Source organism: Carcharodon carcharias, chromosome 22 (assembly GCF_017639515.1).
Source record: "Carcharodon carcharias isolate sCarCar2 chromosome 22, sCarCar2.pri, whole genome shotgun sequence".
NCBI classification, from domain to species: domain Eukaryota; kingdom Metazoa; phylum Chordata; class Chondrichthyes; order Lamniformes; family Lamnidae; genus Carcharodon; species Carcharodon carcharias.
Window position 1 is genome coordinate 76,575 of NC_054488.1, and position 72,089 is coordinate 148,663.

Sequence of the window (72,089 nt, forward strand, 5' to 3'; positions counted from 1 at the left end):
ACGTTAAACCTAACTCTAACCCTAACCCAAACCCTAACCCAAACCATTAACATAACCCTACCCGCTGAACCTAACACTAACCCTACACCCTAGCCCTAAAAGTAACTCTAACATCTAACTCTAACCTTAACTCTAAACCTAACCCTAACCCTAACCCTAAACCAAACGACCCTAACCCTAACACAAACCTTAACCCCTACCCTTAATCCTATCCTAACCCTAACCCATTATCCTAACCCTAAACCTAAACCTAACCACTAAACCCGATAGCTAACGCTAACTTCTAAAGCCTAACACGACCCATAACCCTAACACTAACCCTTAAACCCCAACACTAACCTAAGCCTAACCCTAAACCTAACCCTAACCCAAACCCTAATCCTAACCCTAATAGCAATCCCTAACACTAACCCTAAACCCGAGCCTAAAACAAACCCTAACACCTAACCCTAACCCTAACCCCTAACCCTAACCCTAACACTAACCGTAAACCTAATTAACTTAACTTTAACCCTAACCCTTATCCTAGCCTTTACCCTAAACCCTAACTCTGACACTAACTGTAACACTAACCCTAACCCTAAACCTAATGCAGTACCCTAACCCGAAACCTAAACCTAACCCTAACACCTAACACTAAACCTAACACTAACCCTAACCCTCAACCAAACTCTAAAGCTAATGAAGTATCCTAAACCTAACCCTAAACCTAAACCTAATCCTAACCTTAACCCTAACCCCTAAAAAAAACACTAAACCTAACCCTAGTGCACCATGTCAAAACCTAACCCTAAATTGACTCTAACACTAACCCTCTGCCTAACCACTAACTCTAAACCTAAACCTAATCAAAACTATAAAACTAACCAAAACCCTAACCCTAACCCTAACCCTAAACATAATGCAGTACCGTAATCGTATCACTAAACAAAACCCTAACACCTAACACTAAACCTAACACTAACCCTAACCCTAATCTTAACCCTAAACTTAATGTAGTACCCTAACCCTAACCCTAAATCTAAACCTAACCCTGACCCTAACCCTAACACTAACCATAGCCATAACCCTAATACTAAAGCTAACCCTAACCCTAATATCCCTACCCTTAACACCTAACCCTAACACAAGCCCTAACCCTAATCCTAACACTAACCCAAATGCAGTACCCTAACCCTAAACCTAAACCTAACCCTATCCCTAACCCTAAACCCAACTCTAACCCTAACCCTAAAACTAACCCTAAATCTAGGCCTAACCGTAATGCTAAACCTAACACTAACCCAAACTCTCACCCTCACCCTAACCCTAACCCTAACCCTAACCCTGACCCTAACCATAGCCCAAACCCCAGATCTAACAGCCAACCTTAGCCCTAAGCTCTAAATTCATCCCTAATTCTATACCTAAACCTAACCCTAACACTGAACCCTAACCCTAATCCTAAGCACTAAACACTAACGCTAACCAGTACACTGACACCGAAACCCTAACCATAAATCTAACCCTAACCCAAACCTTAAACAACCTAACCTTAACCCTAACAACCTAAAGATTGCTATAACACTAACACTAATCCCTAAAACCTATCCCATAACCCCTAACCCTAACCCTAAACCTAAACCCTAAGCCTAAGCCTAACCGTAACCCTGAACCTAAACCTAATGACACTAAACTTAATCGAAACAGCAGCCCTAACCCTAACCCTTATGCCCTACACAAACCCTAAACCTAACCCTAACCTTAAAACTAACCAAAACACGAGCCATAAACATAACCATAACCCTAACCCTAATGCACCCTCACCCTCACACTCACCCTAACATGAACCCTAACCCTAACCCCTAAAACCTAATGATAACCCTAACCCCTAAACCCTAATGATAACCCTAACGCAAACGCAAACCGGAAACATAACCCTAACCGCTAATCCCAACACTAACCCTAAACCCTAGCCCTAAATCTAACACTAACATCTAACTCCAGCCCTAACCACTAGCCCTAACCCTAACGCTAACCCTAACCCTAACCCTAACACTATACTAATCCTAACCCCTAACCCTAACCCTAACCCTAACGCTAAACCTAACTCTAACCCTAACACATACTCTAACCCAAACCATAAACATAACCCTAACCGCTGACCCTAACACTAACCCTAAACCCAAGCCCGAAAAGTAACACTAACATCTAACTCTAACCTTAAATCTAAACCTATCCCTAACCCTAACCCTAAACCTAACGACCCTAAGCCTAACACAAACCGTAACCCCTACCCTTAATCCTATCCTAACCCTAACTCATAATCCTAACCCTAACCGTAAACCTAACCACTAAACCCGATAACTAACGCTAACTTCTAAAGCCTAACACGATCCATAACCCTAACCCTAACCCTTAAACCCCAACCGTAACCTAAGCCTAACCCTAAACCTAACCCTAACCCAAACCCTAATCCTAACCCTAACAGCAAACCCTAACACTAACCCTAAACCCTAGCCTAAAAAAAACCCTAACACCTAACCCTAACACTGGCCCCTAGCCCTAACCCTAACTCAAACACTAACACTAAGCCTAAACCTACCCAAAACCTAATGTCCATAGCCCTAACCCTAACCTCAAACTCTAATCCTAACCTAACCCTAAACCTAACAGCTAACACTAACCCTAACACTAACCGTAAGCCGAATTGACCTAACTTTAACCTTAACCCTAAACCTAGACTTTACCCTAACCCCTAACCCTTACACTAACCGTGACACTAACACTAACCCTAAACCTAATGCAGTACCCTAACCCGAAACCTAAACCTAACCCTAGCACCTAACACTAAACCTAACAATAACCCTAACCCTCAACCAAACTCTAACGCTAATGAAGTATCCTAAACCTAACCCTAAACCTAAACCTAATCCTAACCTTAACCCTAACCCCTAAAAAAAACACTAAACCTAACCCTAGTGCACCATGTCAAAACCTAACCCTAACTTGACTCTAACACTAACGCTCTGCCTAACCACTAACGCTAAACCTAAACCTAATCAAAACTATAAAACTAACCCAAACCCTAACCCTAAACCTAACCCTAAACATAATGCAGTACCGTAATCGTAACACTAAACATAACCCTAACACCTAACACTAAACCTAACACTAACCCTAACCCTAATCTTAACCCTAAACTTAATGTAGTACCCTAACCCTAACCCTAAATCTAAACCTAACCCTAACCCTAACCCTAACACTAACCATAGCCATAACCCTTACATTAAAGCAACCCTAACCCTAATATCCTCACCCTTAACACCTAACCCTAACACAAACCCTAACCCTAATCCTAACACTAACCCTAATGCAGTACCCTAACCCTAAACCTAAACCTAACCCTATCCCTAACCCTAAACCCAATCCTAACCCTAACCCTAAAACTAACCGTAAATCTAGGCCTAACCGTAACGCTAAACCTAGCACTAACCCAAACTAGCAGCCTCACGCTAACCCTAAGCCTAACACTCACCCTGACCCTAACCATAGCCCAAACCCCAGAACTAACCCCCAACCTTAGCTCTAAGCTCTAAATTCATCCCTAATTCTATACCTAAACCTAACCCTAACACTGAACCCTAACCCTAAGCCTAAGCCCTAAACTCTAACGCTAACCAGTACACTGAAACCTAAACCTGAACCATAAACCTAACCCTAACCCAAACCATAAACAACATAACCTTAACCCTAACAACCTAAAGCTTACTATAACACTAACACTAATCCCTAAAACCTATCCCATAAGCAACCTAACCCTAATCCTTTACCTAAACCCTAAGCCTAAGCCTAAGCCTAACCGTAACCCTCAACCTAAACCTAATGACACTAAACTTAATCGAAACACCAGCCCTAACCCTAACCCTTATGCCCTACCCAAACCCTAACAATAACCCTAACCCTAAAACTAACCAAAACACGAGCCATAAAGCTAACCCTAACTCTAACCCTAATACACCCTCAACCTCACTCTCACCCAAACACGAACCCTAACTCTAACCCCTAATACCTAATCATAACCCTAGCCCCTAAACCCTAATGATAACCCTAACGCTAACGCAAACCCTAAACATAACCCTAACCGCTAATCCCAACACTATCCCTAAACCCTAGCCCTAAAACTAACACTAACATCTAACTCGTGCCCTTACCCCTAGCCCTAACCCTAACGCTAACCCTAACCCTAACCCTAACACTATACTAATCCTAACCACTAAACCTAACCCTAACCCTAACCCTAACGTTAAACCTAACTCTAACCCTAACCCAAACCCTAACCCAAACCATTAACATAACCCTAACCGCTGAACCTAACACTAACCCTACACCCTAGCCCTAAAAGTAACTCTAACATCTAACTCTAACCTTAACTCTAAACCTAACCCTAACCCTAACCCTAAACCAAACGACCCTAACCCTAACACAAACCTTAACCCCTACCCTTAATCCTATCCTAACCCTAACCCATTATCCTAACCCTAAACCTAAACCTAACCACTAAACCCGATAACTAACGCTAACTTCTAAAGCCTAACACGATCCATAACCCTAACCCTAACCCTTAAACCCCAACCCTAACCTAAGCCTAACCCTGAACCTAACCCTAACCCAAACCCTAATCCTAACCCTAATAGCAATCCCTAACACTAACCCTAACCCCGAGCCTAAAACAAACCCTAACACCTAACCCTAACCCCTAACCCTAACCCTAAAACTAACCGTAAACCTAATTAACTTAACTTTAACCCTAACCCTTATCCTAGCCTTTACCCTAAACCCTAACTCTGACACTAACCGTAACACTAACCCTAACCCTAAACCTAATGCAGTACCCTAACCCGAAACCTAAACCTAACCCTAACACCTAACACTAAACCTAACACTAACCCTAAACCTCAACCAAACTCTAACGCTAATGAAGTATCCTAAACCTAACCCTAAACCTAAACCTAATCCTAACCTTAACCCTAACCCCTAAAAAAAACACTAAACCTAACCCTAGTGCACCATGTCAAAACCTAACCCTAAATTGACTCTAACACTAACCCTCTGCCTAACCACTAACTCTAAACCTAAACCTAATCAAAACTATAAAACTAACCAAAACCCTAACCCTAACCCTAACCCTAAACATAATGCAGTACCGTAATCGTAACACTAAACATAACCCTAACACCTAACACTAAACCTAACACTAACCCTAACCCTAATCTTAACCCTAAACTTAATGTAGTACCCTAACCCTAAGCCTAAATCTAAACCTAACCCTGACCCTAACCCTAACACTAACCATAGCCATAACCCTAATACTAAAGCTAACCCTAACCCTAATATCCCTACCCTTAACACCTAACGCTAACACAAGCCCTAACCCTAATCCTAACACTAACCCAAATGCAGTACCCTAACCCTAAACCTAAACCTAACCCTATCCCTAACCCTAAACCCAACTCTAACCCTAACCCTAAAACTAACCCTAAATCTAGGCCTAACCGTAATGCTAAACCTAACACTAACCCAAACTCTCACCCTCACCCTAACCCTAACCCTAACCCTCACCCTGACCCTAACCATAGCTCAAACCCCAGATCTAACCCCCAACCTTAGCCCTAAGCTCTAAATTCATCCCTAATTCTATACCTAAACCTAACCCTAACACTGAACCCTAACCCTAATCCTAAGCACTAAACACTAACGCTAACCAGTACACTGACACCGAAACCCTAACCATAAATCTAACCCTAACCCAAACCTTAAACAACCTAACCTTAACCCTAACAACCTAAAGATTGCTATAACACTAACACTAATCCCTAAAACCTATCCCATAACCCCTAACCCTAACCCTAAACCTAAACCCTAAGCCTAAGCCTAACCATAACCCTGAACCTAAACCTAATGACACTAAACTTAATCGAATCAGCAGCCCTAACCCTAACCCTTATGCCCTACACAAACCCTAAACCTAACCCTAACCTTAAAACTAACCAAAATACGAGCCATAAACATAACCATAACCCTAACCCTAATGCACCCTCACCCTCACACTCACCCTAACATGAACCCTAACCCTAACCCCTAAAACCTAATCATAACCCTAACCCATAAACCCTAATGATAACCCTAACGCAAACGCAAACCCGAAATATAACCCTAACCGCTAATCCCAACACTAACCCTAAACCCTAGCCCTAAATCTAACACTAACATCTAACTCCAGCCCTAACCACTAGCCCTAACCCTAACGCTAACCCTAACCCTAACCCTAACACTATACTAATCCTAACCCCTAACCCTAACCCTAACCCTAACGCTAAACCTAACTCTAACCCTAACACATACTCTAACCCAAACCATAAACATAACCCTAACCGCTGACCCTAACACTAACCCTAAACCCAAGCCCGAAAAGTAACACTAACATCTAACTCTAACCTTAAATCTAAACCTATCCCTAACCCTAACCCTAAACCTAACGACCCTAACCCTAACACAAACCTTAACCCCTACCCTTAATCCTATCCTAACCCTAACTCATAATCCTAACCCTAACCGTAAACCTAACTACTAAACCCGATAACTAACGCTAACTTCTAAAGCCTAACACGATCCATAACCCTAACCCTAACCCTTAAACCCCAACCATAACCTAAACCTAACCCTAAACCTAACCCTAACCCAAACCCTAATCCTAACCCTAACAGCAAACCCTAACACTAACCCTAAACCCTAGCCTAAAAAAAAGCCTAACACCTAACCCTAACACTGGCCCCTAGCCCTAACCCTAACTCAAACACTAACACTAAGCCTAACCCTACCCAAAACCTAATGTCCATAGCCCTAACCCTAACCTCAAACTCTAATCCTAACCTAACCCTAAACCTAACAGCCAACACTAACCCTAACACTAACCGTAAACCGAATTGACCTAACTTTAACCTTAACCCTAAACCTAGACTTTACCCTAACCCCTAACCCTAACACTAACCGTGACACTAACACTAACCCTAAACCTAATGCAGTACCCTAACCCGAAACCTAAACCTAACCCTAACACCTAACACTAAACCTAACACTAACCCTAACCCTCAACCAAACTCTAACGCTAATGATGTATCCTAAACCTAACCCTAAACCTAAACCTAATCCTAACCTTAACCCTAACCCCTAAAAAAAACACTAAACCTAACCCTAGTGCACCATGTCAAAACCTAACCCTAACTTGACTCTAACACTAACGCTCTGCCTAACCACTAACGCTAAACCTAAACCTAATCAAAACTATACAACTAACCCAAACCCTAACCCTAAACCTAACCCTAAACATAATGCAGTACCGTAATCGTAACACTAAACATAACCCTAACACCTAACACTAAACCTAACACTAACCCTAACCCTAATCTTAACCCTAAACTTAATGTAGTACCCTAACCCTAACCCTAAATCTAAACCTAACCCTAACCCTAACCCTAACACTAACCATAGCCATAACCCTTACACTAAAGCAACCCTAACCCTAATATCCTCACCCTTAACACCTAACCCTAACACAAACCCTAACCCTAATCCTAACACTAACCCTAATGCAGTACCCTAACCCTAAACCTAAACCTAACCCTATCCCTAACCCTAAACCCAACCCTAACCCTAACCCTAAAACTAACCATAAATCTAGGCCTAACCGTAACGCTAAACCTAGCACTAACCCAAACTCTCAGCCTCACGCTAACCCTAAGCCTAACACTCACCCTGACCCTAACCATAGCCCAAACCCCAGAACTAACCCCCAACCTTAGCTCTAAGCTCTAAATTCATCCCTAATTCTATACCTAAACCTAACCCTAACACTGAACCCTAACCCTAAGCCTAAGCCCTAAACTCTAACGCTAACCAGTACACTGAAACCTAAACCTGAACCATAAATCTAACCCTAACCCAAACCATAAACAACATAACCTTAACCCTAACAACCTAAAGCTTACTATAACACTAACACTAATCCCTAAAACCTATCCCATAAGCAACCTAACCCTAATCCTATACCTAAACCCTAAGCCTAAGCCTAAGCCTAACCGTAACCCTGAACCTAAACCTAATGACACTAAACTTAATCGAAACACCAGCCCTAACCCTAACCCTTATGCCCTACCCAAACCCTAACAATAACCCTAACCCTAAAACTAACCAAAACACGAGCCATAAAGCTAACCCTAACCCTAACCCTAATACACCCTCAACCTCACTCTCACCCAAACACGAACCCTAACTCTAACCCCTAAAACCTAATCATAACCCTAGCCCCTAAACCCTAATGATAACCCTAACGCTAATGCAAACCCTAAACATAACCCTAACCGCTAATCCCAACACTAACCCTAAACCCTAGCCCTAAAACTAACACTAACATCTAACTCGTGCCCTAACCCCTAGCCCTAACCCTAACGCTAGCCCTAACCCTAACCCTAACACTATACTAATCCTAACCACTAAACCTAACCCTAACCCTAACCCTAACCCAAACCATTAACATAACCCTAACCGCTGAACCTAACACTAACCCTACACCCTAGCCCTAAAAGTAACTCTAACATCTAACTCTAACCTTAACTCTAAACCTAACCCTAACCCTAACCCTAAACCAAACGACCCTAACCCTAACACAAACCTTAACCCCTACCCTTAATCCTATCCTAACCCTAACCCATTATCCTAACCCTAAACCTAAACCTAACCACTAAACCCGATAGCTAACGCTAACTTCTAAAGCCTAACAGGATCCATAACCCTAACCCTAACCCTTAAACCCCAACCCTAACCTAAGCCTAACCCTAAACCTAACTCTAACCCAAACCCTAATCCTAACCCTAATAGCAATCCCTAACACTAACCCTAAACCCGAGCCTAAAACAAACCCTAACACCTAACCCTAACCCTAACCCCTAACCCTAACCCTAACACTAACCGTAAACCTAATTAACTTAACTTTAACCCTAACCCTTATCCTAGCCTTTACCCTAAACCCTAACTCTGACACTAACCGTAACACTAACCCTAACCCTAAACCTAATGCAGTACCCTAACCCGAAACCTAAACCTAACCCTAACACCTAACACTAAACCTAACACTAACCCTAACCCTCAACCAAACTCTAAAGCTAATGAAGTATCCTAAACCTAACCCTAAACCTAAACCTAATCTTAACCTTAACCCTAACCCCTAAAAAAAACACTAAACCTAACCCTAGTGCACCATGTCAAAACCTAACCCTAAATTGATTCTAACACTAACCCTCTGCCTAACCACTAACTCTAAACCTAAACCTAATCAAAACTATAAAACTAACCAAAACCCTAACCCTAACCCTAACCCTAAACATAATGCAGTACCGTAATCGTAACACTAAACAAAACCCTAACACCTAACACTAAACCTAACACTAACCCTAACCCTAATCTTAACCCTAAACTTAATGTAGTACCCTAACCCTAACCCTAAATCTAAACCTAACCCTGACCCTAACCCTAACACTAACCATAGCCATAACCCTAATACTAAAGCTAACCCTAACCCTAATATCCCTACCCTTAACACCTAACCCTAACACAAGCCCTAACCCTAATCCTAACACTAACCCAAATGCAGTACCCTAACCCTAAACCTAAACCTAACCCTATCCCTAACCCTAAACCCAACTCTAACCCTAACCCTAAAACTAACCCTAAATTTAGGCCTAACCGTAATGCTAAACCTAACACTAACCCAAACTCTCACCCTCACCCTAACCCTAACCCTAACCCTCACCCTGACCCTAACCATAGCCCAAACCCCAGATCTAACCCCCAACCTTAGCCCTAAGCTCTAAATTCATCCCTAATTCTATACCTAAACCTAACCCTAACACTGAACCCTAACCATAATCCTAAGCACTAAACACTAACGCTAACCAGTACACTGACACCGAAACCCTAACCATAAATCTAACCCTAACCCAAACCTTAAACAACCTAACCTTAACCCTAACAACCTAAAGATTGCTATAACACTAACACTAATCCCTAAAACCTATCCCATAACCCCTAACCCTAACCCTAAACCTAAACCCTAAGCCTAAGCCTAACCGTAACCCTGAACCTAAACCTAATGACACTAAACTTAATCGAAACAGCAGCCCTAACCCTAACCCTTATGCCCTACACAAACCCTAAACCTAACCCTATCCTTAAAACTAACCAAAACACGAGCCATAAACATAACCATAACCCTAACCCTAATGCACCCTCACCCTCACACTCACCCTAACATGAACCCTAACCCTAACCCCTAAAACCTAATCATAACCCTAACCCCTAAACCCTAATGATAACCCTAACACAAACGCAAACCGGAAACATAACCCTAACCGCTAATCCCAACACTAACCCTAAACCCTAGCCCTAAATCTAACACTAACATCTAACTCCAGCCCTAACCACTAGCCCTAACCCTAACGCTAACCCTAACCCTAACCCTAACACTATACTAATCCTAACCCCTAACCCTAACCCTAACCCTAACGCTAAACCTAACTCTAACCCTAACACATACTCTGACCCAAACCATAAACATAACCCTAACCGCTGACCCTAACACTAACCCTAAACCCAAGCCCGAAAAGTAACACTAACATCTAACTCTAACCTTAAATCTAAACCTATCCCTAACCCTAACCCTAAGCCTAACGACCCTAACCCTAACACAAACCGTAACCCCTACCCTTAATCCTATCCTAACCCTAACTCATAATCCTAACCCTAACCGTAAACCTAACCACTAAACCCGATAACTAACGCTAACTTCTAAAGCCTAACACGATCCATAACCCTAACCCTAACCCTTAAACCCCAACCGTAACCTAAGCCTAACCCTAAACCTAACCCTAACCCAAACCCTAATCCTAACCCTAACAGCAAACCCTAACACTAACCCTAAACCCTAGCCTAAAAAAAACCCTAACACCTAACCCTAACACTGGCCCCTAGCCCTAACCCTAACTCAAACACTAACACTAAGCCTAACCCTACCCAAAACCTAATGTCCATAGCCCTAACCCTAACCTCAAACTCTAATCCTAACCTAAACCTAAACCTAACAGCTAACACTAACCCTAACACTAACCGTAAACCGAATTGACCTAACTTTAACCTTAATCCTAAACCTAGACTTTACCCTAACCCCTAACCCAACACTAACCGTGACACTAACACTAACCCTAAACCTAATGCAGTACCCTAACCCGAAACCTAAACCTAACCCTAGCACCTAACACTAAACCTAACACTAACCCTAACCCTCAACCAAACTCTAACGCTAATGAAGTATCCTAAACCTAACCCTAAACCTAAACCTAATCCTAACCTTAACCCTAACCCCTAAAAAAAACACTAAACCTAACCCTAGTGCACCATGTCAAAACCTAACCCTAACTTGACTCTAACACTAACGCTCTGCCTAACCACTAACGCTAAACCTAAACCTAATCAAAACTATAAAACTAACCCAAACCCTAACCCTAAACCTAACCCTAAACATAATGCAGTACCGTAATCGTAACACTAAACATAACCCTAACACCTAACACTAAACCTAACACTAACCCTAACCCTAATCTTAACCCTAAACTTAATGTAGTACCCTAACCCTAACCCTAAATCTAAGCCTAACCCTAACCCTAAACCTAACACTAACCATAGCCATAACCCTTACATTAAAGCAACCCTAACCCTAATATCCTCACCCTTAACACCTAATCCTAACACAAACCCTAACCCTAATCCTAACACTAACCCTAATGCAGTACCCTAACCCTAAACCTAAACCTAACCCTATCCCTAACCCTAAACCCAACCCTAACCCTAACCCTAAAACTAACCGTAAATCTAGGCCTAACCGTAACGCTAAACCTAGCACTAACCCAAACTATCAGCCTCACGCTAACCCTAAGCCTAACACTCACCCTGACCCTAACCATAGCCCAAACCCCAGAACTAACCCCCAACCTTAGCTCTAAGCTCTAAATTCATGCCTAATTCTATACCTAAACCTAACCCTAACACTGAACCCTAACCCTAAGCCTAAGCCCTAAACTCTAACGCTAACCAGTACACTGAAACCTAAACCTGAACCATAAACCTAACCCTAACCCAAACCATAAACAACATAACCTTAACCCTAACAACCTAAAGCTTACTATAACACTAACACTAATCCCTAAAACCTATTCCATAAGCAACCTAACCCTAATCCTATACCTAAACCCTAAGCCTAAGCCTAAGCCTAACCGTAACCCTGAACCTAAACCTAATGACACTAAACTTAATTGAAACACCAGCCCTAACCCTAACCCTTATGCCCTACCCAAACCCTAACAATAACCCTAACCCTAAAACTAACCGAAACACGAGCCATAAAGCTAACCCTAACCCTAACCCTAATACACCCTCAACCTCACTCTCACCCAAACACGAACCCTAACTCTAACCCCTAATACCTAATCATAACCCTAGCCCCTAAACCCTAATGATAACCCTAACGCTAACGCAAACCCTAAACATAACCCTAACCGCTAATCCCAACACTAACCCTAAACCCTAGCCCTAAAACTAACACTAACATCTAACTCATGCCCTTACCCCTAGCCCTAACCCTAACGCTAACCCTAACCCTAACCCTAACACTATACTAATCCTAACCACTAAACCTAACCCTAACCCTAACCCTAACGTTAAACCTAACTCTAACCCTAACCCAAACCCTAACCCAAACCATTAACATAACCCTAACCGCTGAACCTAACACTAACCCTACACCCTAGCCCTAAAAGTAACTCTAACATCTAACTCTAACCTTAACTCTAAACCTAACCCTAACCCTAACCCTAAACCAAACGACCCTAACCCTAACACAAACCTTAACCCCTACCCTTAATCCTATCCTAACCCTAACCCATTATCCTAACCCTAAACCTAAACCTAACCACTAAACCCGATAACTAACGCTAACTTCTAAAGCCTAACACGATCCATAACCCTAACCCTAACCCTTAAACCCCAACCCTAACCTAAGCCTAACCCTAAACCTAACCCTAACCCAAACCCTAATCCTAATCCTAATAGCAATCCCTAACACTAACCCTAAACCCGAGCCTAAAACAAACCCTAACACCTAACCCTAACCCCTAACCCTAACCCTAACACTAACCGTAAACCTAATTAACTTAACTTTAACCCTAACCCTTATCCTAGCCTTTACCCTAAACCCTAACTCTGACACTAACCGTAACACTAACCCTAACCCTAAACCTAATGCAGTACCCTAACCCGAAACCTAAACCTAACCCTAACACCTAACACTAAACCTAACACTAACCCTAAACCTCAACCAAACTCTAACGCTAATGAAGTATCCTAAACCTAACCCTAAACCTAAACCTAATCCTAACCTTAACCCTAACCCCTAAAAAAAACACTAAACCTAACCCTAGTGCACCATGTCAAAACCTAACCCTAAATTGACTCTAACACTAACCCTCTGCCTAACCACTAACTCTAAACCAAAACCTAATCAAAACTATAAAACTAACCAAAACCCTAACCCTAACCCTAACCCTAAACATAATGCAGTACCGTAATCGTAACACTAAACATAACCCTAACACCTAACACTAAACCTAACACTAACCCTAACCCTAATCTTAACCCTAAACTTAATGTAGTACCCTAACCCTAAGCCTAAATCTAAACCTAACCCTGACCCTAACCCTAACACTAACCATAGCCATAACCCTAATACTAAAGCTAACCCTAACCCTAATATCCCTACCCTTAACACCTAACCCTAACACAAGCCCTAACCCTAATCCTAACACTAACCCAAATGCAGTACCCTAACCGTAAAAGTAAACCTAACCCTATCCCTAACCCTAAACCCAACTCTAACCCTAACGCTAAAACTAACCGTAAATCTAGGCCTAACCGTAACGCTAAACCTAGCACTAACCCAAATTCTCACCCTCACCCTAACCCTAACCCTAACCCTCACCCTGACCCTAACCATAGCCCAAACCCCAGAACTAACCCCCAACATTAGCCCTAAGCTCTAAATTCATCCCTAATTCTATACCTAAACCTAACCCTAACCCTAAGCCTAAGCCCTAAACACTAACGCTAACCAGTACACTGACACCGAAACCTGATCCATAAACCTAACCCTAACCCAAACCATAAAGAACATAACCTTGACCCTAACAACCTAAAGCTTACTATAACACTAACACTAATCCATAAAACCTATCCCATAAGCAACCTAACCCGAACCCTAAACCTAAACCCTAAGCCTAAGCCTAAGCCTAACCGTAACCCTGAACGTAAAGCTAATGACACTAAACTTAATCAAAACAGCAGCACTAACCCTAACCCTTATGCCCTACCCAAACCCTAACAATAACCCTAACCCTAAAACTAACCAAAACACGAGCCATAAACCTAACCCTAACCCTAACCCTAATGCACCCTCACCTTAACTCTCACCCTAACATGAACACTAACCCTAACCCCTAAAAACTAATCATAACCCTAACCCCTAAACGCTAATGATAACCCTAACGCTAATGCAAACCCTAAACATAACCCTAACCACTAATCCCAACACTAACCCTAAACCCTAGCCCTAAGACTAACACTAACATCTAGCTTGTGCCCTAACCACTAGCCCTAACCCTAACGCTAACCCTAACCCTAACCCTAACACTATACTAATCCTAACCACTAAACCTAACCCTAACCCTAACCCTAACGTTAAACCTAACTCTAACCCTAACCCAAACCCTAACCCAAACCATAAACATAACCCTAACCACTGACCCTAACACTAACCCTACACCCTAGCCCTAAAAGTAACTCTAACATCTAACTCTAACCTTAACTCTAAACCTAACCCTAACCCTAACCCTAAACCTAACGACCCTAACCCAACACAAACCTTAACCCCTACCCTTAATCCTATCCTAACCCTTACCCATTATCCTAACCCTAACCCTAAACCTAACCACTAAACCCGATAACTAACGCTAACTTCTAAAGCCTAACATGATCCATAACCCTAACCCTAACCCTTAAACCCCAACCCTAACCTAAGCCTAACCCTAAACCTAACCCTAACCCAAAACCTAATCCTAACCCTAACAGCAATCCCTAACACTAACCCTAAACCCTAGACTAAAACAAACCCAAACACCTAACCCTAACCCTGGCCCCTAACCCTAACCCTAACTCTAACACTAACACTAAGACTAACCCTACCCAAAACCTAATGTCGATAGCCCTAACCCTAACCTCAAACCCTAATCCTAACCTAGCCCTAAACCTAACCCCTAACACTAACCCTAACACTAACCGTAAACCAAATTAACCTAACTTTAACCCTAACCCTAAACATAGCCTTTACCCGAACCCCTAACCCTAAAACTAACCGTGACACTAACACTAACCCTAAACCTAATGCAGTAACCTAACCCGAAACCTAAACCTAACCCTAACACCTAACACTAAACCTAACACTAACCCTAACCCTCAACAAAACTCTAACGCTAATGAAGTATCCTAAACCTAACCCTAAACCTAAACCTAATCATAACCTTAACCCTAACCCCTAAAAAAAAACACTAAACCTAACCTTAGTGCACCATGTCAAAACCTAACCCTAACTTGACTCTAACACTAACCCTCTGCCTAACCATTAACTCTAAACCTAAACCTAATCAAAACTATAAAACTAACCAAAACACTAACCCTAACCCTAAACATAATGCAGTACCGTAATCGTAACACTAAACATAACCCTAACACCTAACACTAAACCTAACACTAACCCTAACCCTAATCTTAACTCTAAACTTAATGTAGTACCCTAACCCTAAACCTAAATCTAAACCTAACCCTAACCCTAACCCTAACACTAACCATAGCCGTAACCCTAACACTAAAACTAACCCTAACCCTAATATCCCTTCCCTTAACACCTAACCCTAACACTAACCCTAACCCTAATCCTAACACTAACCCTAATGCAGTACCCTAACCCTAAACCTAAACCTAACCCTATCCCTAACCCTAAACCCAACCCTAACCCTAACCCTAAAACTAACCGTAAATCTAGGCCTAACACTAACACTAAACCTAACACTAACCCAAACACTCACCCTCACCCTAACCCAAACCCTAACCCAAATCCTAACCCTAACCATAGCCTTAACCCGAGAACTAACCCCCAACCTTAGCACTAAGCACTAAGTTCAACCCTAATCCTATACCTAAAACTAACCCTAACGTTGAACCCTAAACCTAAGCCTCAGCCCTAAACACTAACGCTAACCAGCGCACTGACACGTAAACCCTAACCATAAATCTAACCCTAACCCAAACAATAAACACCCTAACCTTAACCCTAACAACCTAAAGCTAACTATAACACAAACACTAACCCCTAAACCCTATCCCATAACACCTAACCCTAACGCTAAACCTAAACGCTAAGCCTAAGCCTAACTGTAACCCTAAAACTAAACGTAATGACACTAAACTTAATCGAAACACTAACCCTAACCCTAACCCTAATGCTCTACCCAAACCCTAACACTAACCCTAACACTAAAACTAACCAAAACCCAAGCCATAAATCTAACCCTAACCCTAACCCTAACCATAATGCACCCCCACCCTCACTCTCACCCTAACACGAACCCTAACAATAACCCCAAACCCTAATCATAACGCTAACACCTAAACCATAATGATAACGCTAACGCTAAACCAAACCCTAAACATAACCCTAACCGCGAACCCTAACACTAACCCTAAACCATAGCTCTAAAAGTAACACTAACATCTAAATCTAGCCTAACCCGCAGCCCTAACCCTAAGGCTAACCCTAACCCTAACCCTAACACTATACTAATCCTAACCCCTAACCCTAACCCTAACCCTAACCCTATCCCTAACGCTAACCCTAACCCTAACCCTAACCAAAACCCTACCCCAAACCCTAAACATAGCCCTTACCGCTGACCCTAACACTAACCCTAAACCCTAGCCCTAAAAGTAACTCTAACATCTAAAACTAAACCTAACCCTAACCCTAAACCTAACGACCCTAACCCCAACACTAACCTTAACTCCTACCCTTAATCCTATCCTAACCCTAACCCCTAGCCCTAAAACTAACTCTGACACTAACACTAAGCCTAACCCTACCCAAAACCTAATGTCCATAGCCCTAACCCTAACCTCAAACCCTAATCCTAACCTAACCCTAACACTAACACCTAACCTTAACCCTAACCCAAAACCTAACCACTAAACCAGATATCTATCACTAACCTCTAAAGCCTAACACGATCCATAACCCTAACCCTAACCCCAACCCTAACCTAAGCCTAACCCTAAACCTAACCCTAACCCAAACCCTAATCCTAACCCTAACAGCTAACCCTAACACTAACCCTAAACCTTAGCCTAAAACAAAGCCTAACACCTAACCCTAACCCGAACCCCTAGCCCTAACCCTAACTCTAACACTAAAACTAAGCCAAACCCTATCTAACCTTACCAAACCAAACCAAATGTCCATATCCCTAACCCTAACCTCAAACCATAATCCTTACCTAACCCTAACCCTAACCCCTAACACTAACCCTAACACTAACCAAAAACAAAATTAATTAACTTTAACCCTAACCCTAAACCTAGTCTTTACCCTAACCCCTAACCCTAACACTAACCGTGACCCTAACCCTAACCCTAAACCTAATGCAGTACCCTAACATAAAACCTAAACCTAACCCTAACACCTAACACTAACCCTAACCCTCAACCAAACTCTAAGCCTAATGAAGTATCCTAAACTTAACCCTAAACCTAAACCTAACCCGAAGCTTAACCCAAACGCATAACGAAAACACTAACCATAACCCTAGTGCACGATTCCAAAACCTGACCCTAACTAGACTCTAACACTAACCCCCTGCCTAACCACTAACTCTAAACATAAACATAATCAAAACAATAAAACTAACCAAAACCCTAACCCTAACCCTAAACATAATGCAGTACCGTAACCCTAACACTAAAACTAACCCTAACACCTAACACTAAACCTAACGTAAACCCTAACCCTAATCCTAATCCTAAATTTAAAATAGTACCCTAACCCTAAACCTAAATCTAAACCTAACCCTAACCCTAACCCTAACACTAACCATAGCCATAACCCTAAAACTAAAGCTAACCCTAACCCTTATATCCCTACTCCTAACCCCTAACCCTAAAACTAACCCTAACCCTAATCCTAATACTAACCCTAATGCAGTACCCTAACCCTAAACCTAAACGTAACTCTATCCCTAACCCTAAACCCAACCCTAACCCTAAAACTAACCGTAACCCAAACACTCACCCTCACCCTAACCCTAAGCGTAACCCTAATCCTGACCCTAACCATAGCCCTAACCCCAGAACTAACCCTCAACCTTAGCCCGGAGGCCTAAATTCAACCCTAATCCTATATCTAAACCTAACCCTAACCGTGAACCCTAACCCTAAGCCTAAGCCCTAAACACTAACGCTAACCAGTACACTGACACCTAAACCCTAACAATAAATCTAACCCTAACCCAAACAATAAACACCCTAACCTTAAACCTAAGAACCTAAAACTAACTATAACACTAACACTAACCCCTAAACCCTATCCCATAACCCCTAACCCTAACCCTAAACCTAAACCCTAAGCCTAAGCCTAACCGTAACCCTGAACCTAAACCTAATGACACTTAACTTAATCGAAACACTAACCCTAACCCTAACCCTAATGCACTACCCAAACCCTAACACTAACACTAACCCTAAAACCAATCAAAACACGAGCCATAAACCTAACTCTAACTCTAACACTAACCCTAATGCAACCTCACCCTCACTCGCACTCTAACACGAACCCTAACAATAACCCCTAAACCCGAATCATAACCCTAATCCCTAACCCCTAATGATAACACTAACGCTAACCCAAACCCTAAACATAACCCTCACCGCTAACGCTAACACTAACCCTAAACACTAGCCCTAAAAGTAACACTAACATCTAACTCTAGCCCTAACCCGTAGCCCTAACCCTAACGCTAGCCCTAACCCTAACCCTAACACTATACTAATCCTAACCCCTAACCCTAACCGTAACCCTAACCCTAACCCTAACCCTAACCCTAACACTAACCCTTTCCCTAACCCTAAACATAACCCTCACCGGTAACCCTAACACTAAACCGAAACCCTAGCCCTAAAAGTAACACTAACATCTAACTCTAGCCCTAACACCTAGCCCTAACCCTAACGCTAGCCCTAACCCTAACCCTAACACTATACTAATCCTAACCCTTAACCCTAACCGTAACTCTAAACCTAACGCTAAACGTAACCCTGACCTTAGCCCAAACCCTAACCCAAAACCTAAAAATAACCCTAACCGCTGACCATAACACTAACCCTAAAACCTGGCCCTAAAAGTAACTCTAACATCTAACTCTAACCCTAAAGCTAAGCCTAACCCTAAACCTAACGACCCTAACCCTAACACTAACCTTAACCCCAACCCTTAATTCTATCCTAACCCTAACCCATAATCCTAAACCTAACCCTAACGCTAACCACTAAACCCGATAACTAACACTAACTTCTAAAGCCAAATACGATCCATAACCCTAACCCTAACCCTTAAACCCCAAACCTAACCTAAGCCTAACCCTAAACCTAACCCTAACCCAAACACTAATCCTAAGCCTAACCGCTAACCCTAACACTAACCCTAGACCCGAGCCTAAAACAAACCCTAACACCTAAACCTAACCCTAAACCCTAGCCCTAACCCTAACTCTAACACTAACAGTAACCCTAACCCTACCCAAAACCTAATGTCCATATCCCTAACCCTAATCTCAACCCCTAATCCTTACCTAACCCTAACCCTAACCCCTAACCCTAACCCTAACACTAACTGTAAACCTAATTAACTTAACTTTAACCCTAACCCTAAACTTAGCCTTTATCCTAACCCCTAACCCTAACACTAACCGTAACCCTAACCCAAACCCTAAACCTAATGCAGTACCATAACCCGAACCCTAAACCTAACCCTAACACCTAACACTAAACCTAACACTAACCCTGACACTTAACCAAACTCTAACCCTAATGAAGTATCCTAAACCTAACCCTAAACCTAAACCTCACCCTAACCCTCACCCTAACCGGCAATGAAAACCCTAACACTAACCCTAGTGCACCATACAAAAACCTAACCCTAACTTGACTCGAACACTAAGCCTCTGCCTAACCACTAACTCTAACCCTAAACCTAATCAAAACCCTAAACATAACCCTACCCCTAACAATAACACTAAACATAATGCAGTACCATAACCCTAACACTAAACCTAACCCTAACACCTAACACTAAACCAAACACTAAACCTAACCCTAATCCTAACACTAACCGTAATGAAGTACCCTAACCCTAAACCTAAACCTAACCCTATCCCTAACCCTAACTCCTAACACTTACCCTAACCCAAACCCTGAAACTAACCGTAAGTCTAGGAATAACCCTAACGCTAAACCTAACACTAACCCAAACCCTCACCCTCACCCTAACCGTAACCCTAACAGTAACCCTAACCCTAGCCCTAACCCCTGAACTAATCCCCAACCTTAGCCTAAAGCCCTAACTTCAACCCTAACCCGATACCTAAACCTAACCCTAACCATGAACACTAACCCTAAGCATAAGGCCTAAACACTAACGCTAACCATTGCACAGACACCTAAACCCTAAACATAAATCTAACCCTAACCCAAACCATAAACACCCTTACCTTAACCCTTAGAACCTAAAGCTAACCATAACACTAACCCTAACCCCTAAACCCTATCCCCAACCCTTAACCCTAACCCTAACCCTAAACCCTAAGCCTAAGCCTAACTGTAACCCTGAACATAACCCTAATGACACTAAACTTAATGAAAACACTAACCCAACCCTAACCGCTAACCCTAATCCTAAACCTAATCCTAACAATAACACTAACTCTAACCCTAATGCACCCTCACCCACACTCTCACCTTAACAGGAACCCTAACCCTAACCCCTAAACCCTTATAATATCGATAAACACTAAACCCTAAAGATAACCCGAACCCTAACACAAACCTTAACCCAAACCCTAAACATAACCCTAACCGCCGACTTTAACACTAACACTAAACCCTAGCCCTAAAAGTAAACCTAACATCTAACTCCAGCCCTAAACCCGAGCCCTAACCCTAACGTTAACCCTAACACTAACACTCACGCTTAACCCTAACACCTAACCTTAACCCTAACCCTAAGCCTAATTCTAACCCTAAATCTAGCCCTAACCCTAACACTAACACTAAACATAATGCAGTACCATAACCCTAACACTAAACCTAACCCTAACACCTAACACTAAACCAAACACTAACCCTAGCCCTAATCTTAACACTAACGCTAATGCAGCACCCTAACCCTAAATCTAAACCTAACCCTATCCCTAACCCTAAATCCTAAGCCTAACCCTAACCCTAACCCTAGTCCTGACCCTAACCATAGCCCTAACTCCAGAACTAACCCTCAACATTAGCCCTAAGCCCTAAATTCAACCCTAATCCTATATCTAAACCTAACCCTAACCCTGAACCCTAACCCTAAGCCTAAGCCCTAAACACTAACGCTAACCAGTACACTGACACCTAAAACCTAACCATAAATCTAATCCTAACCCAAACAATAAACACCCAAACGTTAACCCTAAGAACCTAAAGGTAACTATAACACTAACACTAAACCCTAAACCCTATCCCATAACCCCTCACCCTAATCCTAAACCAAAACCCTAAGCCTAAGCCTAACCATAACCCTGAACCTAAACCTAATGACACTAAATTTAATCGAAACACAAAACCTAACCCTAACCCTAATGCACTACCCAAACCCTAACACTAACCCTAACCCTAAAACTAACCAAAACACGAGCCATAAACCTAACCCTAACCCTAACCCTAACCCTAATGCACCCTCACCCTCACCCTCACTCTAACACGAACGCTAACAATAACACCTAAACCCTAATAATAACCCTAACCCCTAACCACTAATGATAACACTATCGCTAACCCAAACCCTAAACATAACAGTCACCGCTAACCCTAAAACTAACCCTAAAACCTAGCCCTAAACCTAACGCTAGCCCTAACCCTAACCCTAACACTATGCTAATCCTAACCCCTAACCCTAACATTAACTCTAACCCTAACGCTAACCCTTACCCTGACCCTAGACCAAACCCTACCCCAAACCCTAAACATAACCCTAACCGCTGACCCTAACAATAACCCTAAACCCTATCCCTAAAAGTAACTCTAACATCAAACTCGAACCCTAACCCTAACCCTAACACTAAACCTAACCCTAACACCTAACACTAAACCAAACAAAGCCTAACCCTAAACCTAACACTAAACATAATGAAGTACCCTAACCCTAAACGAAAACCTAACTGTATCCCTAACCCTAACTCCTAACACTTACCCTAACCCAAACCCTAAAACTAACCGTAAGTCTAGGAATAACCCTAACGCTAAACCTAACACTAACCCAAACCCTCACCCTCACCCTAACCGTAACCCTAACAGTAACCCTAACCCTAGCCCTAACCCCTGAACTAATCCCCAACCTTAGCCTAAAGCCCTAACTTCAACCCTAACCCGATACCTAAACCTAACCCTAACCATGAACACTAACCCTAAGCATAAGGCCTAAACACTAACGCTAACCATTACACAGACACCTAAACATTAACCATAAAACTAACCCTAACCCAAACCATAAACACCCTTACCTTAACCCTTAGAACCTAAAGCTAACCATAACACTAACCCTAACCCCTAAACCCGATCCCCAACCCCTAACCCTAACCCTAACCCTAAACCCTAATCCTAAGCCTAACTGTAACCCTGAACATAACCCTAATGACACTAAACTTAATCAAAACACTAACCCAACCCTAACCCCTAGCCCTAATCCTAAACCTAATCCTAACAATAACCCTAACCCTAACCCTAATGCACCCTCACCCACACTCTCACCCTAACAGGAACCCTAACCCTAACCCCTAAACCCTTATAATATCGCTAAACGCTAAACCCTAAAGATAACCCGAACCATAACACAAACGTTAACCCAAACCCTAAACATAACTCTAACCGCGGACTTTAACACTAACACTAAACCCTAGCCCTAAAAGTAACCCTAACATCTAACTCCAGCCCTAAACCCGAGCCCTAACCCTAACGTTAACCCTAACACTAACAGTCACACTTAACCCTAACACCTAACCTTAACCCTAACCCTAAGCCTAATTCTAACCTTAAATCTACCCCTAACCCTAACACTAACACTAAACATAATGCAGTACCGTAAACCTAACACTAAACCTAACCCTAACACCTAACACTAAACCAAACACTAACCCTAGCCCTAATCTTAACACTAACGCTAATGCAGTACCCTAACCCTAAATCTAAACCTAACCCTATCACTAACCCTAACTCCTAAGCCTAACCCTAACCCTAACCCTAAAACTAACCGTAAGTCTAGGCCTAACCCTAAGGCTAAACCTAATACTAAGACAAAGCCTCACCCACACCGTAACCGTAACCCTAACCGTAACCCTAACCCTAACCCTAACCCTAACCCCAGAACTAATCCCCAAACTTAGACCAAAGCCCTAACTTCAACCCTAACCTTATACCTAAACCTAACCCTAACCCTGAACCCTAACCCTAAGCATAATCCCTAAACACTAACGCTAATCATTACACTGACACGTAAACCCTAACTATAAACCTAACCCTAACCCAAAACAAAAACACCCTAAACTTAACCCTAACAACATAAAGCTAACCATAACACTAACCCTAACCCCTAAACCCCATCCCCTAACCCCTAATCCTAACCCTAAACCTAAACCCTAAGCCTAAGCCTAACAGTAACCCTGAACATAACCCTAATGACACTAAAGTTAATCGAAACACTAACCCAACCCTAACCCCAACCCAAAACCTAAACCGAATCCTAACAATAACCCTAACCCTAACCCAAATGCACTACCCAAACCCGAACCCTAACCCTAAACCTAAAACTAACCAAAGCTTGAGCCATAAACCTAACCCTAACCCTAGCCCTAATGCACCCTCACCCTCACTCTCACCCAAACACGAAACCTAACCCTAATCCCTAAACCCTAATCATAACCCTAACCCCTAAACCCTAATGATAACCCTAACGCTAACCCTTAACCTAACCCTAACCATAACGCTAAACCTAACAGCTGACCCTAATACTAACCCTAAACCCTAGCCCTAAAAGTAACTCTAACTTCTAACTCTAACCCTAACCCTAACCCTAAACCTAACGACCCTAACCCTAACACTAACCTTAACCCCTACCCTTAATCCTATCCTAACCCTAACCCATAATCCTAAACCTGACCCTAACCCAAACCACTATACCCGATAACTAACACTAACTTCTAAAGCCTAACACAATCCATAAGCCTAACCCTAACCCTTAAACCCCAAACCTAACCTAAGCCTAACCCTAAACCTAACCCTAACCAAAACCCTAATCCTAACCCTAACCGCTAACCCTAACACTAACCCTAAACCCGAGCCTAAAACAAACCCTAACGCCTAACCCTAACCCTAACCCCTAGCCCTAGCCCTAACTCTAACACTAACACTAACCCTAACCCTACCCAAAACCTAATGTCCATATCCCTAACCCTAAGCTCAACCCCTAATCCTAACCTAACACTAACGTTAATCCCTAACCCTAACCATAACACAAACCGTAAACCAAATTGACCTAACTTTAACCCTAACCCTAAACCTAGCCTTTACCCTCACCCCTAACCCTAACACTAACCGTGACCCTAACACTAACCCTAAACCTAATGCAGTACCCTAAACCGAAACCTAAACCTAACCTAACACCTAACACTAAACCTAACACTAACCCTAACCCTCAACCAAACCCTCATGCTAATGAAGTATCCTAAACCTAACCCTAAAACTAAACCTAACCCTAACCTGAACCCTAACCCCTAACGAAAACCCTAAACCTAACCCTAGTGCAACATGCTAAAACTTAACTCTAACCTGACTCTCACACTAACCCTCTGCCTAACCACTAACTCTAAACCTAAATAAATCAAAACTATAAAACTAACCAAAATGCTAACCCTAACGCTAACCCTAAACATAATGCAGTACCGTAACCCTAAAACTAAACCTAACCCTAACACCTAACACTAAACCTAACATTAACCCTAAACCTAATCCTAAGGCTAAACTTAATGTGGTAACATAACCCTAACCCTAAATCTAAACCTAACCTTAACCCGAACTCTAACACTAAACATAGACATAACCCTAACACTAAAGCTAACCCTAACCCTAATATCCCTACCCTTAACACCTAACCCTAACACTAACGCTAACCCTAATCCTGACACTAACCCTAATGCAGTACCCTAAACCTAAACCTAAACCTAACCCTATCGCTAACCCTACACCGAACCCTTACCCTAACCCTAAAACTAACCGTAAATCTAGGCCTAACCCTAACGCTAAAACTAACACTAACCCAAGCACTCACCCTCACCTTAACCCAAACCCTAACCCTAATCCTGACCCTAACCAGAGCCCTAACCCCAGAACTAATCCCCAACCTTAGCCCTAAGCTCTAAGTTCAACCCTAATCCTATACCTAAAACTAACCCTAACCCTGAACCCTAACCCTAAGCCTAAGCCCTAAACACGAACGCTAACCAGTACACTGACACCTAAACCCTAACCATAAATCTAACCCTAACCCAAACAATAAACACCCTAACCTTAACAGTAACAACCTAAAGCTAACTATAACACTAACACTAACCCCTAAACCCTATCCCATAACACCTAACCTTAACCCTAAACCTAAACCCTAAGCCTAAGCCTAACCGTAACCCTGAACCTAAACCTTATGACACTAAATTTAATCGAAACACTAACCCTAACCCTAACCCTTATGCTCTACCCAAACCCTAACACTAACCCTAACCCTAAAACTAACCAAAACACGAGCCATAAACCTAACCCTAACCCTAACCCTAACCCTAATGCACCCTCACCCTCACTCTCACCCTAACACGAACCCTAAGAATAATCCCTAAACGCTCATCATAACCCTAACCCCTAAACCCTAATGACAACACTAACGCTAACCCAAACTCTAAACATAACCCTAAACGCAAACACTAACACTAACCCAAAACCCTAGCCCTAAAAGTAACACTAACATCTAAATCTAGCCCTAACGCCCAGCCCTAACCCTAACGCTAACTCTAACGCAAACCCTAACACAATACTAATCCTAACCCCTAACCCTAATCCTAACCCTAACCCTAACGCTAACCCTAACCCTAACCCTAACCCAAACCCTACCCCAAACCCTAAACATAACCCTAATCGATGACCCTAACACTAACCCTAAACCCTAGCCCTAAACGTAACTCTAACATCTAACTCTAACCCTAACCCTAACCCTAAACGTAAAGACCCTAACCCTGACACTAACCTTAACCCCTACGCTTAATATTATCCTAACCCTAACCCATAATCCTAAACCTAACCCTAACCCAAACCCTAATCATAACCCCAACCGCTAACCCTAACACTAACCCTAAACCCGAGCCTAAAACAAAGCCTAACACCTAACCCTAACACTAACCCCTAGCACTAACCCTAACTCTAACACGAACACTAACCCTAACCCTACCCAAAACCTAATGTCCATATCCCTAACCCTAACCTCAACCCCTAATCCTTACCTAACACTAACCCTAACCCCTAACCCTAACACTAACACTAACTGTAAACCTAATTAACCTAACTTTAACCCTAACCCTAAACCTAGCCTTTACACTAACCCCTAACCCTAACACTAACCATAACCCTAACCAAAACCCTAAACCTAATGCAGTACTCTAACCCGAACCCTAAACCTAACACTAACCCCTAGCACTAAAGCTAACACTAACCCTAACCCTGAACCAAACTCCAACCTTAATGAAGCATCCTAAACCTAACCCTAAACCTAAACCTCAACCTAACCCTAACCCTAACACCTAATGAAAACCCTAACCATAACCCTAGTGCACCATACCAAAACCTTACGCTAACTTGACTCTAACACTAGCCCTCTGCCAAAACCACTAACTCTAAACCTAAACCTAATAAAAACCCAAAACAAAACCCTACCCCTAACCCTAACACTAAACATAATTCAGGAACATAACCCTAACACTAAACATAGCCATAACACCTAACACTAAACCAAACACTAAACCTAACCCTAATCCTAACACTAAACCTAATGAAGTACCCTAACCCTAAACCTTAACCTAACCCTATCCCTAACCATAACTCCTAACGCTTACCCTAACCCTAACCCAAAAACTAACCGTAAGTCCAGGCCTAACCGTAACGCTAATCCTAACACTAAGCCAAACCCTCACCCTCACCCTAACCGTAACCCTAACCATAACCCTAACCCTGAACACAAACACTAAACATAAGGCCTAAACACTAACGCTAACCATTACACAGACACCTAAACCCTAACCATAAATCTAACCCTAACCCAAACCATAAACACCCTAACCTTAACCCTAACAACATAAAGCTAACCATAACACTAAGCCTAACCCCTAAACCCTATACCCTAACCCTGACCCTAACCCTAAACCCTAAGCCTAAGCCTAACTGTAACGCTGAACATAACCCTAATGACACTAAACTTAATCAAAACACTAACCCAACCCTAACCAGTAACAATAAACCTAAACCTAATCCTAACAATAACCCTAAACCTAACCCAAATGCTCTACCCAAACCCTAACCCTAAAACTAATCAAAACACGAGCCATAAACCTAACCCTACCCAAACACTAACCCTAACCCTAATGCACCCTCACCCATACTCTCACGCAAACACAAACCCTAACCCTAACACCCAAACCCTTATCATATCGCTAACCGCTAAACCATAAAGATAAGCCTAACCCTAACACAAACCTTAACCCAAACCCTAAACATAACCCTAACCGCTGAATTTAAAAGTAACCCTAAACCCTTGCCCTTAAAGAAACCCTAACATCTAACTCCAGCCCTAAACCCTAGCCCTAACCCTAACTTTAAGACTAACCCTAACACTCACACTTAACTCTAACACCTAACCTTAACCCTAACCCTAAGCCTAATTCTAACCCTAAACCTACCCCTCACCCTAACCCTAACACTAAACATAAAACAGTACAATAACCCTAACACTAAACAAACACTAACCCTAACCCTAATCTAAACACTAACCCTAATGCAGTACCCTAACCCTAAATCTAAACCTATCCCTATCGCTAACCCTAACTCCTAACCCTAACCATAAACCTAACCCTAAAACTAACCGTAAGTCTAGGCCTGACCCTAACGCTAAACCTAACGCTAACACAAACCCTAACCGTAACCCTAACCGTAAACCATACCCTAACCCTAACCCTAACCCCAGAACTAATCCCCAACCTTAGACCAAAGCCCTAACTTCAACCCTAACCCGGTACCTAAACCTAACCCTAACCCTGAACCCTAACCCTAAGCATAAGCCCTAAACACTAACGCTAACCATTACACTGACACCTAAAACCCTAACCATAAACCTAACCCTAACCCAAAACATAAACACCCTAACATTAATCCTAACAAGCTAAAGGTAACCATAACACTAACCCTAACCCATAAACCCTATCCCCAACCCCTAATCCTAACCCTAAACCTAAACCCTAAGCCTAAGCCTATCCGTAACCCTGAACATAACCCTAATGACACTAAACTTAATCGAAACACTAACCCAACCCTAACCCCTAACCCAAAAGCTAAACCTAATCCTAACAATAACCCTAACCCTAACCCAAATGCACTACCCAAACTCTAAACCTAACCCTAAACCTAAAACTAACCAAAACACGAGCCATAAACCTAACCCTAACCCTAGCCCTAATGCACACTCACCCTGACTCTCACCCTAACACGAACCCTAACCCTAAGACCTAAACCCTAATCATAACACTAACCCGTAAACCCTAATGATATCCCTAACGCTAATCCAAACCCTAAACATAACCCTAAACGCTAATCCTAACACTAACCCTAAACCCAAGACCTAAAACTAACACTAACATTTAACTCTAGCCCTAAACCCTAACCCTAACCCTCACCCTAACCCTAACCCTAACCCTAACCCTAACCCTAACCCTAAACCTAAACCTAACCCTAACCCTGAAGCCTAACCCTAAGCCTAAGCCCTAAACACTAACGCTAACCAGTACACTGACACCTAAAACCTAACCATAAATCTGACCCTAACCCAAACAATAAACACCCTAACGTTAACCCTAAGAAACTAAAGGTAACTATAACACTAACACTAACCCCTAAACCCTATCCCATAACCCCTAACCCTAACCCTAAACCTAAACCCTAAGCCTAAGCCTAACTGTAACCCTGAACCTTAACCTAATGACACTAAATTTAATCGAAACACAAAACCTAACCCTAACCCTAATGCACTACCCAAACCCAAACACTAACCCTAACCCTAAAACTAACCAAAACACGAGCCATAAACCTAAACCTAACCCTAACCCTAACCCTAATGCACCCTCACCCTCACCCTCACTCTAACACGAATGCTAACAATAACCCCTAAACCCTAATAATAACCCTAACCCCTAACCCCTAATGATAACACTATCGCTAACCCAAACCCTAAACATAACCCTCACCGCTAACCCTAACACTAACCCTAAACCCTAGCCTAAAAGTAACACTAACATCTAACTCTAGCCCTAACCCCTAGCCCTAAACCTAACGCTAGCCCTAACCCTAACCCGAACACTATGCTAATCCTAACCCTAACCCTAACCCTAACTCTAACCCTAACGCTAACCCTTACCCTGACCCTAGACCAAACCCTACCCCAAACCCTAAACATAACCCTAACCGCTGACCCTAACAATAACCCTAAACCCTTTCCCTAAAAGTAACTATAACATCTAACTCTAACCCTAACCCTAACCCTAACCCTAAACCTAACGACCCTAGCCCTAACACTAACCTTAACCCTACCCTTAATCCTATCCTAACCCTTACCCATTATCATAACCCTAGCCCTAAACCTAACCACTAACCCGATAACTATCACTAACTTCTAAAGCCTAACACAATCCATAACCCTAACCCTAACCCTTAAATCCCAACCCTAACCTAAGCATAACCCTAAACCTAACCTTAACCCAAACCCTAATCCTGACCCTAACAGCTAACCCTAACACTAACCCTAAACACTAGCCTAAAACAAAGTCTAACACCTAACCCTAACCCTAGCCCCTAGCCCTAACCCTAACTCAAACGCTAACACTAAGCCTAACCCTACCCAAAACCTAATGTCCATATCCCTAACCCTAACCTCAAACCCTAATCCTTTCCTAACCCTAAACCTAACCCCTAACACTAACCCTAACACTAACCATAAATCAAATTAATTAACTTTAACCCTAACCCTAAACCTAGCCTTTACCCTAACACTAACCGTGACCCTTACCCTAACCCTAAACCTAATGCAGTACCCTAACGCGAAACCTAAACCTAACCCTAACATCTAACACTATACCTAACACTAACCCTAACCCTCAACCAAACTCTAACCCTAATGAAGTATCGTAAACCTAACCCTAAACCTAAACCAAACCCTAACCTTAACCCTAACCCATAACGAAAAGACTAACCCTAACCCTAATGCACCATTCCAAAACCTAACCCTAACTTGACTCTAACACTAACCCTCTGCCTAACCACTAACTCTAAACCTAAACCTAATCAAAACTATAAAACTAACCAAAACACTAACCCTAACCCTAAACATAATGCAGTACCGTAACTCTAAAACTAAACCTAGCCCTAACACCTAACACTAAACCTAACACTAACCCTAACCCTAATCTTACACCTAAATTTAAAATAGTACGCTAACCCTAACCCTAAATCTAAACCTAACCCTAACCCTAACCCTAACACTAACCATAGCCATAACCCAAACACTAAAGCTAACCCTAACCCTAATATCCCTACCCCTAACACCTAACACTAACACTAACCCTAACCCTAATCCTAATACTAACCTTAATGCAGTGCCCCAACCCTAAACCTAAACCGAACCCTATCCCTAACCCTAAACCCAACCCTAACCCTAAAACTAACCGTAAATCTAGGCCTAACCCTAATGCTAAACCTAACACTAACCCAAACACTCACCCTCACCCTAACCCTAACCCTAACCCTAGTCCTGACCCTAACCATAGCCCTAACCCCAAAACTAACCCTCAACATTAGCCCTAAGCCCTAAACTCAACTCCTAATCCTATAACTAAACCTAACCCTAACCCTGAACCCTAACCCTAAGCTTAAGCCCTAAAAACTAACGCTAAACAGTACACTGACACCTAAAACCAAACCATAAATCTAATCCTAACCCAAACAATAAAAACCCTAACCTTAACCCTAAGAACCAAAAGGTAACTATAAAAATAACACTAACACCTAAACCCTATCCCATAACCCCTAACCCAAACCCTAAACCTAAACCCTAAGCCTAAGCCTAACCGTAACCCTGAGCCTAAACCTAATGACACTAAATTTAATCGAAACACTAAACCTAACCCTAACCCTAATGCACTACCCAAACCCTAACACTAACCCTAACCCTAAAACTAACCAAAACACGAGCCATAAACCTAACCCTAACCCTAACCCTAACCCTAATGCACCCTCATCCTCACCCTCACTCTAACACGAACCCTAACAATAACACCTAAACCCTAATAATAACCCTAACCCCTAACCACTAATGATAACACTATCGCTAAACCAAACCCTAAACATAACCCTCACCGCTAACCCTAACACTAACCCTAAATCCTAGCACTAAAAGTAACACTAACATCTAACAGTAGCCCTAACCACTAGCATTAACCCTAACGCTAGACCTAACCCTAACCCTAACACTATGCTAATCCTAACCCCTAACCCTAACCCTAACCCTAACCCTAACGCTAACCCTTAAACCTGACCCTAGACCAAACCATAGCCCAAACCCTAAACATAACCCTAACCGCTGACCCGAACACTAACCCTAAACCCTAGCCCTAAAAGTAACTCTAACCTCTAACTCTAACCCTAACTCTAACCCTAACCCTAAACCTAACGACTCTAACCATAACAGTAACCTTAACCCCTAACCTTAATCCTATCCTAACCCAACAAAAAATCCTAAACCTAACCCTAACCCTAACCACTAAACCCGATAACTAACACTAACTTCTAAAGCCTAACACGATCCATAACCCTAACCCTAACCCTTAAACCCCAACCCTAACCTAAGCCTAACCCTAAACCTAACCCTAACCAAAACCCTAATCCTAACCCTAATCGCCAACCTTAACACTAACCCTAAACCCTAGCCTAAAACAAACCCTAACACCTAACCCTAACCCTAACCCCTAGCCCTGACCCTAACTCTAACACTAACACTAACCCTCACCCTACCCAAAACCTAATGTCCATATCCCTAACCCTAACCTCGACCCCTAATCCTTACCTAAACCTAACCCTAAATCCTAACACTAACACTAACACTAACCGTAAACCTAATTAACATCAAGTTAACCCTAACCCTAAACCTAGCCTTTACCCTAACCCCTAACCCTAACAATAACCGTAATCCTAACCCTCCTCTAAACCTAACGCAGTACCCTAACCCGAATCCTAAACCTAACCCTAACACTTAACAGTAAACCTAACACTAACCCTAACCCTTAACCAAACTCTAACCCTAATGAAGTATCCTAAACATCACCCTAACCCTAACCCTAACCCTAGTACCAAAACCTAACCCTAACTTGACTCTAACACTATCCATCTGCCTAAGCAATAACTCTAACCCTAAACCTAATCAAAACCCTAAACATAACCCTACCCCTAACCATAACACTAAACATAATGCAGTACCATAACCCTAACACTAAACCTAACCCTAACACCTAACACTAAACCAAACACTAAACCTAACCCTAATCCTAACACTAACCCTAATGAAGTACCCCAACCCTAAACCTAAACCTAAACTTATCCCTAACCCTAACTCCTAACCCTTACCCAAACCCTAACCCTAAAACTAACCGTAAGTCCAGGCCTGACCCTAACACTAAACCTAACACTAACCCAAATCCTCACCATCAGCCTAACCCTAACCCTAACCATAACCCTAACACTAACCCTAACCCTAACCCTAACCCTAACCCCAGAACTAATCCCCAACCTTAGCCCAAAGCATAAATTCAACTCTTACCCTATATCTAAACCTAACCCTAACCCTGAACACTAACCCTAAGCATAAGGCCTAAACACTAACGCTAACCATTACACAGACACCTAAACCCTAACCGTAAAACCAACCCTTACCCAAACCATAAACACCCTAACCTTAACCCTAACAACCTAAAGCTAACCATAACCCTAACCCTAACCCTAAACCCAAAGCCTAAGCCTAACTGTAACCCTGAACATAACCCTAATGACACTAAACTTAATCAAAACACTAACCCAACCCTAACCACTAACCTGAAATCTAAACCTAATCCTAACAATAACCCTAAACCTAACCCAAATGCACTACTCAAACCCTAACCCTAAAACTAATCAAAACACGAGCCATAAACCTAACCCTAACCCAAACACTAACCCTAACCCTAATGAACCCTCACCCTAACTCTCACCATAACATGAACCCTAACCCTAACACCTAAACCCTTATCATATCGCTAACCGAAAAAACCCTAAAGATAAACCTAACCCTAACACAAACCTTAACCCAAACCCTAAACATAACCCTAAACGCTGACTTTAACACTAACCCTAAAACCTAGCCCTAAAAGTAACCCTAACATCTAACTCCAGCCCTAAACCCTAGCCCTAATCCTAACGTTAACACTAACACTAACACTCACACTTAACCCTAACACCTAACCTTAACCCTAAACCTAAGCGTAATTCTAACCCTAAACCTACCCCTAACGCAAACCATAACACTAAACATAATGCAGTACCGTAACGCGAAAACTAAACCAAACCCAAACAGCTAACACTAAACCAAACACGAACACTAACCCAATGCAGTACCCTAACCCTAAATCTAAACCTAACTCTATCGCTAACCTTAACTCCTAACCCTAACTCTAACGCTAACCCTAAAACTAACCGTAAGTCTAGGCCTAACCCTAATGCTAAACCTAACACTAACACAAACCCTCACCCACAACCTAACCGTAACCCTAACTGTAACCCATACCCTAACCCTACCCCTAACCCCAGAACTAATCCCCAACTTTAGACCAAAGCCCTAACTTCAACCCTAACCCAAAACCTAAACCTAACCCTAACCCTGAACCCTAACCCTAAGCATAAGCCCTAAACACTAACGCTAACCATTACACTGACACCTAAACCCTAACCATAACCTAACCCTAACCCAAAACATTAACACCCTAACCTTAACCCTAACAACCTAAAGGTAACCATAACACTAGCCCTAACCATAAACCCTATCCCCAACCCCAAATCCTAACCCTAAACCTAAACCCTAAGCCTAAGCCTATCCGTAACACTGAAAATAACCCTAATGACACTAAACTTAATCGAAACACTAACCCAACCCTAACCCTTAACCCAAAACCTAAACCTAATCCTAACAATAATCCTAACCCTAACCCAAATGCACTACCCAAACCCTAACACTAACCCTAAACCTAAAACTAACCAAAACACGAGCCATAAAGCTAACCCTAACCCAAGCCCTAATGCACCCTCACCCTCATTCTCACCCTAACACGAACCCTTACCCTAACAACTAAACCCTAATGATAACACTAACCACTAAACCCTAATGATATCCCAAACGCTAATCCAAAGCCTAAACATAACCCTAAACGCTAATCCTAACACTAACCCTAAACCCTAGACCTAAAACTAACACTAACATTTAACTCTAGCCCTAACCCCTAGCCCTAAACCTAACGCTAACCCTAACCCTAACCCTAACACTATACTAATCCTAACCCCTAACCCTAACCCTAACACTAACCATAACGCTAACCCTAAACCTAACCCTAACCCAAACCCTAACCCAAGCCCTAAACATAACCCTAACCACTAACCCTAACACTAATCCTAAGCCCTAGCACTAAAAGTAGCTCTAACATCTAACTCTAACCCTAACCCTAACCCTAACCCTAACCCTAACCCTAAACCTAACGACGCTAACCCTAACACTAACCTTAACCCCTACCCTTAATCCTATCCTAAACATAACAGATAATCCTAACACTAACCCTAAAACTAACCAATAAACCCGATACCTAACACTAACTTCTAAAGCCTAACACGATCCATAACCCAAACCCTATCCCTTAAACCCCAACCCTAACCTAAGCCTAACCCTAAACCTAACCCTAACGCAAACCCTAATCCTAACCCTAACAGCTAACACTAACACTAACCCTAAACCCTAGCCTAAAACAGAGCCTAACACATTACCCTAACCCTAACCACTAGCCCTAATCCTAACTCTAACACTAACACTAAACCTAACACTAACCCTAACCCTCAAACAAACTCTAACCCTAATTATGTATCCGAAACATAACCCTAAACCTAAACCTAACCCTAACCTTAACCCTAAGCAGTAACGAAAACCCTAACCCTAACCCTAGTGCACCATTCCAAAACCTAACCATAAAGTGACTCTAACACTAGCCCTCTGACTATCAACTAACTATAAACCTAAACCTAATCAAAACTATAAAACTAACCAAAACCCTAACACTAACCCTAACCCTAAACATAATGCAGTATCGTAACCCTAACACTAAACCTAACCCTAACACATAACACTAAACCGAACACTAACCATAAACCTAATCCTAACCCTAAATGTAATGTAGTACCCTAAGCCTAACCCGAAATCTAAACCTAACCCTAACCCCAACCCTAACACTAACCAACGCCATAACCCTAACACTAAAGCTAACCCTAAGCCTAATATCCCTACCCCTTACACCTAACACTAACACTAACCCTAACCCTAATCCTAACACTAACCCTAATGCAGTACCCTAACCCTAAACATAAACCTAAACCTATCCCTAACCCTAAACCCAACCTTAACCCTAAAACTAACCGTAAATCTAGGCCTAACCCTAACGCTAAAACTAACACTAACCCAAACACTCACCCTCACCCTAACCCTAACACTAACGCTAATCCTGACCCTAACCATAGCCCTAACCCCAGAACTAACCCTCAACCTTAGCCCTAAGCCTTAAATTCAGCCCTAATCCTATACCTAAACCTAACCCTAACCCTAAGCCTAAGCTCTAAACACTAACACTAACCAGTACAATGAGACCTAAACCCTAACCATAAATGTAACCCTAACACAAACAATAAAAACCCTAACCTTAACCCTAACAATCTAAAGCTAACTATAACACTAACACTAACCCCTAAACCCTATCCCATAACCCCTAACCCTAACCCTAAACCTAAACCCTAAGCCTAAGCCTAACCGTAACCCTGAACCTAAACCTAATGAAACTAAACTCAATCGAAACAATAAACCTAACACTAACCCTATAGCAAATCCCAAACCCTAACATTAATCCTAACCCTAAAACTAAACAAAACACGAGCCATAAATCTAACCCAAACCCTAACCCTACCCTAATGCACCCTCACCCTCACTCTAACCCTAACACTTACACGAACAATAACCCCTAAACTCTAATCATAACCCTAATTCCTAAACCCTAATAATAACACTAACGCTAACCCAAACACTAAGCATAACCCTCACTGATAACCCTAACACTAACCCTAAATCCTAGCCCTAAAAGTAACACTAACATCTAACTCTAGCCGTAACCACTAGCCCTAACCCTAAGGCAAACCCTAACGCTAACCCTAACACTATACTAATCCTAACCCCTAACCCTAACCCTAACCCTAACCCTAACGCTAACCCTAACCCTAACCGTAGCCCATACCCTAACCCAAACCCTAAACATAACCCCAACCGCTGACCCTAACACTAACCCTAAACCCTAGCCCTAAAAGTAACTCTAACATCTAACTCTAACCCTAACCCTAACCCAAACCTTAAACCTAACGACCCAAACCCTAACACTAACCTTAACCCCTACCCTTAATCCTATCCTAACCCTATCCCATAATCCTAAACCTAACCCTAACCCTAACCACTAAGCCCGATAACTAACACTAACTTCTAAAGCCTAACACGATCCATAACCCTAACCCTAACCATTAAACCCATCAATCCCAAAACTAACCTAAGCCTAACGCTAAACCTAACCCTAAAACAAACCCTAATCCTAACCCTAACCGCTAACCCTAACACTAACCCTAAACCCGAGCCTAACACAAACCCTAACACCTAACCCTAACCCTAACCCCTAGGCCTAACCCTAACTCTAACAATAACAGTGACCCCAACCCTACACAAAACCTAATGTCCATATACCTAACCCTAACCTCAACCCCTAATCCTTCCCTAACCCTAGCCCTAACACGTAACCCTAACCCTAACACTAACCGTAAACCTAATTAACCTAACTTTAACCCTAACCCTAAACCTAGCCTTTACCCTAACACCTAACCCTAACACTAACCGTAACCGTAGCCCTAACCCTGAAACTAATGCAGTACCCTAACCCGAAACCTAAACATAACCCAAAGACCTAACACTAAACCTAACACTAACCCTAACCCTAACCCTTACCCTAACCCTAACCCTAAAACTAACCGTAAGTCCAGGCCTGACCCTAACACTAAACCTAACAGTAACCCAAATCCTCACCATCAGCCTAACCATAACCCTAACCATAACCCTAACCCTAACCCTAACCCTAACCCTAACCCCAGAACTAATCCCCAACCTTAGCCCAAAGCATAAATTCAACCCTTACCCTATACCTAAACCTAACCCTAACCCTGAACACTAACCCTAAGCATAAGGCCTAAACACTAACGCTAACCATTACACAGACACCTAAACCCTATCCATAAAACCAACCCTTACCCAAACCATAAACACCCTAATCTTAACCCTAACAACCTAAAGCTAACCATAACCCTAACCCTAACCCTAAACCCAAAGCCTAAGCCTAACTATAACCCTGAACATAACCCTAATGACACTAAACTTAATCAAAACACTAACCCAACCCTAACCACTAACCCGAAACATAAACCTAATCCTAAAAATAACCCTAACCCTAACCCAAATGCACTACTCAAACCCTAAACCTAAAACTAATCAAAACACGAGCCATAAACCTAACCCTAACCCTAACCCTAACCCTAACCCTAATCTTAACACTAACCCAATGCAGTACCCTAACCCTAAATCTAAACCTAACTCTATCGCTAACCCTAACTCCTAACCCTAATCCTAATGCTAACCCTAAAACTAACCGTAAGTCTAGGCCTAACCCTAACGCTAAACCTAACACTAACACAAACCCTCACCCACACCCTAACCGTAACCCTAAACGTAACCCATACCCTAACCCTACCCCTAACCCCAGAACTAATCCCCAAACTTAGACCAAAGCCCTAACTTCAACCCTAACCCTATACCAAAACCTAACCCTAACCCTGAACCCTAACCCTAAGCATAAGCCCTAAACACTAACGCTAACCAGTACACTGACACCTAAACCCTAACCATAAACCTAACCCTAACCCAAAACATAAACACACTAACCTTAACCCTAACAACCTAAAGGTAACCATAACACTAACCCTAACCCATAAACCCTATCCCCAACCCCTAATCCTAACCCTAAACCTAAACCCTAACCCTAACCTTATCCGTATCCCTGAACATAACCCTAGTGACACAAAACGTAATCGAAACACTAACCCAACCCTAACCCCTAAACCAAAAGCTAAACATAATCCTAACAAGAACCCTAACCCTAACCCAAATGCACTACCCAAACCCTAAACCTAACCCTAAACCTAAAACTAACCGAAACACGAGCCATAAACCTAACCCTAACCCTAGCCGTAATGCACCCTCACCCTCACTCTCACCCTAACACAAACCCTAACCCTAACACCTAAACCCTAATCATAACACTAACCACTAAACACTAATGATATCCCTAACGCTAATCCAAACCCTAAACATAACCCTAAACGCTAATCCTAACACTAACCCTAAACCCTAGACCTAAAACTAACACTAACATTTAACTCTAGCCCTAACCTCTAGCACTAACCCTCACGCTAACCCTAACCCTAACACTAACACTATACTAATCCTAACCCCTAACACTAACCCTAAACCTAACCCTAACGCTATCCCTAACCCTAACCCTAACCCAAAACCTAACCCAAGCCCTAAACATAACCCTAACAACTAACCCTAACACTAACCCTAAACCCTAGCACTAAAAGTAGCATCTAACTCTAACCCTAACCCTAACCCTAACCCTAACCCTAACCCTAAACCTAACCATGCTAACCCTAACACTAACCTTAACCCCTACCCTTAATCCTATCCTAAAGATAACAGATAATCCTAACCCTAACCCTAAACCTAACCAATAAACCCGATACCTAACACTAACTTCTAAAGCCTAACACGATCCATAACCCAAACCCTACCCCTTAAACCCCAACCCTAACCTAAGCCTAACCAAAAACCTAATCCTAACCCAAACCCTAACCCTAACCCTAACAGCGAACCCTAACACTAACGCTAAACCCTAGCCTAAAACAAAGCCTAACACCTAAACCTAACCCTAACCACTAGGCCTAACCCTAAACTCTAACACTAACACTAAACCTAACACTAACCCTAACCCTCAACCAAACTCTAACCCTAATTATGTATCCTAAACATAACCCTAAACCTAAACCTAACCCTAACCTTAACCCTAACCCGTAACGAAAACCCTAACCCGAACCCTAGTACACCATTCCAAAACCTAACCATAACTTGACTCTATCACTAATCCTCTGCCTAACAACTAACTATAAACCTAAACCTAATCAAAACTATAAAACTAACCAAAACCCTAACCCTAACCCTAACGCTAAACATAATGCAGTATCGTAACCCTCACACTAAACCTAACCCTAACCCCCAGCACTAAACCGAACACTGACCATATCCCTAATCCTAACCCTAAATTTAATGTAGTACCCTAAGCCTAACCCTAAATCAAAACCTAACCCTAACCCGAACCCTAACACTAACCACAGCCATAGACCTAACACTAAAGCTAACCCTAACCCTAATATCCCTACCCTTTACACATAACCGTAAAACTAACCCTAACCCTAAACCTAACACTAACCGTAATGCAGTACCCTAACCCTAAACCTAAACCTAAACCTATCCCTAACCCTAACCCCAACCTTAAACCTAAAACTAACCATAAATATAGCCCTAACCCTAACGCTAAAACTAACACTAACCCAAACACTCACCCTCACCCTAACCCTAACACTAACGCTAATCCTGACCCTAACCATAGCCCTAACCCCAGAACTAACCCTCAACCTTAGCCCTAAGCCTTAAATTCAACCCTAACCCTATACCTAAACCTAACCCTAACCCTAAGCCTAAGCCCTAAACACTAACGCTAACCAGTACACTGACACCTAAACCCTAACCATAAATGTAACCCTAACCCAAACAATAAAAACCCTAACCTTAACCCTAAAGGTAACCATAACACTAACCCTAACCCAAAAACCCTATCCCCAACCCCTAATCCTAACCCTAAACCTAAACCCTATGCCTAAGCCTATCCGTAACCCTGAACATAGCCCTAATGACACTAAACTTAATCGAAACACTAACCCAACTCTAATCCCTAACCCAAAACCTAAACCTAATCCTAACAATAATCCTATCCCTAACCCAAATGCACTACCCAAACCCTAACACTAACCCTAAACCTAAAACTAACCAAAACACGAGCCATAAACCTAACCCTAACACTAGCCCTAATGCACCCTCACCCTCACTCTCACCCTAACACCTAAACCCTAAAATTAACACTAACCACTAAACCCTAATGATATCCCTAACGCTAATCCAAACCCTAAACATAACCCTAAACGCTAATCCTAACACTAACCCTAAACCCTAGACCTAAAACTAACACTAACATTTAATTCTAGCCCTAACCCCTAGCCCTAACCCTAACGCTAACCCTAACCCTAACCCTAACACTATACTAATTGTAACCCCTAACCCTAACCTTAACCCTAACCCTAACGCTAACCCTAACCCTAACCCTAACCCAAAACCTAACCCAAGCCCTAAGCATAAGCCTAACCACTAACCCTAACACTAACCCTAAACCCTAGCCGTAAAAGTAGCTCTAACATCTAACTCTAAGCCTAACCCTAACCCTAATCCTAACCCTAAACCTAAACCTAACGATGCTAACCCTAACACCCTCCTTAACCCCTACCCTTAATCCTATCCTAAACCTAAACGATAATCCTAACCCTAACCCTAAACCTAACCAATAAACCCGATACCTAACACTAACTTCTAAAGCCTAACACGATCCATAACCCTAACCCTATCCCTTAAACACCAACCCTAACCTAAGCCTAACCCTAAACCTAACCCTAACCCAAACCCTAATCCTAACCCTAACTGCTAACACTAACACTAACCCTAAACCCTAGCCTAAAACAAAGCCTAACTCCTAACCCTAACCCTAACCACTAGCCCTAAACCTAACTCTAACACTAACACTAAACCTAACACTAACCCTAACCCTCAACCAAACTCTAACCCTAATTATGTATCCTAAAAATAACCCTAAACCTAAACCTAACACTAACCTTAACCCTAACCCGTAATGAAAACCCTAACCCTAACCCTAGTGCACCATTCCAAAACGTAACCATAACTTGACTTTAACACTAGCCCTCTGCCTAACAACTAACTATAAACCTAAACCTAATCAAAACTATAAAACTAACCAAAACCCTAAGCCTAACCCTAACCCTAAACATAATGCAGTATCGTAACCCTAACACTAAACCTAACCCTAACACCTAACACTAAACCGAACACTAAAAATAACCCTAATCCTAACCCTAAATTTAATGTAGTACCCTAAGCCTAACCCTAAATCTAAACCTAACCCTAACCCCAACCCTAACACTAACCACAGCCATAACACTAACACTAAAGCTAACCGTAACCCTAATATCCCTACCCCTTACACCTAACCCTAACACTAACCCTAACCCTAATCCTAACACTAACCCTAATGCAGTACCCTAACCCTAAACCTAAACCTAAACCTATCCCTAACCGTGAACCCAACCTTAACCCTAAAACTAACCGTAATTCTAGGCCTAACCCTAACGCAAAAACTAACACTAACCCAAACACTCACCCTCACCCTAACCCTAACACTAACGCTAATCCTGACACTAACCATAGCCCTAACCCCAGAACTAACACTCAACCTTAGCCCTAAGACTTAAATTCAGCCCTAATCCTATACCTAAACCTAACCCTAACCGTAAGCCTAAGCCCTAAACACTAACACTAACCAGTACACTGACACCTAAACCCTAACCATAAATGTAACCCTAACACAAACAATAAAATCCCTAACCTTAACCCTAACAATCTAAAGCTAACTATAACACTAACACTAACCCCTAAACCCTATCCCATAACCCCTAACCCTAACCCTAAACCTAAACCCTAAGCATAAGCCTAACCGTAACACTGAACCTAAACCTAATGACACTAAACTCAATCGAAACACTAACCCTAACACTAACCCTAACCCTAACGCTAACCCTAACCCTAACCCTAACCCTAACCCTAACCCTAACACTAACCCTATAGCACTTCCCAAACCCTAACATTAATCCTAACCCTAAAACTAACCAAAACACGAGCCATAAACCTAACCCAAACCCTAACCCTACCCTAATGCACACCCACCCTCACTCTCACCCTAACACTTACCCGAACAATAACACCTAAACCCTAATCATAACCCTAATTCCTAAACCCTAATAATAACACTAACGCTAACCCAAACCCTAAGCATAACCCTCACTGATAACCCTAACACTAACCCTAAATCCTAGCCCTAAAAGTAACACTAACATCTAACTCTAGCCGTAACCACTAGCCCTAACCCTAAGGCAAACCCTAACGCTAACCCTAACACTATACTAATCCTAACCCCTAACCCTAACCCTAACCCTAACCATAACGCTAACCCTAACCCTAACCGTAGCCCACACCCTAACCCAAACCCAAACATAACCCCAACCGCTGACCCTAACACTAACCCTAAACCCTAGCCCTAAAAGTAACTCTAACATCTAACTCTAACCCTAACCCTAACCCTAACCTTAAACCTAACGACCCAAACCCTAACACTAACCTTAACCCCTACCCTTAATCCTATCCTAACCCTATCCCATAATCCTAAACCTCACCCTAACCCTAACCACTAAGCCCGATAACTAACACTAACTTCTAAAGCCTAACACGATCCATAACCCTAGCCCTAACGATTAAACCCATAAATCCCAACACTAACCTAAGCCTAACCCTAAACCTAACCCTAACCCAAAACCTAATCCTAACCCTAACCGCTAACCCTAACACTAACCCTAAACCCGAGCCTAAAACAAAGCCTAACACCTAACCCTAACCCTAACTCCTAGCCCTAACCCTAACTCAAACAATAACACTGACCCTAACCCTAAACAAAACGTAATGTCCATATCCCTAACCCTAACCTCAACCCCTAATCCTTCCCTAACCCTAGCCTTAACCCCTAACCCTAACCCTAACACTAACGGTAAACCTAATTAACCTAACTTTAACCCTAACCCTAAATCTAGCCTTTACCCTAACACCTAAACCTAACACTAACCGTAACCGTAGCACTAACCCTGAACCTAATGCAGTACCCTAACCCGAACCCTAAACCTAACCCTAACACCGAACACTAAACCTAACACTAACCCTAACCCTAACCCTTACCCTAACCATGACCCTAAAACTAACCATATGTCCAGGCCTGACCCTAACACTAAACCTAACACTAACCCAAATCCTCACCATCAGCCTAACCGTAATCCTAACCATAACCCTAACCCTAACCCTAACCCTAACCCTAACCCTAACCCCAGAACTAATCCCCAACCTTAGCCCAAAGCATAAATTCAACTCTTACCCTATACCTAAACCTAACCCTAACCCTGAACACTAACCCTAAGCATAAGGCCTAAACACTAACGCTAACCATTACACAGACACCTAAACCCTAACCGTAAAACCAACCCTTACCCAAACCATAAACACCCTAACCTTAACCCTAACAACCTAAAGCTAACCATAACCCTAACCCTAACACTCAACCCAAAACCTAAGCCAAACTGTAACCCTGAACATAACCCTAATGACACTAAACTTAATCAAAACACTAACCCAACCCTAACCACTAACCGGAAACCTAAACCTAATCCTAACAATAACCCTAACCCTAACCCAAATGCACTACTCAAACCCTAACCCTAAAACTAATCAAAACACGAGCCATAAACCTAACCCTAACCCAAACACTAACCCTAACACTAATGCACCCTCACCCTAACTCTCACCATAACATGAACCCTAACCCTAACACCTAAACCCTTATCATATCGCTAACCGAAAAAACCCTAAAGATAAACCTAACCCTAACAAAAACCTTAACCCAAACCCTAAACATAACCCTAACCGCTGACTTTAACACTAACCCTAAAATCTAGCCCTAAAAGTAACCCTAACATCTAACTCCAGCCCTAAACCCTAGCCCTAATCCTGACGTTAACCCTAACACTAACACTCACACGTAACCCTAACACCTAACTTTAACCCAAACCCTAAGCCTAATTCAAACCCTAAACCTACCCCTAACGCAAAGCCTAACACTAAACATAATGCAGTACCGTAACCCTAACACTAAACCAAACCCAAACACCTAAGACTAAACCAAACGATAACCCTAACCCTAATCTTAACACTAACCCAATGCAGTATCCTAACCCTAAATCTAAACCTAACCCTATCGCTAACCATAACTCCTAACCCTAACCCTAACGCTAACCCTAAAATTAACCGTAAGTCTAGGCCTAACCCTAATGCTTACCCTAACACTAACACAAACCCTCACCCACACCCTAACCGTAACCCTAACCGTAACCCATACCATAACCCTAACCCTAACCCCAGAACTAATCCCCAACCTTAGACCAAAGCCCTAACTTCAACCCTAACCCTATACCTAAACCTAACCCGAACCCTGAACCCTAACCCTAAGCATAAGCCCTAAACACTAACGCTAACCAGTACACTGACACCTAAACCCTAACCATAAACCTAACCCTAACCCAAAACATAAACACCCTAACCTTAACCCTAACAACCTAAAGGTAACCATAACACTAACCCTAACCCATAAACCCTATCCCCAACCCCTAATCCTAACCCTAAACCTAAACCCTAAGCCTAAGCCTATCCGTAACCCTGAACATAACCCTAATGACACTAAACTTAATCGAAACACTAACCCAACCCTAACCCCTAAGCCAAAAGCTAAACCTAATCCTAACAATAAACCTAACCCTAAACCAAATGCACAACCCAAACCCTAAACCCAACCCTAAACCTAAAACTAACCAAAACACGAGCCATAAACCTAACCCTAACCCTAGCCGTAATGCACCCTCACCCACACTCTCACCCTAACACAAACCCTAACCATAACACCTAAACCCTAATCATAACACTAACCACTAAACACTAATGATATCCCTAACGCTAATCCAAACCCTAAACATAACCCTAAACACTAATCCTAACACTAACCCTAAACCCTAGAAATAAAATTAACACTAACATTTAACTCTAGCCCTAACCTCTAGCCCTAACCCTAACGCTAACCCTAACCCTAACCCTAACACTATACTAATCCTAACTCCTAACCCTATTTCTAACCCTAACCCTAACGCTAACCCTAATCCTAACCCTAAGCCACCCCCTAACCCAAGCCCTAAACATAACCCTAACCACTAACCCTAACACTAACCCTAAACCCTAGCCCTAAAAGTAGCTCTAACATCCAACTCTAACCCTAACCCTAACCCTAACCCTAACCCTAAGCCTAACGATGCTAACCCTAACACTAACCTTAACCCCTACCCTTCATCCTATCCTAAACCTAACAGATAATCCTAACCCTAACCCTAAACCTAACCAATAAACCCGATACCTAACACTAACTTCTAAAGCCTAACACGATCCATAACCCTAACCCTACCAGTTAAACCCCAACCCTAACCTAAGCCTAACCCAAAACCTAACCCTAACCCAAACCCTAATCCTAACCCTAACAGCGAACCCTAACACTAATGCTAAACCCTAGCCTAAAACAAAGCCTAACACCTAACCCTAACCCTAACCACTAGCCCTAACCTTAACTCTAACACTAACACTAAACCTAACACTAACCCTAACCCTCAACCAAACTCTAACCCTAATTATGTATCCTAAACATAACCCTAAACCTAAACTTAACCCTAACCATAACCCTAACCCGTAACGAAAACCCTAACCCTAACCCTAGTGCACCATTCCAAAACCTAACCATAACTTGACTCGATCACTAACCCTCTGCCTAACAACTAACTATAAAACTAAGACAAATCAAAACTATAAAACTAACCAAAACCCTAACCCTAACCCTAACCCTAAACATAATGCAGTTTCGTAACCCTAAAACCTAACACTAAACCGAACACTAACCATATCCCTAATCCTAACCCTAAATTTAATGTAGTACCCTAAGCCTAATCCTAAATCTAAGCCTAACCCTAACCCGAACCCTAACACTAACCACAGCCATAACCCTAACACTAAAGCTAACCCTAACCCTAATATCCCTACCCCTTACAACTAACCCTAACACTAACCCTAACCCTAATCCTAACACTAACCCTAATGCAGTACCCTAACCCTAAACCTAAACCTAAACCTATCCCTAACCCTAAACCCAACCTTTACCCTAAAACTAACCATAAATCTAGGCCAAACCCTAACGCTAAAACTAACACTAACCCAAACACTCACCCTCACCCTAACACTAACAATAACGCTAATCCTGACCCTAACCATAGCCCTAACCCCAGAACTAACCCTCAACCTTAGCCCTAAGCCTTAAATTCAACCCTAATCCTATACCTAAACCTAACCCTAACCCTAAGGCTAAGCCCTAAACACTAACGCTAACCAGTACACTGACACCTAAACACTAACCATAAATGTAACCCTAACCCAAACAATAAAAACCCTAACCTTAACCCTAACAACCTAAAGGTAACCATAACACTAACCCTAACACATAAACCCTATCCCCAACCCCTAATCCTAACCCTAAACCTAAACCCTATGCCTAAGCCTATCCGTAACCCTGAACGTAACCCTAATGACACTAAACTTAATCGAAACACTAACCCAACCCTAACCCCTAACCCAAAACCTAAACCTAATCCTAACAATAATCCTAACCCTAACCCAAATGCACTACCCAAACCCTAACACTAACACTAAACCTAAAACTAACAAAAACACGAGCCATAAAACTAACCTTAACCCTAGCCCTAATGCACCCTCACCCTCATTCTCACCCTAACACAAACCCTAACCCTAACACCTAAACCCTAATCATAACACTAACCACTAAACACTAATGATATCCGTAACGCTAATCCAAACCCTAAACATAACCTTAAACGCTAATCCTAACACTAACCATAAACCCTAGACCTAAAACTAACACTAACATTTAACTCTAGCCCTAACCCCTAGCCCTAACCCTAACACTAACCCTAACACTATACTAATCCTAACCCCTAACCCTAACCATAACCCTAACCCTAACGCTAACCCTAACCCTTACCCTAACACAAACCCTAACCCAAGCCCGAAGCATAAGCCTAACCACTAACCCTAACACTAACCCTAAACCCTAGCCCTAAAAGTAGCTCTAACATCTAACTCTAACCCTAACCCTAACCCTAACCCTAACCCAAACTCTAAACCTAACGATGCAAACCCTAACACTAACCTCAACCCCTATCCTTTATCCAATTCTAAACCTAACAGATAATCCTACCCCTAACCCTAAACCTAACCAATAAACCCGATACCTAACACTAACTTCTAAAGCCTAACACAATCCATAACACTAACCCTAGCACTTAAACCCCAACCCTAACCAAAACCTAACCCTAAACCTAACCCAAACCCAAACCCTAATCCTAATCCTAACAGCTAACCCTAACACTAACCCTAAACCCTAGCCTAAAACAAAGCCTAACACCTAACCCTAACCCTAACCAGTAGCCCTAACCCTAACTCTAACACTAACACTAAACCTAACACTAACCCTAACCCTCAACCAAACTCTAACCCTAATTATGTATCCTTAACATAACCCTAAACCTAAACCTAAACCTAACCTTAACCCTAACCCGTAACGAAAACCCTAACCCTAACCCTAGTGCACCATTCGAAAACCTAACCATAACTTGACTCTAACACTAGCCCTCTGCCTAACAACTAACTATAAACGTAAACCTAATCAAAATTATAAAACTAACCAAAACCGTAACTCTAACCCTAACCCTAAACATAATGCAGTATCGTAACCCTAACACTAAACCTAACCCTAACACCTAACATTAAACCGAACACTAACCATAACCCTTATCCTAACCCTAAATTTAATGTAGTACCCTAAGCCTAACCCTAAATCTAAACCTAACCCTAACCCGAACACTAACACTAACCACAGCCATAACCCTAACACTAAAGATAACCCTAACCCTAATATCCCTACCACTTACACCTAACCCTAACACTAACCCTAACCCTAATCCTAACACTAAACCTAATGCAGTACCCTAACCCTAAACCTAAACCTAAACCTATCCCTAATCCTAAACCCAACCCTAACCCTAAAACTAACCGTAAATCTAGGCCTAACCGTAACGCTAAAACTAACACTAACCCAAACACTCACCCTCACCCTAACCCTAACACTAACGCTAATCCAAACCCTAACCATAGCGCTAACCCCAGAACTAACCCTCAACCTTAGCCCTAAGCCTTAAATTCAGCCCTAATCTTATAACTAAACCTAACCCTAACCCTAAGCCTAAGCCCTGGACACTAACACTAACCAGTACACGGACACCTAAACCGTAACCATAAATGTAACCCTAACACAAACAATAAAAACCCTAACCTTAACCCTAACAATCTAAAGCTAACTATAACACTAACACTAACCCCTAAACCCTATCCCATAATCCCTAACCCTAACCCAAAACCTAAACCCTAAGCCTAAGACTAACCGTAACCCTGAACCTAAACCTAATGACACTAAACTCAATCGAAACACTAACCCTAACACTAACCCTATAGCACTTCCCAAACCCTAACATTAATCCTATCCCTAAAACTAACCAAAACACGAGCCATAAAACTAACTCAAACCCTAACCCTACCCTAATGCACCGTCACCCTCACTCTCACCCTAACACTTACCCGAACAATAACCCCTAAACCCTAATCATAACCCTAATTCCTAAACCCTAATAATAACACTAACGCTAACCCAAACCCTAAGCATAACCCTCACCGATAACCCTAACACTAACACTAAATCCTAGCCCTAAAAGTAACACTAACATCTAACTCTAGCCGTAACCACTAGCCCTAACCCTAAGGCAAACCCTAACACTAACCCTAACACTATACTAATCCTAACCCCTAACCCTAACCCTAACCCTAACCCTAACGCTAACCCTAACCCTAACCGTAGCCCACACCCTAAGCCAAATTCTAAACATAACCCTAACCACTAACCCTAACACTAACCCTAAACCCGAGCCTAAAACAAACCCTAACACCTAACCCTAACCCTAACCCCTAGCCCTAACCCTAACTCTAACAATAACACTGAACCTAACCCTACACAAAACCTAATGACCATATCCCTAACCCTAACCTCAATCCCTAATCCGTCCCTAACCCTAGCCCTAACACTAACCGTAAACCTAATTAACCTAACTTTAACCCTAACCCTAACCCTAACACCTAACCCTAACACTAACCGTAACCGTAGCACTAACCCTGAAACTAATGCAGTACCCTAACCCGAACCCTAAACCTGACCCTAACACCGAACACTAAACCTAACACTAACCCTAACCCTTACCCTAACCCTAACCCTAAAACTAACCGTAAGTCCAGGCCTGACCCTAACACTAAACCTAACACTAACCCAAATCCTCACCATCAGCCTAACCATAACCCTAACCATAACCCTAACAATAACACTAACCCTAACCCTAACCCCAGAACTAATCCCCAACCTTAGCCCAAAGCATAAATTCAACCCTTACCCTATACCTAAACCTAACCCTAACCCTGAACACTAACCCTAAGCATAAGGCCTAAACACTAACGCTAACCATTACACAGACACCTAAACCCTAACCGTAAAACCAACCCTTATCCAAACCAAAAACACCCTAACCTTAACCCTAACAACCTAAAGCTAACCATAACCCTAACCCTAACCCTAAACCCAAAGCCTAAGCCTAACTGTAACCCTGAACATAACCAAAATGACACTAAACTTAATCAAAACACTAACCCAACCCTAACCACTAACCCGAAACCTAAACCTAATCCTAACAATAACCCGAACCCTAACCCAAATGCACTACTCAAAACCTAACCCTAAAACTAATCAAAACACGAGCCATAAACCTAACCCTAACCCAAACACTAACCCTAACCCTAATGCACCCTCACCCTAACTCTCACCGTAACATGAACCCCAACCCTAACACCTAAACCCTTATCATATCGCTAACCGAAAAAACCCTAAAGATAAACCTAACCCTAACACAAACCTTAACCCAAACCCTAAACATAAACCTAACCGCTGACTTTAACACTAACCCTAAACCCTAGCCCTAAAAGTAACCCTAACATCCAACTCCAGCCCTAAACCCTAGCCCTACTCCTAACGTTAACCCTAACAATAACACTCACACTTAACCCTAACACCTAAACTTAACCCTAACCCTAAGCCTAATTCTAACCCTAAACCTACCCCTAACGCAAAGCCTAACACTAAACATAATGCAGTACCGTAACCCTAAGACTAAACCAAACCCAAACACCTAACACTAAACCAAACACTAACCCTAACCCTAATCTTAACACTAACCCAATGCAGTACCCTAACGCTAAATCTAAACCTAACCCTATCGCTAACCCTAAGTCCTAACCCTAACCCTAACGCTAACACTAAAACTAACCGAAGGTCTAGGCCTAACCCTAACGCTAAACCTAACACTGACACAAACCCTCACCCACACCCTAACCGTAACCCTAACCGTAACCCATACCCTAACCCTAACCCTAACCCCAGAACTAATCCCCAACCTTACACCAAAGCCCTAACTTCAACCCTAACCCTATACCTAAACCTAACCCTAACCCTGAACCCTAACCCTAAGCATAAGCCCTAAACACTAATGCTAACCAGCACACTGACACCTAAACCCTAACCATAAACCTAACCCTAACCCAAAACATAAACACCCTAACCTTAACCCTAACAACCTAAAGGTAACCATAACACTAACCCTAACCCATAAACCCTATCCCCAACCTCTAATCCTAACCCTAAACCTAAACCCTAAGCCTAAGCCTATCCGTAACCCTGAACATAACCCTAATGACACTAAACTTAATCGAAACACTAACCCAACCCTAACCCCTAACCCAAAAGCTAAACCTAATCCTAACAATAACCCTAACCCTAACCCAAATGCACTACCCAAACCCTAAACCTAAACCTAAACCTAAAACTAACCAAAACACGAGCCAAAAACCTAACCATAACCCTAGCCCTAATGCACCCTCACCCTCACTCTCACCCTAACACGAACCCTAACCCTAACACCTAAACCCTAATCATAACACTAACCACTAAACACTAATGATATCCCAAACGCTAATCCAAACCCTAAACATAACCCTAAACGCTAATCCTAACACTAACCCTAAACCCTAGACCTAAAACTAACACTAACATTTAACTCTATCCCTAACCTCTAGCCCTAACCCTAACGCTAACCCTAACCCTAACCCTAACCCTAACGCTAACCCTAACCCTAACCCAAACGCTAACCCAAGCCCTAAACATAACCCTAACCACTAACCCTAACACTAAGCCTAAACCCTAGCCCGAAATGTAGCTCTAACATCTTACTCTAACCCTAACCCTAACCCTAACCCTAACCCTAAACCTAACGATGCTAACCCTAACACTAACCTTAACCCCTACCCTTCATCCTATCCTAAACCTAACAGATAATCCTAACCCTAACCCTAAACCTAACTAATAAACCCGATACCTAACACTAACGTCTAAAGCCTAACACGATCCATAAACCTAAGCCTACCACTTAAACCCCAACCCTAACCTAAGCCTAACCCAAAACCTAACCCTAACCCAAACCCTAATCCTATCCCTTACAGCGAACCCTAACACTAATCCTAAACCCTAGCCTAAAACAAGGCCTAACACCTAACCCTAACCCTAACCAGTAGCCCTAACCCTAACTCTAACACTAGCACTAAACCTAACACTAATTCTAACCCTCAACCAAACTCTAACCCTAATTATGTATCCTAAACATAACCCTAAACCTAAACCTAACGCTAACCTTAACACTAACCCGTAACGAAAACCCTAACCCTAACCCTAGTGCACCATTTTAAAACCTATCCATAACTTGACTCTAACACTAACCCTCTGCCTAACAATTAACTATAAACCTAAACCTAATCAAAACTATAAAACTAACCAAAACCCTAACCCTAACCCTAACCCTAAACATAATGCAGTATCGTAACCCTAACACTAAACTTAACCCTAACACCTAACACTAAACCGAACACTAACCATATCCCTAATGCTAACCCTAAATTTAATGTAGTACCCTAAGCCTAACCCTAAATCTAAACCTAACCCTAACCCGAACCCTAACACTAACCACAGCCATAACCCTAACACTAAAGCTAACCCTAACCCTAATATACCTACCCCTTGCACCTAACCCTAACACTAACCCTAACCCTAATCCTAACACTAACCCTAATGCAGTACCCTAACCCTAAACCTAAACCTAAACCTATCCCTAACTCTAAACCCAACCTTAACCCTAAAACTAACCGTAAATCTAGGCCTAACCCTAACGCTAAAACTAACACTAACCCAAACACTCACCGTCACCCTTACCCTAACACTAACGCTAATCCTGACCCTAACCATAGCCCTAACCCCAGAACTAGCCCTCAACCTTAGCCCTAAGCCTTAAATTCAGCCCTAATCCTATACCTAAATCTAACCCTGACCGTAAGCCTAAGCCCTAAACACTAAAACTAACAAGTACACTGACACCTAAACACTAGCCATAAATGTAACCCTAACAAAAACAATAAAATCCCTAGCCATAACCCTAACAATCTAAAGCTAACTATAACACTAACACTAACACCTAAACCCTATCCCATAACCCCTAACCCTAACCCTAAACCTAAACCCTAAGCCTAAGCCTAACCGTAACCCTGAACCTAAACCTAATGACACTAAACTCAATCGAAACACTAACCCTAACACTAACACTAACCCTAACGCTAACCCTAACCCTAACCCTAACCATAACCCTAACCCTAACCCTAACCCTAACCCTAACCCTAACACTAACCCTATAGCACTTGCCAAACCCTAACATTAATCCTAACCCTAAAACTAACCAAGACACGAGCCATAAACCTAACCCAAACACTAACCCTACCCTATTGCACCCTCACCCTCACTCTCACCCTAACACTTACCCTAACAATAACACCTAAACCCTAATAATAACCCTAATTCCTAAACCCTAATAATAACACTAACGCTAACCCAAACCCTAAGCATAACCCTCACCGATAACCCTAACACTAACCCTAAATCCTAGCCCTAAAAGTAACACTAAAATCTAACTCTAGACGTAACCCCTAGCCCTAACCCTAAGGCAAACCCTAAAGCTAACCCTAACACTATACTAATCCTAACCCCTAACCCTAACCCTAACCCTAACGCTAACCCTAACCCTAACAGTAGCCCACACCCTAACCCAAGCACTAAACATAACCCTAACCGCTGACCCTAACACTAACCCTAAACCCTAGCCCTAAAAGTAACTCTAACATATAACTCTAACCCTAGCCCTAACCCTAACCTTAAACCTAACGACCCAAACCCTAACACTAACCTTAACCCCTACCCTTAATCCTATCCTAACCCTATCCCATAATCCTAAACCTAACCCTAACCCTAACCACTAAGCCCGATAACTAACATTAACTTCTAAAGCCTAACACGATCGATAACCCTAACCCTAACCATTAAATCCATAAATCCCAACAGTAACCTAAGCCTAACCCTAAATCTAACCCTAACCCAAACCCTAATCCTAACCCTAACCACTAACCCTAACACTAACCATAAACCCGAGCCTAAAACAAACCCTAACACCTAACCCTAACCCTAACCCCTAGCCCTAACTCTAACTCTAACAATAACACTGACCCTAACCCTACACAAAACCTAATGAACATATCCCTAACCCTAACCTCAACCCCTAATCCTTCTCTAACCCTTGCATTAACCCCTAACCCTAACCCTAACACTAACAGTAAACCTAATTAATCTAACTTTAACCCTAACCCTAAACCTAGCCTTTAACCTAACCCCTAACCCTAACACTAACAGTAACCGTAGCCCTAACCCTGAACCTAATGCAGTACCCTAACCCGAACCCTAAACCTAACCCTAACACCGAACACTAAACCTAACACTAACCCTAACCCTTAACCAAACTCTAACCCTAATGAAGTATCCCAAACCTAACGCTAAACCTTAACCTCAACCTAATGAAAACCGTAACCCTAACCCGAGTGCACCATTCCAAAACCTAACCCGAACTAAACTCTATCACTAACCCTCTGCCTAACCACTATCTCTAACCCTAAACCTAATCAAAACCCAAAACATATCCCTACCCCTAACCATAACACTAAACATAATGCAGTACCGTGACCCTAACACTAAACCTAACCCTAACACCTAACATTAAAACAAACACTAAACCTAACCCTAATCCTAACACTAACCCTAATTAAGTACCCTAACCCTAAACCTAAACCTAACCCTATCCCTAACCCTAACTCCTAAACCTAACCCTAACCCTAACCCTAAATCTAACCGTAAGTCTAGGCCTAAATATAACGCTAAACCTACCACTAACCCAAACCCTCACCCTCACCCAAACCGTAACCCTAACTGAAACCCTAAGCCTAACCTTAACCCTAACCCCAGAATTAATCCCCAACCTTAGCCCAAAGCCCTAACTGAAACCCTAACCCTATACCTAAACCTAACCCTAACCCTGAAATCTAACCCTAAGCATAAGGCCTAAACACTAACGCTAACCATTACACAGACACCTAAAACCTAACCATAAACCTAACCCTAACCCAAACCATAAACACCCTAACCTTAACCCTAACAACCTAAAGCTAACCATACCAAAAACCCTAACCCCTAAAACCTATCCCAAAACTTCTAACCCTAACTCTAACCCTAAACCCTAAGCCTAAGCCTAACTGTAAACCTGAACATAACCCTAATGACACTAAACTTAATCAAAACACTAACACAACATTAACCCCAAACCGAAACCTAAACTTAATCCTAACAATAACCCTAACCCTAACCCAAATGCTCTACCCAAACCCTAACCCTAAAACTAATCAAAACACGAGCCATAAACCTAACCCTAACCCAAACACTAACCCTAACCCTAATGCACCCTCACCCTAACTATCACCATAACATGAACCCTAACCCTAACCCCTAAACCCTAATCATATCGCTAACCGCTGAACCCAAAAGATAACCCTAACACTAACCCAAACCTTAACCCAAACCCTAAACATAACCTTAACCGCTGACTTTAACACTGACCCTAAACCCTAGCCTTTAAAGTAACCCTAACATCTAAGCCAGCCCTAAACCCTAGCCCTAACACTAACTTTAACCCTAACCCTAACACTCACAATTACCCCTAACACTTAACCTTAACCCTAACTCTAAGCCTAATTCTAAACTTAAACCTAACCCTAACCCTAACCCTAACACTAAAGATAATGCAGTACCGTAAACCTAACACGATACCTAACCCTAACCCTAATCTTAACACTAACCCTAAAGCAGTACCCTAACCCTAAATCTAAACCTAACCCTATCGCTAACCCTAACTCCTAACCCTAAACTTAACCCTAACCCTAAAACTAACCGTAAGTCTAGGCCTAACCCTAACGCTAAACCTAACACTAACACAAACCCTCATCCTCACACTAACCGTAACCCTAAACGTAACCCTAACCCTAAACCTAACCCTAACCCCAGAACTAATCCGCAACCTTAGACCAAAGCCCTAACTTCAACCCTAACCCTATACCGAAACCTAACCCTAACCCTGAACAGTAAAGCTAAGCATAAGCACTAAACAGTAACGCTAACCATTACACTGCAACGTAAAGCCTAACCATAAACCTAACCCTAACCCAAACCATAAACACCCTAACCTTAACCCTAACAACCTAAATCTAACCATAACACTAACCCTAACCCCTAAAACCTATCCCATAACCCCAAACCCTAACCCTAAACCTAAACCCTAAGCCTAAGCCTAACTGTAACCCTGAACGTAACCCTAATGACACTAAACTTAATCGAAACACTAACTCAACCCTAACCCCTAACCCAAAACCTAAACCTAATCCTAACAATAACCTTAACCCTAACCCAAATGCACTATCCACTCGCTAACCCTAACCTTAAACCTAAAACTAATCAAAACACGAGCCATAAACCTAACCCCAACCCAAACACTTACCCTAACCCTAATGCACCCTCACCCCCACTCTCACCATAACATGAACCCTAACCCTAACCCCTAAACCCTAATCATATCCCTAACACCTAAACCCTAATGATAACCCTAACCATAACCCAAACCCTAAACATAACCCTAACCGCTGAAACTAACACTAACCCTAAACCCTAGCCCTAAAAGTAACCCTAGCATCTAACTCTAGCCCTAAACCCTAGCCTTAACCCTAACGCTAATCAAAACCCTAACCCTAACCCTTACCCTAACACCTAACTTTAACCCTAACCCTAAGCCTAATTCCAACCCTAACCCTAACCCTAACACTAACCCTAAACCAGACGACCCTAATCCTAACCCTAACCTTAACCCCTACCCCTAATCCTATCCTAAACCTAACCCATTATCCTAAATCTAACCCTAACCCTACCCTAACCACTAATCCCGATAACTAACACTAACCTCTAAAGCCTAACACGATCCATAACCCTAACCCTAACCCTTAAACCACAACCCTAACCAAAGCCCAAACCTAAACCTAACCTTAAGCCAAATCCTAATCCTAACCCTAACCTCTAACACTAACACTAACCCTAAACCCTATGCTAAAACTAACCCAAACAGCTAACCCTAACCCTAAACCATAGACTGAACACTAACTCTAAGACTAACACTAACCCTAACCCTACCCAAAACCTAATGTCCTCACACCTAAACCTAACCTCAACCCCTAATCCTTCCCTAACCCTACCCCTAACCCCTAACCCTAACCCTAACACTAACCGTAAACCGAATTAACCTAAATTTAACCCTAACACTAAACCTAGCCTTTACCCTAACCCCTAACCCTAACACTAACCGTAACCTTAACCCTAACCATAAACCTATGCAGCACACTAACCCGAACCCTAAACGTAACCCTAACCCCTAACACTAAACCTAACACTAACCCTAACCCTTAACCAAACTCTAAACTAATGAAGTATCCTGAACCTTACACTAAACCTAACCCTAACCCTAAACCTAACCCCTAATGAAAACCCTAACCCTAACCGTAGTGCACCATATCAAAACCTATCCCTAAGTTGACTCTAACACTAACCCTCTGCCTAACCACTATCTCTAACCCTAAACCTAATCAAAACCCAAAACATAACCCTACCCCTAACCATAACACTAAACATAATGCAGTACCGTAACCCTAACACTAAACCTAACCCTAACACCTAACATTAAAGCAAACACTAAACCTAACCCTGATCCTAACACTAACCCTAATAAAGAAAACTAATCCTAAATCTAAACCAAACCCTATCCCTAACCCTAACTCCTAACCCTTAACCTAACCCTAACCCTAAAACTAACCGTAAGTATAGGCCTAACCTTAACGCTAAACGTAACAATAACCCAAACCCTCACCCTCACACAAACCGTAACCCTAACTGTAACCCTAACCCCAGAACTAATCCCCAACCTCAGACCAAAGCCCTAACGTCAACCATAACCCTATAGTTAAAGCTAACCCTAACCCTGAACACTAACCCTAAGCATAAGGCCTAAACACTAATGCTAACCATTACACAGACACCTAAACCCTAACCATAAAACTAACCCTAATCCAAAACATTAACACCCTAACCTTAACCCTAACAACCTAAAGCTAACAATAACACCAACCCTAACCCCTAAAACCTATCCCCAAACCTCTAACCCTAACTCTAACCCTAAACCCTAAGCCTAATCCTAACTGTAACCCTGAACATAACCCTAATGACACTAAACTTAATCAAAACACTAACCCAACACTAACCCCTAACCCGAAACCTAAACCTAATCCTAACAATAACCCTAACCCTAACCCAAATGCACTACCCAAACCCTAACCCTAAAACTAATCAAAACACGGGCCATAAACCTAACCCTAACCCAAACACTAGCCCAAACCCTAATGCACCCTCACCCACACACTCATCCTAACACGAACCCTAACCCTAACCCCTAAACCCTAATCATATCGCTAACATCTAAACCCTAAAGATAACCCTAACTCTAAACCAAACCTTAACCCAAACCCTAAACATAACCCTAACCGCTGACTTTAACACTAACCCCAAACCCTAACCCTTAAAGTAACCCGAACATCTAACTCTAGCCGCAAACCCTAGCCCTAACCCTAACGTTAACACTAACCCTAACACTCACACTTACCCCTAACAATTAACCTTAACCCTAACCCTAAGCCTAATTCTAACCCTAAACCTAACCCTAACCCTAATGCTAACACTAAAGATAATGCAGTACCGTAAACCTAACACGAAAGCTAACCGTAACCCTAATCTTAACACTAACACTAATGCAGTACCCAAACCCTAAATCTAAACCTGACCCTATCTCTAACCCAAACTTCTAACCCTAAACTTAACCCTAACCCTAAAACTAACCATAAGTTTAGGCAAAACCCTAACGCTAAACCTAACTCTAACACAAACCCTCACCCTCACACTAACCATAACCCTAAGAGTAACCCTAACCCTAAACCTAACCCTAACCCCAGAACTAATCCCCAACCTTAGACCAAAGCCCTAACTTCAAGGCTAACCCTATACCTAAACCTAACCCTAACCCTGAACAGTAAATCTAAGCATAAGCACTAAACACTAACGCTAACCATTACACTGAAACCTAAACCCTAACCATAAACCTAACCCTAACCCAAACCATAAACACCCTAACCTTAACCCTAACAACCTAAATCTAACCATAACACTAACCCTAACCCCTAAAACCTATCCCGTAACCCCGAACCCTAACCCTAAACAAAACCCTAACCGCTGACTTTAACACTAACCCTAAACCCTAGCCCTTAAAGTAACCCTAACATCTAACTCTAGCCCTAACCCAAACGTTAACCCTAACCCTAACACTCACACTTACCCCTAACACTTAACCTTAACCCTAACCCTAAGCCTAATTCTAACCCTAAACCTAACCCTAACCCTAACCCTAACACTAAAGATAATGCAGTACCGTAAACCTAAAAGGAAAGCTAACCCTAACCCTAATCTTAACACTAACACTAATGCATTACCCTAACCCGAAATCTAAACCTAATCCTATTGCTAACCCTAACTCCTAACCCTAAACTTAACCCTAACCCTAAAACTAACCATAAGTCTAGGCATAACCCTAATGCTAAACCTAACACTAACACAAACCCTCACCCATACACTAACCGTAAACCTAACCATAACCCTAACACTAAACCTAACCCTAACCCCAGAACTAATCCCCAACCTTAGACCAAAGCCCTAACTTCAAACCTAACCCTATACCTAAACCAAACCCTAACCCTGAACAGTAAATCTAAGCATAAGCCCTAAACAGTAACGCTAACCATTACACTGAAACCTAAACCCTAACCATAAACCTAACCCTAACCCAAACCATAAACACCATAACCTTAACCCTAACAACCTAAATCTAACCATAACACTAACCCTAACCCCTAAAACCTATCCCATAACCCCGAACCCTAACCCTAAACCTAAACACTAAGCCTAAGCCTAACCGTAACCCGGAACATAACCCTAACGACACTAAACTTAATCGAAACACTAACCCAACCCTAACCCGTAACCCAAAACCTAAACCTAATCCTAACAATAACCCTAACCCTAACCCAAATGCACTACCCACTCCCTAACCCTAACCCTAAACCTAAAACTAATCAAAACACGTGCCATAAACCTAACCCTAACACAAACACTTACCCTAACCCTAATGCACCCTCACCCACACTCTCACCATAACATGAACCCTAACCATAACCCCTAAACCCTAATCATATCCCTAACACCTAAACCCTAATGATAACCCTAACCATAATCCAAACCCTAAACATAACCCTAACCGCTGACCCTAACACTAACCCTAAACCCTCGCCCAAAAAGTAACCCTAGCATCTAACTCTAGCCCTAAACCCTAGCCCTAACCCTAACGCTAATCCTAACCCTAACCCTAACCCTTACACTAATACCTAACTTTAACCCTAACCCTAAGCCTAATTCCAACCCTAACCCTAACCCTAAACCAGAAGACTCTAATCCTAACCTTAACCTTAACCCCTACCCCTAATACTATCCTAACCCTAACCCATTATCCTAAATCTAACCCTAACCCTACCCTAACCACTAATCCCGATAAATAAAACTAACCTCTAAAGCCTAAAACGATCCATAACTCTAACCCTAACCCTTAAACCACAACCCTAACCAAAGCCCAACCCTAAAACTAACCTTAAGCCAAATCCTAATCCTAACCCTAACCTCTAACACTAACACTAACCCTAAACCCGATGCTAAAACTAACCCTAACAGCTAACCCTAACCCTAACCCCTAGACTTAACACTAACTCTAAGACTAACCCTAACCCTAACACTACCCAAAACCTAATGTCCTCACACCTAAACCTAACCTCAACCCCTAATCCTTCCCTAACCCTAACCCTAAACCCTAACCCTAACCCTAATACTAACCGTAAACCGAATTAACTTAACTTTAACCCTAACACTAAACCAAGCCTTTACCCTAACCCCTAACCCTAACACTAACCGTAACCTTAACCCTAACCATAAACCTATGCAGTACCCTAACCCGAACCCTAAACCTAACCCTAACCCCTAACACTAAACCTAACACTAACCCTAACCCTTAACCAAACTCTAACCTAATGAAGTATCCTAAACCTTACACTAAACCTAAACCTAACCCTAACCCTAACCCTAACCCCTAATGAAAACCCTAACCCTAACCGTAGTGCACCATTTCAAAACCTATCCCTAACTTGACTCTAACACTAACCCTCTGCCTAACCACTATCTCTAACCCTAAACCTAATCAAAACCCAAAACATAACCCTACCCCTAACCATAACACTAAACATAATGCAGTACCGTAACCCTAACACTAAACGTAACCCTAACACCAAACATTAACCCAAATGCTAAACCTAAACCTAATCCTAACACTAACCCTAATGAAGTATCCTAACCCTAAACTTAAACCTAACCCTATTCCTAACCAAAACTCCTAATCCTTAACCTAACCCTAACCCTAAAACTAACCGTAAGACTAGGCCTAACCCTAACGCTAAACCTAACAGTAACCCAAAGCCTCACCGTGACCCAAACCATAACCCTAACCGTAACCCTAACCCCAGAACTAATCCCCAACCTCAGACCAAAGCCCTAACTTCAAACAGAACCCTAGAGCTAAACCTAACCCTAACCCTGAACACTAACCCTAAGCATAAGGCCTAAACACTAATGCTAACCATTACACAGACACCTAAACCCTAACCATAAAACTAACCCTAATCCAAACCATAAACCCCCTAACCTTAACCCTAACAAACTAAAGCTAACCATAACACCAACCCTAACCCCTAAAACCTATCCCCAAACCTCTAACCCTAACTCTAACCCTAAACCCTAAGCCTAATCCTAACTGTAACCCTGAACATAACCCTATTGACACTAAACTTAATCAAAACACTAACCCAACCCTAACCCCTAACCCGAAACCTAAACCTAATCCTAACAATAACCCTAACCCTAACCCAAATGCACTACCCAAACCCTAACCCTAAAACTAATCAAAACAAGGGCCATAAACCTAACCCTAACCCAAACACTAACCCAAACCCTAATGCACCATCACCCACACTCTCATCCTAACACGAACCATAACCCAAACCCCTAAACCCTAATCATATTGCTAACCGCTAAAACCTAAAGATAACCCTAACCCTAAACCAAACCTTAACCCAAACCATAAACAAAACCCTAACCGCTGACTTTAACACTAACCCTAAACCCTAGCCCTTAAAGTAACCCTAACATCTAAATCTAGCCCTAAACCCTAGCCCTAACCCTAACATTAACCCTAACCCTAACACTCACACTTACCCCTAACACTTAACCTTAACCCTAACCCTAAGCCTAATTCTAACCCTAAACCTAACCCTAACCCTAACCCTAACACTAAAGATAATGCAGTACCGTAAACCTAAAACGAAAGCTAACCCTAACCCTAATCTTAACACTAACACTAATGCAGTACCTTAACCCTAAATCTAAACCTAACCCTATTGCTAACCCTAACTCCTAACCCTAAACTTAACCCTAACCCTAAAACTAACCATAAGTCTAGGCATAACCCTAACGCTAAACCTAACACTAACACAAACCCACACCCATACACTAACCGTAAACCTAACCATAACCCTAAGCCTAAACCTAACCCTAACCCCAGAACTAATCCCCAACCTTAGACCAAAGCCCTAACTTCAACCCTAACCCTATACCTAAACCAAACCCTAACCCTGAACAGTAAATCTAAGCATAAGCCCTAAACAGTAACGCTAACCATTACACTGAAACCTAAACCCTAACCATAAACCTAACCCTAACCCAAACCTTAAACACCATAACCTTAACCGTAACAACCTAAATCTAACCATAACACTAACCCTAACCCCTAAAACCTATCCCATAACCCCGAACCCTAACCCTAAACCTAAACACTAAGCCTAAGCCTAACCGTAACCCGGAACATAACCCTAATGACACTAAACTTAATCGAAACACTAACCCAACCCTAACCCGTAACCCAAAACCTAAACCTAATCCTAACAATAACCCTAACCCTAACCCAAATGCACTACCCACTCCCTAACCCTAACCCTAAACCTAAAACTAATCAAAACACGAGCCATAAACCTAACCCTAACCCAAACACTTACCCTAACCCTAATGCAGCCTCACCCACACTCTCACCATAACATGAACCCTAACCCTAACCCCTAAACCCTAATCATATCCCTAAAACCTAAACCCTAATGATAACCCTAACCATAACCCAAACCCTAAAGATAACCCTAACCGCTGACCCTAACAATAACCCTAAACCCTAGCCCTAAAAGTAACCCTAGCATCTAACTCTAGCCCTAAACCCTAGCCCTAACCCTAACGCTAACCCTAACCCTAACCCTAACCCTTAACCTAACAGCTAGCCTTAACCCTAACCCTAAGCCTAATTCCAACCCTAACTCTAACCCTAACCCTAAACCTGACGACCCTAATCCTAACACAAAACTTAACCCCTACCCCTAATCCTATCCTAACCCTAACCCGTAATCCTAAACCTAAACCTAACCCTACACTAACCACTAATCCCGATAACTAACACTAACCTCTAAAGCCTAACACAACCCATAGCCCTAACCCTAACACTTAAACCCAAACCCTAACCAAAGCCCAACCCTAAACCTAACCTTAAGCCAAATCCTAATCCTAACCCTAACCTCTAACACTAACACTAACCCTAAACCCTATGCTAAAACAAACCCTAACAGCTAACCCTAACCCTAACCCTTAGACTTAACACTAAATCTAACACTGACACTAACGCTAACCCTACCCAAAACCTAATGTCCTTATCCCTAACCCTAACCTCAACCCCTAATCCTTCCCTAACCCTAACCCTAACCCCTAACCCTAACCCTAACGCTAACCATAAACCGAATTAACTTAACTTTAACCCTAACACTAAACCTAGCCTTTACCCTAACCCCTAACCCTAACACTAACCGTTACCCTAACCCTAACCATAAACCTATGCAGTACCCTAACCCGAAACCTAAACCTAACCCTAACCCCTAACACTAAACATAAAATTAACCCTAACCCTTAACCAAAATCTAACCTAATGAAGTATCCTAAACCTTACACTAAACTAAAACCTAACACTAACCCTAACCCTAACCCCTAATGCAAACACTAACCCTAACACTAGTGAACCATTCCAAAACCTATCCCTAACTTGACTCTAACACTAACCCTCTGCCTAACCACTAACTCTAACCCTAAACCTAATCAAAACCCTAAACCTAACCCTAACCCTAACCATAACACTAAACATAATGCAGTACCGTAACCCTAACACTAAACCTAACGCTAACACCTAACACTAAACTAAACAATAACCCTAAGCCTAATCCTAACACTAACCCTAAAGAAGTACCCTAACCCTAAACCTAAACCTAACCCTATCACTAACCCTAAGTCCTAACCCTAAAACTAACCGTAAGTATAGGCCTAACCCTAACGCTAAACCTAACACTAACCCAAACCCTCACCCTCACCCTAACCATAACCCTAACAGTAACCATAACCCTAAACCTAACCCCAGAACTAATCCCCAATCTTAGACCAAAGCACTAACTTCAACCCTAACCCTATACCTAAACCTAACCCTAACCCTGAACACTAACCCTAAGAATAAGCCCTAAACACTAATGCTAACAATTACACTGACACCTAATCCCTAACCATATACCTAACCCTAACCCAAACCTTAAACATGCTAACCTTAACCCTTACAACCTAAAGCTAACCATAACACTAACCCTAACCCCTAAACCCTATCCCCTAACCCCTAACCATAACCCTAACCCTAAACCCTAAGCCAAGGCCTAACTGTAACCCTGAACATAACCCTAATGACACTAAACTTAATCGAAACAATAACCCAACCCTAACCCCTAACCCTAAACCTAAACATAATCCTAACAAGAACCCTAACAATAACCCAAATGCACTATCCTAACCCAACCCTAACCCTAACCCTAAAACTAATCAAAACATGAGCCATAAACCTAACACTAACCCAAACACTATCCCTAACCCTAATGCACCCTCACCCACAATCTCACCCTAACATGAACCCTAGCCCTAACCCCTAAACCCTAATCATATCCGTAACCCCTAAACCATAATGATAAAACTAACCCTGAATCAAACTTTCACATAAATCCTAAACATAACCCTGACCAGTGAGCCTAACACTAACCCTAAAGCCTAGCCCTAAAAGTAACCCTAACATCTAACTCTAACCCTAAACCATAGCCCTAACCCTAACGCTAACCGTAACCCTAACCCTAACCCTTACCCTAACAGCTAACCTTAACCCTAACCCTAAGCCTAATTCTAACCCTAACCCTAACCCTAACCCTAATCCTAACGACCCTAACCCTAATCCTATCCTTAACCCCTACCCCTAATCCTATCCTAAACCTAACCCATAATCCGAAACCTAACCCTAACCCTAAACCTAACCACTAAACCCAGTAACTAACACTAACATCTAAAGGCTAACACGATCCATAAACCTAACCCTAACCCCTAAACCACAACCCTAACCTAAGCCTAACCCTAAACCTAATCCTAACCCAAATCCTAATCCTAACCCTAACCGCTAACCCTAACACTAAACCTAAACACTATCCTAAAACTAACCGTAACACCTAACCCTAATCCTAACCCCTAGCCCTAACACTATCTCTAACACTAACCCTAACCCTAACCCTACCCTAAACCTAATGTCCATAAACCTAACCCTAAACTCAACCCCTAATCTTTACCTAACCCTAACCCTAACACCTAATCCTAACCCTAACACTAACCGTAAACCTAAATAACCTAACTTTAACCCTAACCCTAAACCTAGCCTTTACCCTAACCCCTAACCCTAACACTAACCAAAAGCTTAACCCTAAAACTAAACCTAATGCAGTACCTAACCTGAATCCTAAACCTAACCCCTAACACTAAACCTAACAATAACCCTAACCCTTAACAAAACTCTAACACTAATGAAGTATCCTAAACCTAAACCTAAACCTCACCCTAACCCTAACCCTAACCCCTAACGAAAATCCTAACCCTAACCCTAATGCACCATTCCAAAACCTAACCCTAACTTGACTCTAACAATAACCCTCTGCCTAATCACTAACTGTAACCCTAAACCTAATCAAAACGCTAAACCTAACCCTACCCCTAACCCTAACACTAATCATAATGCAGTAACATAACCCTAACACTAAACCTAACCCTAACACCTAACAATAAACCAAACACTAACCCTAACCATAATCCTTACACTAATCCTAATGCAGTACCCTAACCCTAAACCTAACCCTATTCCTAACCCTAACTCCTAACCCTAACCCTAAACCTAAACCTAAAACCAACCATAAGTCTAGGCCTAACACTAACGCTAAACCTAACATTAACCCAAACCCTCACCCTCACCCTAACCATAACCTAACCCTAACCCTAACCCTAACCCTAACCCCAGAACTAATCCCCAACCTTAGCCCAGAGCCCTAACTTCAACCCCAACCCTATACCGAAACCTAACCCTAACCCTGAACACTAACCCTAAGCATAAGCCCTAAACACTAATGCTAACCATTACACTGACACCTAAACCCTAACCATAAACCTAACCCTAACCCAAACCGTAAACACCCTAACCTTAACACTAACAACCTAAAGCTAACCATAACACTAACCCTAACCCCTAAATCCTATCCCCTAACACCTAACCACTAACCCTAAACATAAACCCTAAGCCTAAGCCTAACCATAACCCTGAACAAAACCCTAATGACACTAAGCTTATTCGAAACAATAACCCAACCCTAACCCCTAACCCTCAACCTAAACCTAATCCTAAAAATAACCCTAAACCTAACCCAAATGCAGTACCCAAACCCTAACCCAAACCCTAACCCTAAAACTAATCAAAACACGAGCCATAAACCTAACCTTAACCCAAAAACTAACCATAATCCTAATGCAACCTCACCCACACACTCACCCTAACACGAACCCTAACCCTAACCCCTAAACCCTAATCATATCCCTAACCCCTAAACCCTAATAAGCCTAACCCTAACCCAAACCCTAACCCAAACCCTAAACATAACCCTAACCGCTGACCCGAACACGGGCCCTAAACCTGAGCCCTAAAAGTAATCCTACCATCTAACTGTAGCACTAAACCCTAGCCCTGACCCTAATGCTAACGCTAACCCTAACCTTAACCCTTACCATAACACCAAACCTTAACCCTAACCATAAGCCTAATTCTAACCTTTACCCTAACCCTAACCCTAAACCTAACGACCCTAACACTAACCCAAACCTTAACCCCAACCCCTATTCCTATCCTAACACCAACCCATACTCCTAAAGCTAAGCCTAACCCTATGCCTAACCATTAAACCCGATAATTAACACTAACCTCTAAAGCCTAACACGATCCATAAGCCTAACCTTAACCCCTAAACCGCAACCCTAACCTAAGCCTAACCCTAAACCTAACCCTAACCCAAATCTTAATCATAACCCTAACCTCTAACACTATCACTAACCCTAAACCCTATTCTAAAACTAACCCTAACAGCTAACCCTAACCCTAACCCCTAGACTTAACATTAACTCTAACACTAAGACTAACCCTAACCCTAGCCTAAACCTAATGTCCATATCCCTAACCCTAATCTCAACACCTAATCCTTCCCTAACCCTAACCCTAACCCCGAAGCCTAACCCTAACACTAACCATAAACCTAATTAACCTAACTTTAACCCTAACCATAAACCTAGCCTTTAACCTAACCCCTAACCCTAACACTAACCATAACACTAACCCTAACCCTAAACCAAACTCTAACCCTAATGAAGTATCCTAAACCTAACCCTAAACCTAAACCTAACCCTAACCCTAACACTAACCCCTAATGAAAACACTAACACTAACACTAGTGCACCAGTCCAAAACCTAACCCTAACTTGACTCTAACACTAACCCTCTGCCTAACCACTATCTCTAACCCTAAACCTAATCAAAACCCTAAATCTAACCCTAACCCTAACCCTAACACTAAACATAATGCAGTACTGTAACCCTAACACAAAACCTAACTCTAACACCTAACACTAAACCAAATACTAACCCTAACACTAATCCTAACACTAACCCTAATGCAGTACCCTAAACCTAAACCTAAACCTAACCCTATCCGTAACCCTAAATCCTAACACTAGCCCTAACCCTAACTCTAAAACTAACCCTAAGTCTAGGCCTAACCCTAATGCTAAACATAACACTAAACCAAACCCTCACCCTCACCCTAACCGTAACTCTAACAATAACCCTAACCCTAACCCTAAACAGAGAACTAATCCCCAAACTTAGACCAAAGCCCTAACTTCAACCCTAACCCTATACCTACACCTAACCCTAACACAAACCATAAACACCCTAACCTTAACCCTAAGAACCTAAAGCTAACCATAACACTAAGCCTAACCCCTAAACCCTATCCCCTAACCCCTAACCCTAACCCTAAACCTAAACCCTAAGCCTAAGCCTAACCGTAACCCTGAACATAACCCTAATGACACTAAACTTAATCGAAACACTAACCCAACCCTAACCCCTAACCATAAACCTAAACCAAATCCTAACAATAACCCTAACCCTAACCCAAATGCACTACCCTAACCCTAACCATAACTCTAACCCTAAAACTAATCAAAACACGAGCCATAAACCTAACCCTAACCCAAACACTAACCATAACCCTAATGCACCCTCACCCACACTCTCAACCTAACACGAACCCTAACCCTAACCCCTACACCGTAATCATATCCCCTAAAGCCTAATGATAACACTAACACTAGCCCAAACCTTAACCCAAACCATAAACATAACCGTGACTGCTGACCCTAACACTAACCCTAAACCCTAGCCTTAAAAGTAACCCGAACATCTAACTCTAGCCCTAAAACCTAGCCCTAACCCTAACGCTAACCCTAACCCTAACCCGTACGCTAACATCAAACCTTAACCCTAACTCTAAGCCTAATTCTAACCTTTACCCTAACCCTAAAACTAAACCTAACGACCCTAACCCTAACCTTAACCCCTACCCCTAATCCTATGCTAACCCTAACCCATAATCATAAACCTAACTATAACCCTAACCCTAACCACTAAACCCGATAAATAACACTAACCTCTAAAGCCTAACACGATCCATAACCCTGACCCTAACCGCTAAACCCCAACCCTAACCTAAGCCCAACCCTAAACCGAACCCTAACCCAAATCCTAATCCTAACCCTAACTGCTAACCCTAACACAAACCCTGAACCCTATCCTAAGACTAACCCTAACAGCTAACCCTAACCCTAACCCTTAGCCATAAAACTAACTGTAACACTAACCCTAACCCTAACCCTACACTAAACCTAATGTCCATAACCCTAACCCTAGCCTCAACTCCTAATCCTTCCCTAAACCTAACCCTAACCCCAAACCCTAACCCTAACACTAACCGTAAACCTAATTAACCTAACTTTAACACTAACCCTAAACCTAGCCTTTACCCTAACACCTAACCCCAACCGCAACCTTAACCCTAACCCTAAACCTAATGCAGTACCCTAACCCGAACCCTAAACCTAAAGCTAACCCCTAACACTAAACCTAACACTAACCCTAACCCTTAACCAAACTCTAACCGTAATGAAGTATCCTAAACCTAACCCTAAATCTGAACCTAACCCTGACCCTAACCCTAACCCCTAACGAAAACCCTAACCCTAACACTAGTGCACCATTCCAAAACCTTACCCTAACTTGACTCTAACAGTAACCCTCTGCCTAACCACTAACTCTAAAGCTAAACCTAATCAAAACCCAAAAACTAACCATTAGACTAACCCTAACTCTAACCCTAAACATAATGCAGTACCGTAACCCTAACACTAAAACTAATCCTAATACCTAACACTAAACCTAACATTGACCCTAACCCTAATCCTAACCCTAAACCTAATGTAGTACCCTAACCCGAACCCTAAATCTAAACCTAACCCTAACCCTAACCCTAACACTAAACATAGCCATAACCCTAACACTAAAGCTAACCCAAAAGCTAATATACCTGCCCCTAACACCTAACCCTAACACTAACCCTAACCCTAATCCTAACACTAACCCTAATGCAGTACCCTAACCCTAAACATAAACCTAACCCTATCCCTGACCCTAAACCCAACCCTAACCCTAACCCTAAAACTAACTGCAAATCAATTTCTAACCCTAAAGCTAAACCTAACACTAAACCAAACCCTCAACCTCACCCTAACCCTAACCCTAACCCAAACCCTAACCCTAACACTAACCCTAACCCTAGCCCTAACCCCAGAACTAACCCCCAACCTTAGCTCTAAGCCCTAAATTCAACCCTAATCCCATAGCTAAACCTAACCCTAACCCTGAACCCCAACCCTAAGCCTAAGCCCTAAATACTAAAGCTAAACAGTATACTGACACCTAAACCCTAACCATAAATCTAACCCTAACCCAAACCATAAACACCCTAACATTAAGCCTAACAACCTAAAGCTAACTATAACACTAAGACTAACCCCTAAACCCTATTCCATAACCCCTAACCCCTAACCCCTAAGCCTCAACCGAAACTTATTCTAACACTAACCTTAACCCTAACCCTAAGGCACTACACAAACCCAAACCCTAACCCTAACCCAAAAACTAACCAAAACACGAGC